The sequence below is a fragment of the Vigna radiata genome, chromosome 1, assembly GCF_000741045.1.
Source record: "Vigna radiata var. radiata cultivar VC1973A chromosome 1, Vradiata_ver6, whole genome shotgun sequence".
NCBI classification, from domain to species: Eukaryota; Viridiplantae; Streptophyta; class Magnoliopsida; order Fabales; family Fabaceae; genus Vigna; species Vigna radiata.
Window position 1 is genome coordinate 8435893 of NC_028351.1, and position 55762 is coordinate 8491654.

Here is a 55762-nt window from a genome sequence, read left to right on the forward strand (position 1 = left end):
CATGTTCTGTTTTGGAGAATATCAGATCCTCAGCTTAGTTTGTACTTTCCCTGGTCTCACTCTAATTATATTATATATATTAGATATTTTTATCTTGATGTGGTAGCGGCAGTAATCACCTTAATATTGTGGTTATTTTTCTTAGAAATTGCTGGACTTGGAGTACTTTTGGTTTATGTCCATGGTGTTTTTATTTGAAAGCAGATTTTCACATTTTCAATGGTGTCTCTTCTCGGCCCTTAAATTTGATTTTGGATGGAGAAGTTTGTGACTTGTACTTTGCTATTTCAAGGATATGCATGCAAAAAGGCTATATATCTTTTCTAATTTTTTTCCCTTCATTTTGTGTTTTACTTTTACCGTTTTGGAGAAAAGCTGATCCTCAGCTTAGTTTGTACTTTTCCTGGTATCCCTCTAATTGTTATATATATTTATATACACACACGTGTGTGTGCGCTTGTGTATATATTTAGGTGTATATATACATATATATTAAATATTTTTATATTTGACTAGTTATGGTAAAGGCAATAATCATCTGTATATTGTATTAGCGTTTGTCCTATTACATGATGCATATATTATTTTGTAGGCTAAAGCGCTGGCTGATCCTTTTGAATATGAAGCTTATATTGAACAACAGAAGCGAGAAAAGATAGAAGCTGAGCGTGCCTCACGAATCACGGTAAAACTGATTGTGTCACTGATCATTTTAGTTTTTCTGTTCATACTTTAGGTAGGTAGGAGGATTTAATGATTTTTAATCCATTGCCGTGCCTCAATCATTCTCCTTGCAGGTCAGGAAAAAGTTACCCAAAGTTAATCGGGCCCTAGCTGCTCGCCTCCTAGAGAGTGAAGAAGTGGAAAATGAGAAGAGAGATGGTGATGACGATGAAACTAAAAAGGCCTCCAAGAAAAAGAAAGGTCTTAGCATGCAAGATCTTCAAGATGAACGATTTAAAGCAATATTTACGGATGAGGTACTGTAATATGAAATATGGCAGTTGTTTTAGTCTTTCCAATGATTTCATACTCTCTTCACGGCCCTTCTATTCTATAACTAGTTTCAAGATAGTATCATAGTGGCCACCTTTAAAAGATTGTAACTTTCCACAACCCTGAATGGATTGAATTGAATTTAGCGCCCTCCTTTCTATATTAAAGTTTGGGGTACTGATATATAATTGTTGTACTGGTTTTTCCACCCTAGTTAAGCATATCATTTTAATATTTTCGTGGATGCTCAATGGAGATTTATGCATACAAGAACTTCTAACCACAAATTTCAAACACAATTGCAACATTCAAATATTTGGATGCATATAATGGGAAATTTGAAGGATCCATGCATGTAACTGTTTGTTATGACTTATGACTCTTATTTCTTTATTCGAGACGATTCTCTTTCTTACTGTTATTACTTCTTATGTGGTTTCAGGATTTTGAGATTAAGGATACCTCAGAAGAATATCTGGCTTTACATCCCATGGGTTCTAAGAAGCAAACATCCCTGTTAAATGAACATTTTGAACCTGTCATGTCAGATGATGATCAAAGTCTAAGTGATTCTGATGCATCAACATCATCACATGACGACGAACCTGCAAACGGAGCGAAAGAAAAATCTCGGGTTCCTAGGTCAGAATCTGTTACTAAGTTTTTTTTATGGTTTCTTTTCCTTTGTAGGAGATAGATGGGGTGATCCGTTAGGATATGTGGAGCAATTTAATGATTTTTTTTTTTTTTTTTTTTTTTTTTGTAATCAGCAACATTACTTTATCTGATATTTTATAAGATATAAGCTACATGTGTATGAAATGTGTAGTTATTTTCTTATGTATCTTTTTATTCTTAATTAATTGCTGATATGCTTTTTTACATAAAATGCAGAATGTATGAAATTAAGAATGAGCAGCATGCAGAGGCATTCTGGAGCAAAAAATCACTTGCAGGGGAGGAGTCACTTCCTATGGGAGACAGAGTGGCAGCTCTGAAATATGAACAGCAATCATCTCGTGTTCCAAATGGTATTAAGCAGGGTCCAGGAGGATCACGGGAAATCACATTCACCTCGAGAAGCAAAGCTAAGTATAAGGAAGACGAAGAAGATAAAGAGGTCCCACACAGGAAGAAGAGAGGAGTACAATCCTTGGGGCTCAAGCCCCACAGACCTGTGTTTCGTGGTCAAGGGAGAGGAAAACGAGGGAACGGCAGAAGAGGACGTCGATAACGACCTTAGACACAGTAATTTGATTCTTCTTAGATCTTCTTTCTTTCATTTTTATGGCTCAGTTTTCCATCCATGTAGGTCTTGTGGGTTGAAGGCGCACAGGCTAGTAGCCATGGCTGCAGGGCCACACACTCTTATATGTAATATGTAGCTTAATATCTTTACATTTTTTATCATTTCCCCAATTTTTGGTGTGCCTCTATCAAGATTAATTAGGATAATCTCAAATGTTTAATGTTTAATCATAGGAATAGGAATTTATCTCCCTTTATGTGAGAATGTAACATGCAATCTCAATTTTGTGTTAAGTATTTTCACCCTTTGGGGCTGAAATTTCTCATTTATGTTTTGTTGGTGGGTTTGCTGTAAGTTATGAGTTGCTACTGCTACTGCATGGCTTCATTAATGGTTTTTTGTTCATGGTAAATAGCATGTTATGAAATTCATCCAAACTTGAAAAATAAAAAACTGTGAAGTGATTAATAAATTCTGGAATTGTATTTACTTATTCGATCCATCAATTAATGAAATCAAGCACATATGCTTTTTGAAGTTCTAATCAATTATCAATTGGCTTTGAAATATAAATAAAAATCCAGTGATTCAATTATGTAAATCTATTCTCATCTTATGATATTTGTTTTATCTAACGCTTCTACATCAGATAATCCATATCGTCATCGTGTATGAAAACTCGTTGAGACTAATAACAAACACAATATTATAATTTAATTTTTGTGTAAAAATATTTATATTTTAAAATTATCATAATTTGGTGTTGAAATTTTAGTAAATATAATATTTTAAAATAAAATAATAAAAATGAGAATTATTTTATCAAATATAAAAAAAATAAAAAAGTTATTTATTTAAAATATAAAACATGTGAATCTATTTACAAACAGAAAGAATGTCAGTGTCATCTCATAAAATAAATAAAGTAAATATCTGATTTAAAATGAGAAGAAATGTGAGTGCCATTTTAATGAACTTCAAATAAAGTAATCAGAACTTCTTAATGTTTTAGAATATTGTTTAGATGATTAAGGATGTTGTTCTTTACATATAGAAGGGAAAAGTCAATCCATCTGACTATCTACATTCTTTGAAGGAAAACCCTATCCATTATTAAACAAACTGCTATTTCCAGAAGGTCTGATAAAAACCTCACATAGTGAAAAGATGAATTGATTTTATATGGTTTAGGGAAAACCTTTGTATTTAGAAAAGTTTGGTTGTTAAAAGAAGAATAGCGATGTTATTATGGTATGCTAATCTCACAATTCAAATCAATGAAGGTAGAATTGACAGTTTGTTTGTAAAGGGCGTGGTTGTGATTAGCTGACAGAAACAGAGAGAGAATGTGAAGGGTATGTAAATCACTTCACTTGAGTTTCCGTAGGGAAAATGAAGACTTTCTGATACAATGAAAGCTATAAATTTTTTAGCTTTAGACTACAATTGAACAAATATCTGTCACATCTATAGCTTCTAGGCTTGGTATTACCACATGGGTATGGTTACTCTACACCTCAAGTTTCGGACAAATCTTTCTAAACAATCACAAATTCACATTATCATAATAATATTAGAGACACCAACGTCATTCATCATTAATATCATTAACAGTTTAATTTAAGTTTAACTCATGAAAAATTCATTTATAAGATAAGATTTCTATCTTTTTTATATATTAGGAATTGATTTTATTTTCAGTTGATAAAAGATTTTTAACTATTGTTTTGGATCGTGTACTGTGCACACTTGAAGCCCAATACATGTTCGGTCCGTTAGATTGAATGAGAGGCAGAAAGTGGATGTCTGCGTGGCATATGGAAAAGTGGGAGCAGAGTTAGAGAGAGAGGTGTCCAGAGCTTTCTTCAGAAGGTAGAGAGAGACAAGCGACGGTGGCTGACAGAGCTCCGATACGGCGGCGGTTACCGTCGACGTAGAAGAGAAAGTTGAAGATCACGATGAGATAAGTAAAAAAAAATTACTTCTTTTATTATTTCAATGTAGATACAAAGTACATTGAGATTGTGTTTCTGATGATGGGAAAAAGGGGAAGGAACTCTGTATATATAGAGTTCCAAGGGAAGAACGAAAACAGAAAAACAAACTAACTACCCACTGTTCAAACACAATAGTGATGAACTGTCCTAACAAGACAGTGAAGAGAATCGAAAGATTCTCAACACCCTTCCCTCAAGCTGGACGGTGTATATTAATCAGTCCAAGCTTGGGAATGATATGCTTGAAGCTGACGCGATGCGGGAATTTAGTGAAGACGTCGGCCAGCTGTTCATCGGACCGCACAGGGAGAAGATGTAGAAGGCCTTCCTGGATTTTTTCACGAACAACGTGACAGTCAAGCTCGATGTGCTTGGTCCGTTCGTGAAAGCTCTGATTATGAGCAATGTGGTGAGCAGACTTGTTGTCGCAGTATAGGGCAGGAACTCCAGATTCTTCAATTTGAAGATCTTCAAGTAAATAGTGGAGCCACTGTATTTCACATACAGTGGCAGCAAGGGCTCTGTATTCAGCCTCAGTAGATGATCTGGAAACAGTTTTATGTTTTTTAGACTTCCAGGAAACAAGTGATGTCCCGAGAAAAATACAAAAACGCGTAGTTGATCTTTTGGTGTTAGGGCAAGTAGCCCAATCAGAGTCACTAAAACCTTTTAGATGCATAGGTGAATCAGCAGCGAAAAAAAATCCTTCACTTCGTGTGGATTTGATGTATCTGAGCACATGCTGAACAGCCCGATAATGGTGTTCTATAGGAAATTGCATAAATTGACTAAGTGAATTGATTGTATAACATAGGTCAGGTTTAGTATTTGTAAGGTAAAGCAACTTCCCTATCAACCTTCTGTAGGGTCCAGGATCATCAAGCTGGCTGTCCAATTTGTATAATGGGCTTGTGTCTCTAAGGAAGGGTGTAGTAGAAGGTTTGCATCCCTCCATTCCTGTTTCCTCAAGTATGTCTAATGCATACTATCTTTGACACAAGTGAATTCCCTTTTTAGATCTAGCCACTTCTAGTCTGAGGAAGTACTTGAGTTCTCCGAGATTCTTTATACGAAATTTATTGTGTAAGAGTTCTTTGATGTAGTTGATTTCCTCCAAGGAATTTCCTGCCAGCACAATGTCATCCACATATACAAGAAAGGCAGTGAAATAAGCACAAGTTCTTTTAGTAAATAATGAGTGATCAAATTTAGATTGTTTGTAGTTAACAGAGATTAAATAAGAGGACAGTTTTTCAAACCATTGTCTGCTAGCTTGTTTCAAGCCATATAGGGATTTAGTTAGTTTGCAAACCTGTCCCTTTATGTGAATATCCAGTCCTGGAGGTGGCTGCATATAAACCTCTTCATTAAGATCATCGTGAAGAAACGCATTGTCAACATCTAATTGGTGTAAGAACCAATTATTAGATGCAGCAAGTGCTATCAGAAGTCTAATAGTGGTGAGTTTCGCAACTGGTGAAAAAGTGTCAAGATAGTCTATCCCTTCCTGTTGAGTATACCCTTTTGCCACTAACCGTGCCTTATGCCTTTCAATGCTTCCATCAGCTCTATACTTTGTCTTATACACCCACTTGCATCCTATAGGGGTTTTTCCTGGTGGCAGTTGAGTTTGAAACCAAGTATTATTGTCCCGCAAGGCTTTAATTTCCCTCTGCATTGCCTCTACCCATTCTCTTTTGTCTTTAGCTTCATTATAAGTCTGAGGCTCCTTATTTCCAGTGACAGCCATGATGTATTTTGAGTGTTTCTCTGACAAATTGTCACAGCATAACAGATTAGAAATCGGATAAGGAGTTTTGAAATTATTTTTCATAGTCAAGGATTGGTTCACCTGGTGGATGTAATCGTCCAGATAGGCAGGGGTCTTTCTAACCCTTTTTGGTCTTCTGTGTCTGTAGTTCTCCTGATTGTTATTTGTGTTAGTAGGATTCTGCAGTTCCTCTTCTCGGTTAATTTCTTCTAGCTCATCGTGTCGGTCTTCATTAGTGGGATAATAATCTTTTGAGAAATCAATGAAAAACTCATCTTCATCATTCTCATTGTCAGTGCTTTGCTGACTGTCTTGAAAGTTCTTATAAGGCAATACTTCTTCATGAAGTATGACATTTTTGCTTATGAAAAGTTCCTTGGTGTTTATGTCTAATACAATATAGCCTTTGACACCACTTTTATATCCCAAAAAAACCCCTTTTCTAGCCCTAGGATCCAATTTTTTTCTATTGTTTTCAAGAGTAGAAGCAAAACATAAATATCCAAAGACTTTGAGGTCCAAGTAAGTAGGTGGTAGATTGTAAAGCATATCATAAGGGGTTTTATTTTCAAGACTAGGAGAAGGCAATCTATTTATCAAGTATACAACATGTCCTACAGCATAAGACCAGTAAACTTTAGGTATATTTGAATGAAAAAGAAGGTTGCATGTCACATTTAGTATATGCTGGTGTTTTCTTTCAACTACAGAATTTTGTTCTGGAGTCTCAACACAACTTTTTTGATGAATGATCCCATGTATATCATAGAAACTGACACAATTAAATTTTGGCCCATTGTCAGACCTAATGATTTTTATCATTTTGTTAAACTGATTCTTGACTTTAATGACAAATTTTGTAATAAGTCTTTGGTTTGTCCTTTGCTATTCATTAGGAAAACCCATGTGTGTCTGCTATAATCATCAACCACACTAAGAAAGTATTTGTGCCCATGAACAGAAACAGTATTTAATGGCCCCCAAATATCACAATGAATAACCTCAAAACATTCAGTAGTAACAGATAAACTTTTCGTAAAAGGTAACTCGTGCTGTTTTGCAAAATGGCAAGTGTCACATACAATATCTATACTAGTCTTAACATAAGGAAACATCTCACATATGCGCTTTACAACATGGTGTCCAGGATGACCTAGTCTATGATGCCACAGATTAACATCAGTCTTTTTAAATGAGAAAACAGTCTTTGCAATATCTCTTTGTTCTGGTTTAGGGAAATCTCGTAGGTAATAGAGACCATTCCAAGGTTTAGCACATCCAATCGTCTTCAATGAACAATTCTCCCTTATCTGACAATTCTCATAGGAAAATATTAGATTGCAATTTAAGTCTTTGATAAGACTTTGAACAAAGATCAAATTAAAACAAAAATTAGGTATATAGAGAACATTGAAGATGATAAAATTTTCAGTAAACTGCACTGTTCCAGCATATTCAGCAATGATGATAGTCTTATTTGGCAATTTGATGGAAATAGGTTTAATTTTGTAAAAAACAACAAAGTTAGTTTTATCATGCGTAACATGATCTGTTGCACCCGTGTCAATAATCCAGGAAGAATTACCTGGTTTATTTTCAGTTCCTTTCCTTTGAACTTGATTAATCTTGTGAACGGATGGTTCTTCAGCCTTATCTATCATTTTTAGAAGCCTTTGCATCTGTTCTGGCGTGAAAGGATTGGTATTATTGCTACTGTTGGTTTGTTATTGTATCTTCAAGGTGCCTTCAGAATCAGTGTTGCTTTGACAAACATTGACAGAGTTCCAATCACTCCTTTTATCTTCTTTCTTATACCATGGGGGGTATCCGTGCTTAGAATAACACTCATCAATAGTGTGATTCATCTTATTACAATAAGAGCATTGTTTTCCATAATTTGGGTTTCTTCCCCTTCCTCTGCCTTGACCACGAATTCCAGCACCCTGTCCCTAATTCCTCCAATTCTGGTCTGGTGTCCACTGATTGCTTCTATCAGCAACATTTGCCAGAATTCTAGTTTCTGCAGTACTTTGCTTTTCCTGTCTTTCTTGTTGGATAATCAGAGAGAAAACACGGTTAACATTGGGTAAAGGATCCATTAAAAGAATCTGCGTTCTAACAGTATTGTAAGAATCATTCAATCCCTTCAAAAAGCAAATCACATGTTCCATTTCTCTATATTTTAATGAAACCTTGGACAAGTCACAACTGCATGGAGTCTCACAAGTGCAGATAGGTATAGGCCTTAAAGACTCCAATTCTTCCAATAAGATCTTTAGGTCAGTGAAGAACTGGCTGACTCCCCTTTCTCCTTGTTTAATCGAATGTATGTCTTGCAGCAAGTATGAGATTTTGAAATAATCTCCTTTGGAAAATCTTTCCTTAAGCTCATCCCATAACTCTTTCGCTTCTTCGACGTAGATGACGCTTTCAGCAATATGTGGAGATAAGGTCTTCGTTATCCATGTCAGAATCATCACGTTACATCTTTCCCAGGCGTCATAGGCAGCATCAGTTTTCTGGGGTCTCTTTATGGACCCTTCTATGAATTTAATTTTGTTCTTCGAAAGCAGAGCCCTCCTCATGGCTCTGCTCTAGGACGAGTAGTTATTTTCGTTAAGAATTTGTGTAATCAAAGTCAAACCTGGGTTTTCTCCCGGGTGTAGATAGAATGGGCTTGCTAGATTGAAGGATTGGTCATATTGGTCCATGGCAGCAAAAAGACTCCAAGAACTCAGCCCAAGAAGATCCAAGAAACAGCAGCGGTGGCAACGGAAGCAGAGCAAGTACTAGATGTGACACCCGGCACTGACGAGGGCAGGGAGTGATCGCCGGTGCAAGAGGCATGGACAAGGAGCGACTCCTGGCAGGCTTCCAGTGCAAGGGGCACGTGGACGAATCGAACATACACCGGAATAAGAGGGATCTAGAGACTGTATAGGTATGAGACTATACAGTTGAAGGATAACTTAAAGGAATTGATTTGGCTACTCATATCAACAAATGCATTTGCTTTTCGGTAGCCTAACTCATAAGAACTCCATGGTTAAGCGTGCTTAGCCTAGAGTAATTATGGAATGGGTGACCTTCCGGGAAGTTTTCTCGGAAAGTGTGTGAGTGAGGACAAAGCACACTGGAAAGCCTCGTGTTNATGTGTGGGGGCAGTCAGCAGTCCCTNTAAGTTGCCGGGGCGTTACAAATGGTATCAAAGCCTAGCCTCTCCCAGTACGGTGTGGTTCGAGGACGAACCATGCGGAAGCTTGTGGGCATGTGACACCCGGCACTGACGAGGGCGGGGAGTGATCGCCGGTGCAAGAGGCATGGACAAGGAGCGGCTTAGCCTAGAGTAATTATGGAATGGGTGACCTTCCGGGAAGTTTTCTCGGAAAGTGTGTGAGTGAGGACAAAGCACACTGGAAAGCCTCGTGTTGATGTGTGGGGACAGTCAGCAGTCCCTGTAAGTTGCCGAGGCGTTACACTAGACCTGCTTTGATACCATATTGTTAGAGACAAGCGACGGTGGCCGGTAGGGCTCCGATACGGAACACAACAGTGATGAACTGTCCTAACAAGACAGTGAAGAGAATCGAAAGATTCTTAACATTAACACTTTCTTTCATGTTGAGAGACATAGAATTAGACATGAATGGATGATCCAATAGCGTGTAGAACAATAGACTTAATAAATAACAAATTTTGTTTGGATAGATCTAATCCAAAATTCTAATGTTAAAAATTGGATTTTAAACCTTATTTATTATATATTGTGAATTTACTTTATTTTAGTCAATGTAAGACTTCTGAAACTAATGAAATGTAAACAAGTTCATATAAGATATTAAAATCTTATTTTAACCCAAAATATTAAGACAAGATTTATGGATCATTATACTTTTATCTTACTCATTTTTATCAACAATTGATAATCAAAATGTGAGTTTAGGTCAACACTAAATAAAAATGATAAAGATGAATATCATACAAAGAAAAAATGATAAAGATGAATATCATACAAAGAAGAAGAAAAAAATTATAAATATATTGTTTTAAGATTTTGGATCGGAAAAAAATGTCAATATCTTATATGAATTGAATTCTTATCTCACTAGTTTGAATTCCTAAAACATTATTTAATAATTACTCTAAATTTTGAACCTTAATGTTTTACGTTATATTGGACCTGAACTTAGAAAGAATATGTTTTAGTTATTTAATTAATTATAATTAAGATTTAAGGTTTGATGTAGTGTTAATATTGTTTTAGATTGAATTCGTATTTCATTAGTATTGTTTCTAAAGTAAATCTTTCCTGAAAAATTTCATCTGTGATCCATTTTGAATTCCAAACACATTATTTTAATAATTATTCTAAATTCTAAACCTTCATAATAGTACTTGAAGATGGAAAGATTGCGTTTAAGTAATGTAATTAATGATGATTATTCATCTCTTATATTTGACAGGTTACCAAAACATAGTGTGAGAGTAGCACATGAATGGATTGAAATGGGAGAGGGATGAATTATTGTGGGCATAGTTAATTAGTGTGAACAAAAGTTGAGTAAAGTTATGAATGCATTTATATAGAACTATACTATCTCTAGTTAAACTGCAAAACTCTATATAGAATTTAAACACTCTAAAAATGGGAAACTTCTATAATTTCATACACCAAAAAGTAAAGCTATTTCATTCTTAAAAATATAAAAAATAAATAAATACTAAATTTAATACAACAAATACTATCATATTTTGTTTTTAATACGATAAGGAAACATTTTGAATATTTTTAAATACCCGTGTTAAAAAATCACGCAAATAAAAAAAAAATTACAGTAAACCACTTCTTTTATGTAATAAGTCTTACTCATTTTCTTCTTATTTACAACCTTCATTTCACTTAAATATCGTTTACATTTCTTTATATAAAATGAAATGAAGTGGAGAAAAGTATTTATTTTTCATTTTCTATATATAATTCAGAATAGAATATATTTATAAGTATTCTTTTATTAATATTTTGTATGGAATAGACAAATTAATGTGAGAAATAAAATGAATTTTTTCTATATAATTAATTATCACTCTTCATTTTTTTTCATAGTTTTACGAATAAAACAAAAGGTATAAACCGACACCTTTTCATTTTTTTTACATAAATTATATAGGTTTTTCAGAATCAATTCATTTCTTCACCATTCTCCCTTTTTCTTTGATTTTTTTTTTTGGAATTACAAAAACAATGCTTAAAAAGAACGAAATTGAAAAGAGATTAAGTATGTAGCAATGGAAGAAAAAAGGTAGAAGATAGTGAAAAAAAGATGAAGAAAGTTTATAGTGGTATTAGATTATTGAAGGTAGCAGGAATAATGATGAATGTCAAAATCAAAGATAGCGTGAATGATTGTTTCATTTCCCACTTTTGTCTTTGCATGATTTGAGAAGAAAATTCTGTGCATAGTTCAATGGTGTATTGCTTTTGTTTAATGGTAAATACCTCTGAATTTGACACTTGTATATCTTGTAACATTTTATAGTATAGAAAGAATCAAAGGTTAGAATAATTTATTGTGAGAAATTGTTTATTACTAAACTTGGAGGAATAATTTAGACCTAACATGGAAGGAATGACAGTAATGACATAAACCATATCAGACCAATCATCTCTACTCAAAGAATGGAAACCCGTGAACTCTCTTCATATAACTTTTCTCTCATCTTTTCATAATTTCACTCTGAAAAGCATTTCAAGCTGTGTTAGAAGTGAATTTAAAACCTAACTCAATCCAACAAAACCGGTTTGTAAGGTGAGATTTACACCTCACTTATATATTATAAATTGATCTTATCTTTAGTTGATGTGAGACTTCCACCAAACTGTGGTTGGAGATCCTTTTTATAAGTTTTTATGGATGAATTTCACTCCTAACTTATTTTTTTAAATATGGTATCGTATCAAAGTTTTTATATGAAGAATTTAAGAAATTAATGATTTGTCTGAAATATTTTAATCTTAAGTTTATTGAGTGATATTGTTAGAACGAATCATTCTAAGTATTATTAAAGCTAATGTTCTCTCACAATTTTATTTTAAAAGACATTTCAGAAGATAAAAAAAGAAATATTTAAATTATACTTGATTTCTGTCTATCAATGTAAAACTATTGAATGTGTAGAAGTATTTATTATCAAATTACTATGGAATTATATATAAATATATAATTTTTTCAAAATATTTCTCTCAACATACTTTGTAACAAAAGCTAATGAAAAAAAAATTATAAATATACATGGAATTGATAAAAAAAATTTAAGGATACTTGTCCAAGAATAAAGATGGAGTAATTTTTAATTTGAGGTTTTTATACAATTTTTGGTGCATTAAATTTGGAATGAGTTTGTTTTATTTATTTAATTTTTTTCAAGTAAACTTGATTTTCACAGTCTTATAATAAAAAAAAAAACACATGATTAAGTCTTTCTGTCTAAATGTGTTATGTGTAAATATTAAAAGAAATACTTTGACATAGAAAGAAACAAACATATAATAGAGTATTTCACAATAAGAATGTAGAATCAAAATGAGTTAACACATAAAAATCAAATAGAATTTTGTTCTTTTAAATTCTAGAAATTAAACAATCAAAATACTAAAACATATACTCAGTATGATTTCTACTCTCCGGAGACATTTATATTCAATGTGATGTATTGATATTCTTCTTACATATTATTATTCAAACTCATTTATGCTTAATGTAAGACGAAACTCATACTTGAAATTTCATCATTATTATTTTTCTAAAAAACTAAGAAGAAAAAATAATTAAATTTCATTATAATCAAAACTAATATATACACATTAAGTTATAAAATTTTCTATGTATAGTTTCTTTCAACTTTATATTTTTAACTTGTATATGAAATAGTTTTAGCTTACAAAGAAACTTAATTTACGTATTTTTTTTAAGAAAGATTATAAAGTAGTTTGTTCAAAAACATATTTATACAAATTTTATACTGTGTGTGCAGATAAAGAAATAAAGTATTCCTTCCATTGTGCTTTAATTAATTATTTTTTTATCAATTATGATGCATGCACCGTTGTGTGATTGTTAGACAGTAAAATAAAAAGGCTAATATATGATAATTTTGGGCATAACAAACCATAACTTTAACTAAGTCTATATGATAGGTATGATTGAAAGGGTATTGTCCCTTAAAATGAAGGATAGGATGTTTATGTTTGCACATGGGCAGAGTTGAAAGGAGTGCAATGAAAATGACCAACAATTATATTCATACGCCAAACATAAACATAGGTCATTTTATAGTTGGTTTATGCATGTTGTGTCAAAAACCTATTCATGCATCTAGCCTTAGGTGTAATAATAATCATCAAACAAAGGACATTTCTATCCACTCACTTTATCATATGTTTAGTTTATTGTATGATTGGTTTAAGATATGTGGAAAGAAATTCATCAAGTATTTCTAAAAGGAAAAGTAAAACCAGTTTATGTCCAAGTCAAAAACAACATTTTAAAACAATCAATGGTAAATAATAGATGTCAAAACGGATATTCCGGCTTGACTCGGTCCGACCCACCACAGGTTGGTCACTTAGTGAGCCAATCCAATTCGGCTCATTTATTAGCGAGTCAGAAAAATTTGAATCCGACTCGACCCACCACGAGTTGGTGGGTAAACGGGTTGGCTTACTGGTCCACTTAATTACAAATTTTTTTAAATAAAAAAGTTACAAACTTTCTATAATTCAAATCTAAACAAATTTCACTCCCAAATTTCACTCCCAACATAGATGTTTAATTAATTTTGAAAATATGGAACTTAAATAATTTTTTCAAGCAAACAAAAAATAATAAATATTTTTTATAAAATTAAAATTAAATTTTAATAAAATAAAATTAAGTAAGCAGGTTGGTGGGCCAACCCGGCCCCCCACGAGTTCAACCCGCATGACTCGGGTTTAAATGAGTCGGGTTGAAATCTGATCCGCATAAAAAAATTACAATTTTTTCAAACTCAACCCGTTCCGAACCAGTGACGGACCAGGTTGACTCGCAGGTTGTGATCCATTTTGACCGCTATAGAAAATAACTTATACAAATTAATTTTGCATATGCTTATTTTTCTTAATTTATAAAGTTGTTTTCCTTCTTAAAACTACTTACAAACAAATTTCTACCACCACCTTTAGCAAAAAAGTGAAAGTGGTGAAAGAAGAACTGTTTTTGTTTGAGTTCATGACCTTACAATAATTAACATTTGCTATTTTCCATAATCTCACTTGTTGTGTAAGAAATGCAAGAGTTTCAATATCATTGATTCTTAGAAAATATCAGTTAAATAAAAGTTCATAAAAAAGTTATGGTAAGGGATGGGGAGGGGGAATACATAAACATACGTAATCAAATATTTAAGAAACACAGAGAAACATGTTATGTCTTTATAAAAATGAACATAAAGTGTAAATTCTGTATGTATGAGAGGTACCTCAGGTTTTTTCTGCTGTCCTCATATGGCTAGAAGTTGTCCATAAGCAATTTTTTAATCAATTTGATTAAGCTGCATGCTTATAAATCCCCTTCTTCCACCCATACTAAACCCTTCTCTTTATATTTGATGCGGTTTCTTTCTTTTCTCGCTTTTCTCTGGTATGATATGCCACTTCAATATTTTGCTAGAATTATAGTAAAAGACCATTGGCAAGAATATCATATAAAGAGTCCAAGTAGGTATCTCTTTCTCTTCCAATGTTGCTTTCAGTGTCTCTTCCCTCTCTCTATTTTGCTTCTTTGTATGCTTGATGAGTGTATAATATGTTTCGTCCAAAGATCATGCAGGGCTTGAAGCTGAAGGAGAGTAAGATTATGAGAAAGATATTAAGCATTGATAGCTTCAAAGGAGAAAACCAGAATTCATCAGAGGCCAGAAAGGAAACTCCTAGTTTGAATCAAGCATCTGCATACTCAAGAAGACATTTCTATCATCAAACCAAAAAGTATGAGGTCATAGTAGTATAAATTCTTGAACAAATTTTTCTATGGCACTTTAATCCTTTTCTAGCTATATATATCACCTTTGATGCAACTCTGATTTTGGATATTAACTTGCACAAGGATCTTTGTTGGTTCTTGGAATATTGGAGGCATTACACCACCCAAGAACTTGGACATGGAAGACTGGCTTGACACAGAAAATAATTCAGCAGATATTTATGTTCTGGGGTAATCATTTTCTTTTGTTAATTAAAATTATACGTGAGAGAGTCAACTGCATAGAAACTAAACTGCTGGATTCCTTTCATTTCATCATGTGTGATATACTAGGTTCCAAGAAATTGTACCTCTAAATGCAGCAAATGTACTAGGTCCCAAAAACAGAAAAGTTTGTATGAAATGGAATTCTCTAATTGGAGCAGCCCTTAACAATAGAACACCAACAAAGGTGGTTGAAGGAGATAAAATAGCTGAATCACAGAAGATATATCCTTTGAAGGAACATATTTGTGCAGAGGGAGAACATCAACAAGACTTTCAGTGCATCATAAGCAGGCAGATGGTGGGAATGTTCATAACTATATGGGCTCGATGTGACCTCTATCAAACAATCAGGCACTTGAGTGTTTCATCTGTTGGCTGTGGAATCATGGGCTACTTCGGAAACAAGGTTTGTTTGGACATGTTACAGAGAAATAGAACGCATGTTTTTGTTTTGTTTAACTAAACAAATAGCTGTTTGAGAATGCAGATGGCAGTTTTGAAACATTAAATGAATTCTTAGTTCTTTTATTGATCTTAAAATACAGGGTTCGGTATCAATCAGATTTTACTTGCATGAAACAAGTTTCTGCTTTGTATGTAGTCATCTAGCATCTGGTGGAAAAGAATCAGACCGAAGACAAAGAAACTTTAATGCAATAGATATTTTGTCCAGGACAATCTTCCCCTCTGGGCCTCTGCAAGATAGGCCTCAAAAGATTATTGATCATGAGTAAGTGCATACTAGATTGTGTAAACTTTACACTTTTTTTAAGAACACATATATATTATCATTCTATATGAGATATGTAACTGTTTTCCAGTTCCTCAAACTTTGGTTTTGATTGAGGAACATTTACGTAATCCATTACACTATTCAAAGTATATCCTGTGTAATCGGGGTATAATCAGTTTATATAAGTAGAACACATTCAATAGAACTTCATCTAAAATTGGTACCTGGTACCATGCAGCCGAATAGTCTGGCTAGGAGACTTGAACTACAGGATTTATATGCCAAGCTCTACAACACAGTCACTGATCAAGAAAAGAGACTGGGAAACCTTGTTGAAATATGATCAGGTAATGCTCATCTCACTACTTGCATGACAATATTTTGGGTAAACTAATACTAAAGTTTCATATCAATTAGAGATGTAACCAATTTAATCCTTACTTAAGGGGTTAGTTTTGTGAAATTAATCCCAAGTTTTATGTTGGTAAAAGAGTTATATATTGATCATAATTCTAATTGACGGTCCAAACCACAAAATTTAAAACAACAGTCTTCATTTTACAAATCAATTTTGCAAAAGTTAGGGTTTACTTAGGTCTTAAGTCCAATTTCGAATTGAAAGTTACCATTGTTTCTGAGTTCAAATTCAAAACCGTTTAAGGTAACGGTTTTTATTAATTAGTCACTGTACTGTTTTGAGTTCAAGCTTTTAAACTGAACGCAAATTATGTATAGCTCAAGCTGGAGCTCATGGAGGGCAATGTGTTCCAAGGTTGGCATGAAGGAGCTATAGAGTTTCCACCTACATACAAATACCGGCCAAATTCTAAAGATTATCTAGGTTGTGGTGAGCAGCATACAAGCAAAAGGGGGCGTTCTCCAGCATGGTAAGCATACATTAAATAATTTGGTTGATTCTCAGGTCCCTTAAAAACATGATGGTGCACTAGAAATAAAAGACAAACTTCCTTTATTGGGCCATGTTAATACTTTTACATGACATGGCATTGACATGTTCTTTAGGACAAGGCGATGACTCAAAGCCAGCCACATTTCAAATGCNTTTATATGATCTATTAGCAAGCATGGGATACTCTAACAACAAGATGGTATTGCAGGTGTGACAGAATAATATGGTTTGGGAAGGGAATGANGCAAATCCAATACAACAGGAGTGAGTCAAGACTCTCTGATCATAGACCTGTACGAGCAATGTTCACAGCAGACATCAAGGTGGCAGTGAATTGAACATGATTCAAAATGTTATAACAAAAGCATTTCGTCCAATAGATTTCAGTTCTCATTATGCCATTTCTCAAATGAGGTTTATCCTTTAGGATCCCAAGTATGGTAGGTGAATTGTGAGACTTGATAATTTTTGGTTTATTTTTGGCCTACTTTTTGTGTTAGAGAATACATAAGAGGCCTGAGAAAGAGTTGCTCTCAATATTTTTTTGGAGGGAGAAAAGGGGGACCAGCTGATGCAAAGCATAGTAATTTGCCATGTTTGTAATTTTAACTCATACAAGAAACTGGTATTAAGATTTTAAATTCAATATTCCGATATTATATATTTAAAATTCACCCAACTCCAAAACCCCATCAGTTAATTATTTCCGAATACATCAAGATTAAGCCATTTGATGAAACAGCATAAATTATTGAATGACAAAAACTTACACCATAAAAGGAAAATTAGGCGTCATTTGTCTTGCCTCCCTCACTGTCTAACAATATTTGAGCATTCAAATTCATGTAAAATATGAAACTAAAGCAGTAATTGTTAACCATTAACAATAAAATGCAAAAAATGGTAGAAGAGTCACTAACAATTGCATCACTAGACCTACTTAAGACAGAAACCTTGAGACTGAAATTGGGAGTTTGAGGGATGTTACTCCCATCCAAGCATGGGAAAAAATAGGAATCAAAGAGATAGTAACTTTAAGAACTATATATTATAACAATAATCGTAATTGGTATGAGAAAGAGAAAAACTTGTATCAAACCCCCAGTGTATAGAGTCAGACTCTACTAACAGGCTGGCCTCATGATTTTGAATATACACGGTTATGTTCAAACAAATTCCTTTATTGTTCGGTAGCATTTGCACAAAATCCTTTGCCTTTCATCACTTGAAGTTATTTATTGATATGGAAATATCAAGATTTTCCAGCAATCCCTGGACAAATACATTACAAGTGCGCTATCATCAATAAGTCTTCAGGAGCATTGAATAGTCCTCTTTTACATAATCATTAATCATTATCTTATAGGTAACATCAGTTTTCAAACCTTTAGCAGGCAGAGAAGAAAAGAGTTCCATTGCATCACTTAGCTTTCCAAGGCTGCATTCCATGAGCATAATACCGTAAGTTACAAATATTAAGATCCAAATTCATCTCCTCCATTTTCCTAAACAATGATGCAGCCTCAGCTAAAAATGGCACTTAAATGGCCATCCAAAATAATGGCATGAATTTGGAGATCAGGAAGTTGCTCATGCTTGCGCATTGTACAAATTTTTTTTACAGCTACTGGTTTCCCACCTTCGTACCCCCAATAAGAGTTATTCAAGTGAAGACATCAGGATTTAGTCCATTATTAATCATGCCATCCAAGAAATGGATTAATGAATTGTAAGTTACAACATTTGGTGAGCAGCCCTTGTAAATCATTAAATGAAATACTTTTTGTTGGAAACTTCACATCTACCTTAATTCTCAGGGTGCGAGTTAATATATTTGTTGAGCAATTTTTGCATCTTCTACATCAATTGTTAGGGCTCAATGTTTGCATAATTTGATGAAAGACGCCATAAAAAGTGTCAAAATACATCTTAAAATCAATTAGCGAAACGAAGTTGCCCAACAAATATATAACCCGTACCTCAAGTACTGAGGCAAACGAGATGGGATTTCCAAACACCTCTCCACAGATGCCTTTCAGAACAGACGAATGGCTTTACAAGTCATTTCCAACCACAAATTGCAAGCCTAACATACCTTGCTATGCTCCCAGAGATTGCACATAATTGTTCTGTAAGCTATAATATCCAAATTGCAACATCTTTCTTCCATTTTCTTGAGACATCTGATAGCAACACATGTGTTCTCCCATCTTCATATTAATAACGTCATTAGCATCTCTCTCACTCCAAAAAAGGTATAATTTCTGTGGAAATTGTGAAGGTGGGGAAAGAAGAGAGCTGTTCTTTGTCACTACATACATGCTACTTTGACTAGTTATTCAAAGGCTTACTTATTGGTTACCGCCTGCAAAACGAAACTTGATTTTGTTCACAAACTGCAAACATGAAGTGAATAAAAATTGTTTAAATGATTGGATTGTTTTTTCTAACCTTACTGCTGTTGAGCTTCTTCCCTGTGTGATAAGTATAATGTGGCTGGAACTACTTGGATAGAATCATTGGAGGGTCTTGGGGTCTGTAGTCAATCAGCTGTGAAGAGTCAAATCTGCCAGCATGGCTATAGCCAATAATGTAGGTTATAAGAATTCACATTGGATAATTTGATACAGGAATACACCAATTATGCAATCAAGATATTGACTTCTTTAACTTATTTCCAGGAAGTATGGAGCAAACATTAAATATTTTTGGTAAGAATATAAACAAAAAAGAATATTAGATTGGCAACAACAACATGCAACAATGTCAAGTTTTACATTGTTTGTTGCATTATTATATAGATTATTTACAAACCATTCAGGTTGCATAAACACTGTCTGCGGGTATATCAAGAATACAACGGAAATGATAAAGGATCAAAGTCATATCAAAGTATAAATTGTTATCGTCTAGTGATAAGTGTTGGATAAAAACTGATACATATACGAACAACATTTCCTCAGGCATGTATATTCACTATCTTTAAAGACTTATCAGTAGTGTATTGCACAAGTCTCCTACGATACAACAAGAACTTTTCAGAATATAAGATCTCAGAACTAACAAGAATATCTAAAAAAAGTATAAAATAACCCAGAATATTTTTAGAAGAAGAAAAGAAGAAAGGAGAATGAGAAAAGATTGATTTGGAATGTGTTTTGGAATGAAAAAAAAAACTCTCTATTTATAGAACAAGAAAAGAATAAAATCAATAAAAAAATAAAAACAATAAATAATTTGACCTCTACAACACTTATAAATTTTATTGTTGTTAATTAATAAAAATATTAACGTTCCAAAATATTCTTTTGCAATAACATAGCATTATTACAAAAATAGGAACACATAAGAAGTTAAAACACATTTTTAAAGAAAAACAACATTTTACCGTCGTGTTTCTATTTCTCTGGCCAAAACGAAACAGGCATTTCTCAAATATTCAAACAAATTCAACATTATTAAGTATAATTCAAATAAAAACTAGAGTAACTGACCTTATTGTATCATCTTACAAGGCCTCTATCCACTTACCACTTCATGTAAAAGTTTCTCTTCTATTGATTTAATGTTGTTTTTCAGAAGAGCAAGAATTTTCCCAGCTTTTAAAGCAAGTTCACCATTCATCCAACAATTTCTCTTCACACAAAGCCCATTCATCAATAAGTTGAAGCAAGGCATTTGCTGTGAAGATGCATGCGCGGGCAAAGTGCATCGATGTAATTGACAACGTCAGGGGGTGGAGCATTGCCATGTATCTCATTAAGAAGCTGCCAAACATACGAGATTCTCCCAGATCTGCACAAGCCATCAACAAGAGAAATATAAGTTATGGTATCAGGAACCAAATTTTTTACATGCATTTCTTTTAAAAGATTAACGGCTTCATCTATCCTTTCACTCTTGCATAGTCCATTAATCAAGATGGTATAACTGCAAACATCAGGTGCCAAACCCCTCCTAATCATTTGATTAAACAAAAGAATTGCTTTGTCAAGACGTTCATTTTTGCATAAAGAATTCAACAGGGTACTGTAAGCAATAATATCAGGGGGTCGACCATCATGGTGCAAATCATTCAGAAGCCTCCACGCAATCATCAATCTCCCAGATTGGCACAGTCCACCAATAAGAGAAGTGTAAGTCACAATATGAGGAACCAAATTCCTAAAAAGCATTTCATTCAATAAATTCATGGCCTCACCCATCCTCTTATTCTTGCAAAAACCATCAATCAATATACTATAACTCCAAACATCAGGTGTCACACCCCTCTTCATCATCTGGCAAAACATACCAACCGCCTGACCAAGACGTTGCCTCTTGCACAAATCATCCAACAAGATACTATGAGTAACAACATCCGGCGTGACACCACTCTTACACATTGCCTTAACAATTTGCCGAGCATCTGCCATCATCTCACATTTACAAAAACCATCAAACAACAAATTATAAGTCACAAGATTCGGAATCACACCCTTCCGACGCATTTCATTTAATAACAGCTTTGCATCATCCAATCTCCTAACCTTGCAATACCCATTCATCAAAACATTATAACTCCAAACATCCGGCCGTCTCACAACTGCATCAAACAACCTCCTTGCCTCATCCACTTCGTTCTTCAAACAATAGCCCGCCATCAAGGCCGTGCACACAACGACATTAACCTCACAACCTCTCTTGATCATTTCATCAAACACCTCCCGCGCTTCCACCACCATTCCTTTTTTACAGAACGCATCGATCAAAACACTAAACACATAAATATCAATGTACACACCCTTCCTATCCATCCCCTCCACCATCCGAACCGCCTCGTTTAACCGTCCCGCGATACACAACGCTCTCACAAGAGGCCTGTAAGTGAACACATTAGGCTCAACATTGTTACCAACCATTTCATAATGCCACTCACACGCCTCATTGACAAGTCCTTCCTTACACAAACCCTCGATAATTCTACTATACATAATCACATTAGGTTTAACATTAGGAACGCAAGCTTGCATCATTCTCAACAATCTAATAGCCTCTTCTGTTTTCCCTACATCGCAGAGTCCGTTAATTAACGTTCCGTAGGTGACTTCGGTGAACTCAAACCCCTCCGCCTCCATTTCCTGATAGAACTTGAGCGCCGACGAAACGTCGCCGTCAAGGCAGAGGCCTTTGATTAAGGTGTTGAGCGTGACGGCGTCATAGGGGAGGCCGCGCTTGAGTAGCTTTCCGAAGACAGAGAAGGCGAGAGCGACTTTGCCGACGTGGCAAAAGCAGTTGATGAGGATGGTGAGGGTGACGTGGCAAGGGATGACATCGCCGCGGGACTCCGTTTGGGCGCAGAGAGAAATCGCGGCGGGGAAGCACTTCGCCCTGACGAGGGAGGTGAGGACTCGGTTGAACGCGGCAGCGCGTGGGGGAGAACGCGAGTGAAGCTGGCGCGTAAAGGAAGATAGCCGTAACGCTGTCTTCATTTTTGGCTCGGGACGAGACTTCCTTCGAACCTAACACTTTAGTCCGCGAGCTTGCGTTTCAAACTATGGTGGGAGGAGAAACCCGTAGGACGACGTCGTCTGGTCTCTGTAGCTACGGTTTTAAAATTGGAATCATTAACATGTTTAATTAGAAATTTGGTTTTTTTCTTATCATGAATTACTTTTAATTTTATATTTATTCAGAGTGGTGGAGTGTGAGTAGAATGTGAATAAAGTGTCATTTGTAGGTGATTTGAAAATACCTGACTAGTAATCCTGATTCTTTATTTATAATTTATCTCATGGATCTTAAACTTATATAAGACCAATAAAATATAAACACACTTATTTGAAAATCTTGTTAGTTGCTAAATATCTTTAATAAGATATTTTATACCGTACATTTTTTATTTAATTGGTTCATTGCTTTTTAAATAAATTCAATGTGGTTTTTTGTTAAATTGATATTTAAAAGTGTTATGAGTAAAATTTAGATTTTTTACTTTACATGACTAAATATAGATGATAAAAAATTAATTTTAATTTCGTTAATATAATTAACTATGATTATTTTACTGTGCAATCCACTTTCAAATTTATCCAAATGAAAGACAATATTTTAAAAAAAAATTACGATATTAGATATGTTAAGATTACACGATTTCATTCTAAAAAAATCATATCATTTGGACACAACTTTTACTTTAATTCATTCGAACTAAAGTAATTTAGCTTTCACACAACTTTATCTTTTTAATCAGAAAATTATGAGTTAAATACAACTTCTTTATAATAAAAAGTAGAACTAACCTAACACAACTCATCCGAATTCATAATTATTTTGTAAAAGTTGTCCATTTGGAAGTAAAATACATAAAAGCACTATTTAAGATTACTTTTCAATAATAGAAAAATATAATATTTTTTATTTTGATAAGCTAATTCTAGTTCTTTTATTTAATATAATAAATGAATGTGTAAAAAATTATCGTATGGTTTAAGAGCGTATAATGCGAAAATAAATTATAAATAACTGCATTTCTAAAGAGATGTGAAAAAAAGAATAATTTTTTTCTAAAATTAAGAGAAAAAAAAAAGAAAGAAAGGGTGAAATATTTAGTTATATTGCAAGAGCGATTTATATTTTGTGGCATATATTATTTTAAAGTGTTTAAAATTTGTTAAAAAAATTTTAAATAAATTATTATTGTTCGTAAATTATTGAATATTGTATTAATTATGAAAGAATATGAAATGTTGAAGAAAAATATATCATTTATAAATGAGGTAACTTGTTAATAAAAGCTAACATTAGAGTATAATCCAAGTAGAACATTGAGTGGATTGCTTTATAGGAAGAGCATTGAAGATGCTCTAAATGATTATATTATACTTTCTTGAAATTTATATTTACAATATTGGTTTAATTTATGCAGGGCAAAGCCTAAAAGCATCATAAAATAGATGGAAAAAAAAATGTTCAAAAGTCCTCTTGGTTGAGTATGATCCATGAGCTTCTTGTACCCTTGTATGTTTGATTTAAAGTTGTCATAAATACATACGAGATAATGTAAGCACACAAAGATAAAGTTGTCCTAACTGAAGATGCAGTGGAACATTGGATAACGTTTTCATGAAAAGTGGGGCATCAAATATACAATGCATCTTAGCTCGCATGAAAAGGTCTGGCACATTAAAGGGCTCCTAAATTTCTATTACAGTGTTTAAGAGCTGAGATTTGCTATGAAATGTACAATGCACAAAGCAGAAGCAAAGTGCCTGACATTCATGATGAATGGATTCTGTCGTGTTACATTCCCACTAATATAATCTGCCACATACAACCAAAAGTACTAGAAAAAGGGGCTAAGATAAAAAGAACATTATCCAACAGAATCATGTTTTTTCCTCTAACATAACAAGCAGCCCTGTCATACACCATTTGGCTATTATTTACCAATAAAACTGTTGTCAGCACACGTCCTTACTTTGGCTTAATTTCTGACATACTTTGAATGATAAAGATTTGTGTTTCAACAAGCTTATGTTAATCCTCAACATTTGGGCATGGATAAGTCAGGCTCCATTGAGTCCAACAGGATAAATTTATCTAAAACTACTTTTAAGAAAGTAACATGCTTTTCTTTTTCATAGACTAAAATTAGCTTATTATGAAAAAATATGCACAAACAATTATTGAAGTTTTTGTCCTATTAACTTTTCAAATTAAGGTGTTTAAATTAATTTTATCGTATAGGAAGGTTTTTTTTATTGATTTTTCTTCTTATTTTCTTTTTATAGAAACCCATCCTTCCTGAGAAATTTATTTTTTTAAATTTTGAGGGGCTGGTGTGTACAATGTGGCAAAAGAAAATTCTTCTAAATGGACAGACAAGAGAAGAACAAAGACAAAAAACAAAAAAACAAAAGAACCCAATAAAGAAGGCTACTCAACTGGTCCAGTAAAGAGAATGGGACTAACAACTTCAGCCATCCTTCTCTAACTGCGCACCTATTCATCTTCTCTATCTGTAAACAAAACAAGGGAGGCTGTGTAAGAAAAGATGATGAAAACAAAAAAGAAAGTAAAATGGAGGTAAATGTCTGTTTCAGCAGAAAGAAGGTCAGATAAAAGCTAAGGATAAAGGGAGAATGGGAGCACTAATCTCAGACTATCTTTCTTTTGGAGAGAAATAATAGCATGCTAAGTATTGTATTTCAAGAACAGCTTCTGCTAGCAATAAATAGGCTATCATGGTATCGCTAACTAAATGTAGCACAGGCTCCAACATAGTATGCAATCAGATAGTTCAGTTCAACTAATATAGGCAAATCCCCTCCCTTCCAAGAGAGGAAAAAAAAAAACGCTCTCGTTTAGCAGCAACCATTGTTGGCACAAGTATGGCAAGACCTTGAACAGACACATGTTAAAAAACACAGTTCTTCTGAGATCATGCAGAGGGTGTAGAATGTGAAGCATAAAAATGTCATGGTGATAAAAAACTTTACAGTTAGTTTGTATAGATCATTTTTACGGAGAACTTTCAAATGCTTACTATATATAAAATATATTTTTTGAATAATTTTTTTAAAAGAAATTCAAATTCTAGAAATTTGTAAAAAAACACTTACAACTTCAAATTATAGAATTTTAAGAACATAACTAATATAGACATGCAGATAAACGGGGAAGGATAGAAGGTGTTTTAAGAAATTCAGTGCAAAATGTATGATGTTAAAAACCTTAAATCCGATTGATTTAGAAAATTGCTCATAAAGAAAGGTGTTCTGTGACGACTAGTGGCATATTTTCGAAAAATCAATCAGACAGAGCCCTGAGTTGGCGCATTACCTCCAAAAACAGTATTGGCTTCATCATTAAATACTTTGCAAAGAATTTCATAACTCTTGTTCATCTGCATTTAAGGGGAAAACAGGACTTAATAGCAGAACGTTTTCACGAGATAACAGGAAAAGGGGAAAGAAAAATTTATATACCATTGGGTTGACTTTTGAAGGTGAAGTAGCTGATATGATGTATCTGTAAATGTTTCATTATTCAACAAAACAAAAACCAAAAGGGAGGGAAAAGGAAATATATTAGCAAAACGTAGAAAGTAATTGGGACGTCACCTTGCATTGATAACATGGGATAAAACCATATAAGGTGATAGTTCAAAAGTCATAAAATAGAGACATTAAAACTAACTTATGCATCAACATATTAAGAAAACATAAGAGGGAGATTCTAAAGAAGAAGAGGTTGCAAAAGTTGAATTTAACTAATGAGAAAGCTTTGATTCATTTTATTTTCTTTTTCTACAAGTGCATGTTGAGAAGTATATTCTAACCAGGCTTATATAATGTGCGCAGGAAACATAGTTATAAGCAAATTTCTAATAATTTTGAATTGATGACTCACTCTCTTTAACATATGAGGTTCAGGCTCTCAGAGAACTCTTTATAAGATATGTTCATTCATTATCAGTTAAATGGCTTATGTTTACCACGAAATCAATGTCTTATGTTGACATACAATTAGTAAGGGTAGCAGAACAGGAGCAAATGGTGATAGGGAAATTCTTTATTCCCTTTCACCCCTATCAAACTTAACATTTTCGTCTTTTTAACACAAAATAATTTGATGAAAGCAGGATACCAAGTGAAAATGTTACCTAAGCTTACTTATATAGAAATCCACGGCTAATACATTTGCCTTTTGAACAGTCAGCATGACAGCACCCATACAGTTCTACAAGAGACATTAGCACAGAAAATATTAGATAAGAGACCATGTTCAATGAACATAAAACTCGTACACTTATCAAGACATCCAACTGAGGGCTATAGTGACTTTCCAAATGGAAATCGGGGACACCGTACATTAATAATAAATGTAAATAAATTGTTCCCTGAAAGATCATAATGTTCAACAGTCCACCATCTTTTCCCAGCTTAAGAGCTGTTTCCTTTGCAGTGCCCCACCGATTCTCAATTTTCATCAATGAAAGAGGTGAAAAAAAAAAACTTAGATTACCTTTTGTGCCATAAACTCTAGAAGTTGCATTAAAAACTTCCCCAGTCCCTTCCCCTGAACACGAGGCTCAAGCTGTAATTCATACACATAAAGCACCGGTATCTCTTCTTCTAACACAAAGCGGTACTGTACAAATCCAACCAAGGGACCACTATTCTTCAGACAGCAAGTTGAAGTCTCTGCTGCAGTAAGGATTGTTGTCATCTCATCAGCATTTGAATTGGCAACCTCATGCACAAATACATAATGTGCTTCATGATCAACCATTTCTCTGCGCTTTACCTTTTCTTCCTCTGGCCACTCAGATCCATATGGTCCTTCCATGTTTAGCTGCAGTTTGGGGAATATACAAATCAGACATTTTCACAAGATAGGTGAAAACAACAGATTTTCATATCATACCACATCAATGAATGACAATATAAACAAACAGAAATAAAATTCAGAGTTTTAATAAACTAATATTCTCTCTATTTCACTGAATTGGCTAGGTGCATTTTCTAACAGAACAAAAGCCACCTGAACAAAAGGGGAAAACGACAGATTCTCCTTTGCATTATGGTATAAACACACATTCTAAATTTCTAGTATTCTTTCTACCTTAAGGAGACTCTGAATATAAGTCTTAACAGTCGAGGAAAGTTTATTGCCATGTCCTGACTTCAAACACAAAGAGAGACCTATAAATCAGGTTAAAATAGGCACTTAGAACAACAACAAAAATATTCAAACCCAAGAATCAACATTGTCAAATTCCCATGTTGAGAATTACACATTTACATCTCAAGAGTTATCGTCAACTACTAAAGGTGTTTGGGTTCCACTTGAAACACCTAAACCAACATTCAATTTCTATTGAACACTGTATCAACAAGTTTGACATTCTTTTTTCAGATTCAGTTATAAGCAAAATTCATGTTAAACTCCAGTGACTTAAAAGCTGTAAATAGTTACTTTTGTTCTACTCCAGTCCAGTTCATCACAGCTTAATTTTGTAACTGAAATTCAAACACACTGATACCTCTTTTCATTGACTCATTATATAATCAATGCTAGTTCAATCTAGCTTAAATTTCGGGGGAAGATAGTACATTGTAAGAGCATCAAACAAATTAATCCAAACATGCATTAAAATTGTTGGAAAACTTGTTAAGCTACTTACCAAGTTCGTTGTGAATACAACTTTTACCCATCCAATAATTCTCGAGAAATGAAATTTGTACAATAACTAATGCAACAAATTATACAAGAAAGAGAGGAAACAAAAAAATTTCGGTAATGACATGTAGTGCTTTTGTTGTATGTACAATGTGCTCACATTAGTCCTGAAAGCAAGAAAATTCAAAACAGTAATAATGCAATCTGTCAATCACTTTTTTTTTTTTTCGTAAAGTTTTTAAGTTAAATGATAATGTTTATTTATTTTAAATATTAAAATGATTTTATATAATTAAGTCTAGAATCATATTTTAGATTTCCTTAGTTTCGCTCAAGTAGTGTGACTCTGTATTACACTTTTAGGAACCATTTTACCTTAGCGTGACTCGTAATTTTGTTGGCAACTAACTCCTGAGCAAATTAACCTAATTGGCTTGATTAAACAAAAATCTAACAAATTCGAAACGTTACCCTTTGCGTGGAAATGGCGAAACGCTGGAAAAGGAGCGAGGTGGTCCTTTTGAGCACGGGCCGCTTTGATGAGTTCTTCAACGGTTTTCTTCTTGGCAAGTACCTGAAAAATGGAACCATGTAAGTAACAACGGTTTAGGATTCGTTCGAAAAAAAATAATAACGAAGCGGGTGAGAGCTGAAACGACGCACCTCGCTGCGTTTCGGCCTCTTCTCTCTGACAGGCGCATTGTTGCAGGTGGCACTGCTTGAACGGCGTCGTTGCAGAGACTCGGATTCCATGGCCGGTGAGTGGAACAACAAAGACGGGTAATACGAAGTGAAAAGTACAATTTAGGGCAAAAATATACTTGTTAATTCGACGTGGTTATTTATTAAATTAAGAAAAAATAAAATTCCAAAATATAAAAAATATTAAAAAGGATTACGTTAATAAACATTAGATTAGTATTCATGATTACGGTAAATCATGAATAAATCAGAAGAGTATTTTTTAACACGAAATGGAACACACTTACATTAGATTAGTATTATGGTTGACTCATTTATTGGTTAGGTTACAGATCGAGCTGTGTACTGCGAAATATTTATAGTTTTTATAATTAATTATTTTTTTTCATGTACCTTTAGCCGATTATATCTAAATTTTATTGGATTAAAATAAATTCAAAATAATATGTATAAGAACTAATTTTTTTCTTACACGACTAAATGACAGCTAAATCTAATAGTAATAATAAATTCTTATAGAGATTAGCGAAAATGTGGAATGATTAAATATAAGACCATTTAAGTTTAGCTAATGACTTCAAGTTTGAAATATAAATAAATGTCTATATTTATTAGAGCTAGGAGCTTTACTATCGATAAAAATAAATATGTTAATATTATTTCTAAAATAGTTTAATTTCTAATAATAACTTTATTTGACTTAATTAAAAACCTCTTTAAAGATGAAAAAGTGTTTATTGGGTTGAGCTAGACAATTGAACCTACTCAATCAGTCAATTTACATGTAGGGCGAGTCAACATGATGATTATTTTTTATTCTAATATTTTTCAATAATTTATTATTATTTTAAAAGAAAAATATAATCCAAAAGGCTTGATGTGTGAGTTTAATTGTATTTATTGAACTTTCCAATTTTAGAATTTAATTATATTTTTATACTTTAATTGAGTTGTTTGTTAACCCATCATTTTACCCATTGACATGTGCTTGTTTTTCATTGACAAGCCAATCTTCTAATTTGCACATTCTAACGTGTTTTTCATTTACGACCTTTTCCCACCGTTAATCTAAAAAATGTAATTGACAATTAAAAATGAAAAATAAAATATTATATAATGATATAAAATAATTTATATTCCCACTAAATCACAAATTATCCTTTTAAAATAAATATATTAACATTCAGAATTTCATAATCCACATGGTGAAGTTTGAAATAATGCTGAAGTGGATTCTTTTAGAGAAAAAAAAAATGAGATTGAGAAAAGCTATTTAATTAAAAATGTATGATACTTTATATTAATAATTAAAAAAATTTAACCTTCATATATTTTAATGAAAACCAAAAATTAGTAAACTCAAAAATGAAAAAAAATTAAAATGCTAATTATTATAGTGAATGAAAGGTATTTGGAATTGGGGGATTTGGATAAAGGAAGATATTTTTTTGTTATTATTTAATGTAATTTTTTAATTTTCCGTGCAGGAGGAAGCCAACTATCAACTCCCTCGCCTTCCTTCTCTTGTGTAGTATATAAAGAGGCACTCCCACACCACCATCAAACCAACAAGCCAACAACAACTCTTCTTCCCTCTCACTCTCTCTCTCTATCTCTCTCTTCTCTCCACTGTTTCATGCAAAACCATTTCTAGGGTTTTCCGTTTCCGTCATTCTCCTCTTCAATTCCCCTCCTCCGGCACCGCCTAGCCATGGCATTTCCGACGAAGAAGCTCATCGACGACCCTAACGGTGCGTGCGCCTCTCTCTCCTCTCCTCCCGCTCCCTCTCCTCTTGCTCCGCTCAATTTTCCACTCTCTGCCAAATTCGCCGCTAATCTTCGCTCTCTTTAACTTTCGCCATCGAAAATTGCTGCGCTCTCAATGTTCTTCATGTGGTTCCGTTCGGAATCGTTCTCTCGATTTTTTTTTAACTGTTTGTGTTCTTTGCACTGTGTTGACTTTTTTTTTCCTATTTGGACCTCGAATGTTTTAACATTAGTCTTTGACTCACAGAAATCGCTGCCTCTGTCATAAAATTTGATGCGAAACGTTGTAGACTTTATTATGCTGATTTTCTGCTAATCTAGCTGTACTAGTTCTAAGATTACGGTTCAGTGCGAGAGTTGTATTCCGATTTAGGTTTTATTTCTTTTTGTATTTTTATCTTAGTAGCACTGCATTTATGATTGTGTAGTATTTCCTCTTAGAGATTCTACATTATTTAAACTATATATATGTATGTTTTTATGTATGCGTGTATTATCTATATGACAGGAAACGTGTAGTAATCTTGTCTTGGAAATTGAATATATATGTATATATTTTAAATGTGATTGCAGATGTTGTGACTGAGTTCATTGAAGGTCTTGTGGAGACTTATCCTGGACTGCAGTATTTAGATGGCTTTCCTCTGGTGATCACACGACCTCGTGCAGACGCATCCATAACTTGTGTATTAGTGTGATAGTTGCTGAAGGCGTTTTTTTGGCGGTTTTTTTTTTTTTTTAAATGTAGGTAAAGGTTGTGCTACGGGCAGATGTTTCCGCTGCAACATATGATAAGGTTGCAGTTATATCAGGTGTGTGACCATCCATTGGATGCTTTGTGCCTTACAGTTCATTTTTTCAGGAGGTGTGTCATTAGTTTTCTACTCAAAGCTTGTAGGCATTGTTATAGTAATTTAGGAAATCGATTTGATAAATGAAGTTGCAAGAGGGCGGAATAGGATACAGAAAATGGTGGGTGGAAATAGAAGTTTTCAAACCTAGGAAACATGTAAAATGAAATTTCCTAGGATGGTTTTGCAGCTATTTTTGTTCAATAATTGCATAAGTTTTACTCAAAAAATTGTGTGCATCTTCTATATTTGCCCTACAGGGGGAGGAAGTGGGCATGAGCCTGCCCATGCTGGATTTGTGGGAGAAGGAATGCTTACAGCAGCAATTTGTGGAGATATATTTTCTTCTCCACCCGTTGATTCAATTCTAGCTGTATGCTTACTTCATAGTATTAGAATTGAAATGTATATCACTCTTTCAGTTATAGGCATGCTGTTTTTTCTACTTCTAATGCTCCTATTATTATGATCTGAAATTTAGGGAATACGAGCTGTAACTGGTCCTAAGGGATGTCTGTTGATTGTAAAGGTATTATTTTTTTTTCTTTATCATTCTGCCATCCTAAATATAGGATTTTTTGCATTGGTCTTTGAGGTCAGTTTGCATATTAGAGTCGCATGTATGGAAAATGTTTTCTGCTGTGATTTAAGATAATAAGTAGTGAAAAAAAGTATAATTAACGTTTCTTTTTATTATAATACTTGGCATCATGTGTCCAATTTTTTAAAATACTTTACCTCTTATGAAATCAACGTATAAGATAGTGTGGCTTTGCACTAGTATGGTCAGTTCATGATGAGTCATTAGGATTTGCTTTTGTTTCTGGATTCATAGTGTTCGAATTTGGGTGTTGATAGAACTATACTGGTGATCGTTTGAACTTTGGTTTGGCTGCTGAGCTAGCAAAATCTGAAGGTTATAAAGTAGAGGTATGTCTAGCTGGCCACTGATTTTTCATTGCACTTCCAATAATTAAACATTTAATATGCAGGTAAAGTATGACATGTATTTTTTCTATGTAGACTGTTATTGTTGGGGATGATTGTGCGCTTCCTCCGCCACGAGGGATAGCTGGAAGAAGAGGTTTGGCTGGGACTATTCTGGTTCATAAGGTTAATACATGAAGTCACTTTTCTTTCTGCATTCTTTTTGTTGCCAATTCATATAAAGGCTCTGACCACACCTTTTCATACAAACACATGACGAGACTGTCTGGCCTGTGTATTAAAGTAAATTTCATTTCTTGAATTCATCATTATACATTTACTTATAGCATAAAAATTTTGTACTTTATTTTTATGTTATGGTTCCTAGTTGTTATATATCTGCAGCTTTAATGATATTTTGTTTTGACTGAGCCAGGTTGCAGGAGCTGCTGCTGCTGCTGGTCTTTCTCTTAATGATGTTGCTGCCGAAGCTAAGCATGCATCTGAAATAGTGGGAACAATGGGTGTTGCTTTGAGTGTTTGCACAATTCCTGGTCAAGTGGCATCAGATCGTTTGGGGCCTGGAAAAATGGAACTTGGTCTTGGAATTGTAAGTGTCTTTAGTTCAATGCCCCCTCAACAATAATATATATAAATCTCTCGGAATATTTTTTGCAGTACTGTGGATCTGCCAATCCATGTTTAACATGAAATAAGCTCTTGCATTGTTATTTAACTTGGGGCATTCGTCCCACTGCACTTAAGATAGCTCATTTTTCTTTTTACAGCATGGGGAACCTGGTGCAGCGGTGGTTGATATTCAGCCTGTAAATGTGGTGGTTTCTCATGTTCTGCAACAAATATTGTCAACGGTATGCACTGAAATTGCATGGAAATCTTTTGATGGATTATGATGCTTAATAGGGAATGAAACGCTCTTCTAACATGTACTTTACAAGCACATTGCAAAATCAAAGGAGTTGGCATGTGTGACGAACTAACTTTTGACGCCCATCCTTTGACTGTTCGAAGAGAATTCTATATGTGTCACTCAACTGAGACTGATAAATTTTACTGTTTTCAGTTCTTTTTTTCTCGTTTGTATTCCATATAGAAAATGTCCCAGTGATATATCCAAATTTTCCAATATTCTAATTAAATAAAAGTCACCTGCTAATGTTAACGTCTAAGCTTTAGTGTAAGGTTCATTTATATATTGAGGCACTGTAGAGATCCAACAAATATTTTGTGAAGTTATGTTGGTATAGATTAGAATATAAATAGGAGAGTGAAAAGGACAATACACTATTTTAACATTTCTTTTCTCTGATGTTAGTCAAAAGTAATACTGAGACATTAAAATTAAATTGGAAAATATATTAAAATTGGAGCTTCTGACCCTACAAATATTGAACCCAGAAAACCCATTAAAGACCCATTCCCTGAATAGCATAAAGATTCAAAATGGACTATTCTGCATCTTAAAATATAAGAACAATATCTTCTTAGAAAGGACAGAAATTGGGTGGGAATAATACAAGATTGATCACAAAATTGCATATTATACATTTACTCTTTCTTTGACGGGTCTGTTTTAAGTCAATAACTGTTTGTATCCTTGTTGGGGATGCCATTATCATTCTAGTAAAGTGGGTCACTATCCTTTTTCTTGGTAATGTTTGCAGGAAACAAACTTTGTTCCAATAACTCGAGGAGAAAGAGTGGTTCTTATGGTCAATGGGTAGGTTGACGAATATTATCTTTGCCTGAGAACTAAAGTTGTATGTACCATAGATCTCGTTATAGAATTTAGAAAAAAGTAAACAGGTTTTTCTTATCACTAAGGTTTATTTGAAAAAGTTGTCTAACCTGATGTATTATTTTTATACATTGCCTTTTATTTAGGTAGCATTAGCAATTCTTCTATCATTTTAACTTTTTCTTGTGCATTTTTGAAGGTTGTTAAGCTCCCTCCTTCAATCATCTATGTCTTTCGCTTTTGTAAATTCTTATACTTTATATTTTAAATATGCATGTTTTTGTTGTATTATTTTTCTTTTTAAATATTTCAGACATTCCTAACTCACCATAATCTGGAATTTCAAATACATATCTGAAAATACTTTCAATCATTTTATTGATGTTTTTATGTTTGGGATTTTTTTACCAGATATTTTTCCTTTTAAGTAGAATTTTTATTTACATTTTAGATGATTCTTCATATGCAGGTTAGGTGGCTCTCCTACCATGGAACTAATGATTACAGCTGGAAAGACAGTTCCAAAATTGCAGCTGGAGCATGGACTGGCTGTTGATAGAGTTTATACAGGGTCATTTATGACTTCTCTTGATATGGCAGGTTTGTTACCACAGCCAATGAAGACCAGCATTTTGTGATCCATTAAGCAATTCTGATTATCATCATTTCATTTTTATAGGTTTCTCAATTTCTATCATGAAAGCTGATCCTGCCATTCTTCAGAGATTAGATGCTCCGACTAAAGCTCCTTATTGGCCTGTTGCTGCTGATGGTTGGTAATTTGCTTTATTTGTTTTTATCAATCAATTTTATCTGTACTTACCTTTAAAATTCATTTTCAAAATGTGATTGGAGCAAATTAATTTGTTCCTTGACTAAACTTTTGAATTTGCTTTTTTAAGGTAATCATCCACCTGCTAAGATTCCTGTTCCAATCTCGGGATCTCGATCCGCCAAGACTGATGAGGTATATCCATGGAATTTAGATGTCATTTCTGTTCTGTGACCTTTGATCTAAGTAAGAGACTAGATAGGTATAAACTATAACAAGCGTATGAAAAATTATCATATAAATTCCTGATGACATTATCTGGTAGTTTTTATATTTTAGCTGTTGAAATTGGACTAGCATTTGATTTTGTGTAACATTTCAAACTAGCTTTGTTAGTTCCGTGTGCTTAGCTGCACTTCATCTATTTGTCGGTTTAATAATTGTTTTTATTTACACACCTTACAATAGTTAAGTGCATATAATTGGAGCTAAACTTGTATAACGCGATAGAATTCAAAATTCAAGTCTGGTATCAAGGGTTTTGTAGTGGTCAGCAACAACTGCCAGTTTATTCTAGAAGAAATAAGTTGAGCCCAGTGATATCTGCCGAGAATCAAGACTATATAATATTAGCATCCAATCGATTTCTTAGTTTAGTTGATTTTATTGATTCATGTTTTGGCAAGTTTTTTTCCCGTTTCATAACATGATGTTTGTTATTATGATCATAAACAATGAGCCTTAAAGCGACCTTAACTTAATGGTAATTGATATCTTGTTTCTCTTGAAGGGAATTGAGTACTAGGAGTTAGTTTTGCTGTATTTTTCATTGAGTTTCCTTGTGGCTTAGTATAATTTATAAAATCTGTATTCGAATTTGCTTTATGTTAGCCACAAAGTAAACCACAACAATTAAATGAGCAAGGCCAAATTCTTGAAATAGCTATTGAAGCTGCTGCAAATGCAATTATAAATCTGAAAGACAATCTAAACGAATGGGATGGTAAAGTTGGTGATGGTGACTGTGGATCAACTGTGAGTCTTATCCATAAATCTTTTGCTTATTTATTTTTCATTTTTAATGTATCATGTGCTTACTTGGTGTATGGTTTTTCTTCTGCAGATGTCTAGAGGTGCAAAAGCAATTCTTGAGGACATCAAAAAGTAAGTTTATGATCTGCATTGCCTATTTTTTTTGTTTTTCTTGTTTAGTTTCTTTTAATCCTCCCATTTGATTAATGCACTATTTGTAATGTTATTCTTAATTGGATTTTGAGTGTTTATGTTCTTAAGGAACTGCAAACGTGGCTGCTGAAAAAATGTCAATTTGGTTTTTAGCAGTCTGACCTAAACTGCTATTCTATGTTCAGTTACCCTCTAAATGATGCTGCTGACACTCTCGGTGAAATTGGTTCATCAATTGGAAGATCCATGGGAGGAACAAGTGGGATCATGTAATATGCCATTCCTATGCCTCTAAAGTTAAATCATTTATGCTATCTGACTATTGTCACTCACTATTTTATTTTTTCAGTTATACAATATTTTTTAAGGCAGCACATTCACATTTGAAGGCAAGTTCCCATTCTGGTGTCACATCAAAACAATGTGAGAACATTCTCCAAGTCAAGCTACTTTCAACTAAAACTTTACAATATTTCCCCTTTAAACCTTTTTTAATTGGAGTTTCCATTCCTCATGAGTATTTTGTTGATTCAGGGGCTGAAGCACTTAAAGCTTCCATTGCTGCTGTAAGTAAATATGGGGGTGCTAGTGCTGGTTATAGAACATTGTTAGATGCTCTTATTCCAGCATCATTGGTTCTTGAAGAGGTAATATCTATTCATTATCCTTTTTTCATGATCTTGTTTACTGTTTACTTATAATGATTTGGCATTACAGAAATTAAATTCTGGTGATGATCCATGCACCGCATTTATTCTCTCCTCTGAAGCTGCATTAGCCGGGGCTCAGTCAACTGTAGACATGCAAGCACAGGTAGACTGCCTATTAATTGTTTAAGAGAGAACTTTTGTGATGTAGCTTCTTCCTTATAACTAAGAGTTATACTTTATTTAGATTTTATGCTATTAGGGAGAGTGCAGAGAGTTCCACCTTTTGTAGTGTAGTAACTGAAGCTTTTTTACGGCAGTTAAATATTTTTTACTATAAACAATCAAAGTGTCATGTTGAGTCCTAAGGAACGAAGATCCCTCCATGGTTGTAAATTTACATCACTGTAATATTAAATCAAGTACAATATGTCGTAGCTGTAGAGTATACACCTTTTTCCCAAGTATGAATCCAATTGGTATGAAATGATTGTGGATGTTTTAATGTGTTGGTGTTGTGATTATTAGTGGATCTGATGGATAGCAATGCATATGCAGGCCGGTCGTTCAACATACATTTCTGGAGAGATTCTTTCAACAGTTCCTGATCCTGGTGCTATGGCTGCAGCGACTTGGTTCAGAGCTGCGGCCTTGGCTGTGAAGGCAAAACATGAGAGCTAAGCCTCGACATACATAACTCTTCTTACAATCAATCTCCTTCTGTTTGTGCGGATATAGCCAAGTTTTGTTACGAATTTTGTACTCCTGTAACCAACCATTTAGGCTCTCCGCTTATGTCTATGCCTTTTTTGCATAAAGCTGAGAGAGCCATTGTCAGTCAGTCACTCACCTTTATACACGCCAAATTTTAAAGTGGATGTAAATTTTACACTTTCTCATTATACAATCGACAATAATATCCATCTCATTTTCAGCTCATAATTGTAAATTTAGCGCTTGTTTGGTTGCTTCCTATCTTCATTTTTATCAGTTTAACTGCTGTTATCTCACTCGTCAAAAGCTTTCCACTGAATCATGTCCTATACAGGAATTTTACGATAAAAGAGTTGGCGACGTGCTTTTTTTACCCCCTCACCATGTTTATAAGTGGAAATCAATAAATTTCTGTTGTATTTAAAGTGACTGATGAAAGCATAATAAATTCCGAGTGTTCACAAAACTATTTTAAACCACGAATTATACTAAAGTGAGCTGTTTTTTTCTTTTCAAGTTGTACTCAGCTTAGTTTAGATAATATACTGTTTTCAAGCTATTTTAATAGTTAGAGAGACTGATCAAACTTTAGTGCCACATTTGAACTGTTTTACAATTTGAATTGGAAGTGCAGCACAATGGTTGTGGGTTTCCAAATGCTCCTACATATATTATAATTTTTAATGTTTAAATAATTTTTTATTAGCTTTATCTATATTTGAGTTTAATTTCTTTTGAACATTGTCATTATATTTATTGTGTTGATTCTCAAGCTGAGTTATTTAATCTTAATAAAAAAAACTTGAAGTTATAATCAAGGTTTAAACCTTTTTTTGGTCCCTAAGTTATAAGCGGATGTTCAGTTTAATCCCCGTTTTTTAAAATGTAAATCTTTGGTCCCTAAGTTATAAAAAATATATCAAATGAGTCCTTTTTTGACTTGAAATACTCTTTTTGGTTGTTTCTTAATAACTGCTACATCTTTAGATTGCTCTGATTTGTTTCTTAATAATAACAGCACTTTAGATTGTTCTTTGTACTTTGACCATGAACATCAAAAAATGACTCATTTGATACATTTTTTATAACTTAGGAACCAAAAGTTTACATTTTTAAAAGCGGGACTAAACTGAACATCCGCTCATAACTTAGGGACCAAAAAGAGGTTTAAACCTATAATCAAATGAATTGATAAGTCATAAATATATTAAATTTACTTTTAATTATTTAATTTAGAAATAGTCAATTAAAGTTATCAAATTCAACTCAATTAAATTTTATGATTAAATAGTGTAGTTCTTTAGGATTATTATTTTGATTGTATTAGTTCAGTATAGTTTTTTTTTCCTGAATTTAAAACCATAAACAGTTCAATTTAGTATATTTTGGCACACTCTTAATATATTTTATTGGTTATAATGTATTAAAAGATATTAATTTAGTCACTTATTTATTTAATATTTTAATTAATTAAAGGATGCTTAAAAGTTTGAGAAAGTGAATTGATCAAGAAATAGATATTATTGTTTTAGATAATTAAATTGGTTAAACTTTAAAATAATGAGAATATGAGTTGTCAAAGCGATGGTTGAGGTTAAGAAAATGGCACCAATATGTTGTAGGTCAAACAAGTTTGGGTGAGAATTGAGGTGTAAGATGAGTCATCCTATGATAGTGATATCTTGGGAAATGGGAAAAATGAGATTATTAGCAAATTGTTTCATAATAAAATAGACACTTTATACAGTGAAATTGTGTCATCCTTCTTTTCTTAGGATTAGTTGGAAATATTGTGGGAAGGAGTGGAGCAAAATCACCAAATAATATACTGATAGATGGGTCCTTATCTTGCCAACTTAGCCATTTGAACATTTGTATTTTTTTTTTTAACCTTACTTTTATAGAAACTATTACAAAACACTTAAGTTCGTTAATTTAAATTAGTCTATTCATAATCCTTACAACGACTTTGGAAATATTGAAGTTTCGCTTTCAAGCTACATGTTTGTCTGATATAAAGAAGAAAAAAACCAACTTACAAGCCATTTTTGTATCAGTGTAAAAAGATGACAATATGGGGCACTTACACATATCACCCAACTTAGTTTAGAAAATATAATAAAAATATAATTTTTTAAAATGTTCTAAATTCTTTCATAAATACTTCTCTTTTTGTCGATAATAGTTTATTGAGGGAAAATGGTTTTAAATAAGCTTAAAAGATCATAAGTGATGTATTTCAAAATTAAAAGGACCAAACATCTTATTATATGTTTAGAGGTAGAAACAATTATGACTTTGACTTCTCCATAAGAGATGAATATACGGCAGTAATGGAAGTTGGCTTATATGAAGTGAGAATTAAGGACTGAAGATGTTGTGGTTAGGTTGCAATTTGGAATTGCATGTGCTGTCTTTTCTTTTGTCCCTAATTACAAAGGTTGCAAATCTTTTCTATTTCATTTTCATTTTCATTCATACCTTTTGCCTTTTACACACTCATCATCCAACTCCAAAATAACCTCATCTCAATTTTCATAAGGCTAGCATTCAATCATAAAATATCCTTCTTATCAACTTAACACAACTCTAACCTTTCTCCTTCAAATATATACTCTAAATTTACATTATTTTTAATATATATATATATAATAATAAGATTTTCAATATTCTTTTGTATTAAAGTATATACATATTAAGCAGTAAACTAAACATTAAGTGTGAGTTATAAAAGGATAAATTTCATTAGGATAATTTTTTTAATGATTTTAAGTTTAATTTAACTTTACAAAATTAAATTGTAAAGTGAAGTTTACATTTGTTATTGTTAAAATGTTGTGACTCAAACAACATGTAATTAAAGGAGTGAAATCACTTAATTAAAAATATGTTCATATCCTATTTTTTAAGAGAATTTTATACTTTGTTTAGTTAACTAGTTTAACGTATATTTCTCAAATTTGTTTCCGATTCTGTTTTTAATTTGTAGTATAAATATTTAGAGTTATGCTCAATAAAAGATATCAGTTTCCTTTTCATTATTTTGTTTTTTATACTTTAAAATCTTACAAATTTGTATCAGAACAATAAAATATCTTACAAGATTTGAAAAATCCTTTATCATTATTTATGTGTTTGTATTTGATGGACTAAACTATCAAATGTGGGATGTGAAAATGGAAGCATATCTTAATGCTAACGATGTATGGGAAGCAGCGGAAGAGGACTACGAAGTGTCTCCCTTGCTAAATAATCCTACGGTTACTCAAATGAAAAGTCCCAAAGAAAGGAGGCTTCAAAAGTCCAAAGGCAATTCAATTTTGTTCACAATTGTATCTCTAATCATTTTCAACATAATAATAACGATGAAAACGACACACAAATCTAGAAGTTTTTGAAGGAAAAGTACGAAGGCAGTGAGAGAATCAAAAGAATGCAAGCTTTGAATCTGGTTCGAGAACTTGAGATGCAAAGGATGAAAGATTTGGAGACAATAAAAGATTATGCAGGCAAGCTTCTCGGCATTGCAAACAAAATACGTCTTCTTGATACCGAGATTCCTTATTCTCAAATTGTTCAAAATATACTTGTAACAATTCCATAAAGATATGAAGCCACATTGACTTCTTTGGAGAACTAAAAAATCTTTCTACTATTACCACGGTAGAATTTTTTAGCGCACTTCAGGTTCTAAAACAAAGAAGACTCATGAAACAAGAAGGTCATATTGGAGGGGCTTTGGTAGCTAAATCGTTGGAAAAAAAAGGCAGGAAGTTTCAACCATAAAAGTGATAGCAAATCCTCTCATGTTTTTCTATCAAGTCTTTTTTGTAAGAAAAAGGATCATTCAAAGACAAAGTGTCGGTGGAGGCCAAATGTGAAATGCCATAAATGTGGACAATTAGGGCATATGGAGAAAATTTGGAAGTCATAAAAAAAACAAGAGAATATACAAGTTGTTGTTGAAGAGGGTGAAGAAGAACTTTTTGTTTTTTCTTGTTTTGTTACTGCAAGATCAACAAAAAGTTTGCTAATTAATAGTGGTTACACGAACCACATGACTTACGATCAAGAATTATTCAAAGATCTTGATGCAACCTACAACATAAAAGTCAAAATTGGAAACAGAGCAAAAATAGCAATGAAAGGGAAAAGGAACTATCACAATCAAAGGTTGCACGAGTTTGAAATGAATTATTAATATATGTTCCTGAAATTGACCAAAACTTGTTGAGTGTTGGCCAACTTCTAGATAAAAGTTCTATCTGAAGATAAAATCTACATGATTAAAGATTCAGATACTAAAGAATTATTCAGGGTTCAAATGAAAGGCAAAAGCTTTGCCTTGAATTTGATTGATGAAGAGTAGTTTGTTGTGCACAAGGTTGAAGACAACAACTGATTTAGCATAAAAGGATGGGTCATTTTTCCTCATGGTGCTTTGCTTTATTTGAGGAAGAATGATCTTGTACAATGACTACCTAAATTGGAAGAGAAATCACCCGTATGCCCTGCTTTGCAATATGGAAAACAAACATGGAAAGCAAACAAGGTTGCTTTTTCCAAAAGATAAATCTTGGAGAGTAACAAACAAGATGCAATTAGTACATATGAATGTCAGAGGACCTAAAAAAACCTCATCTTTGAATGGCAAGAAAGTAGAGCTAGTGAATGTTAAAGTTGATGAAAGTCAAACTAAACCAGAAAAATTAAAGGAAGAAGAGCAGCCTAAGACAATTATTCCCGAAGTAGAAACTGAAAATGCGGAGCAACAACACAATACTTGAAAGGTGAAAGACACGAGCAACTAAGAGTCAAACATAGTTCCTCAAAAGATAGAAAAACCAAAACCTTTGTCAATTGAAGTGGAGGAAAAACCAAGAGAACAAGTACAAGTAAATGATGAAGTTGTGAAAGATTGTAAAGACGTGGAGACTAAGCAAGAAATTGTGCTTGAGACTTCCAAAAGTGAAGGAACTTGGGATAACACAGTCAAGGAAGAAAAAACTTAGTAAATGATGTCTTTGAGTCAAGGAGTAAATTGTTGGAATTTTGTGACTCAAACTACATATGATTGAAAGAGTCAAATCAATTAAACAAAAACAAATTGATATCCTATTTCTTAAAAGGATTTTATGTCTGGTTTAATTAATTAGTTTAGTAGATATTTCTCAAATTTATTTCATATTCTGTTTTTAATTTATAGTATAAATATTTACTAGTTATGCTCAATAAAAAAACATCAGTTTCCTCTCAATCTTTTGTCTCTTATACTTTAAAATCCTACAATTATATACTATAAATTTGTTTTAAATCTAGTACAAAGAGGGCTTTTAAGTTTTAAATACTTAAAATACTTAAAATGTAATTACTGAGTTTAAAATTAAAAGAAATTTGTAGAGTGACATAAAAAAACAAATTAGGCTCACATGGGTGAGAGCTTAGTGGGAGCCATTAACCTTAATCTGTGATTCTAAGTTTGATTTGTTGTGGAAGAAGGGACATGAACATCCCTTTGAATTTGATTTTGGATTTGCGTACAAACTAAGGTAAAAACTGAATCCATGAGAGTGAGAATGTGGTCCATGAAAGTTGTGCAGAAGATTCTTCTGACATTTTCATACTAATAATGTCATCAACACTTAACATATTCAATCATTCCTCTTCAATTTCTTCCTTCAACCTCCAATTCTTCAATCTCATTTTTTCTTTCTTTCTTTCTCATAACTATAATAATACTGCATGTTTTTTTTCACATATATGTATGAAGAATCAAAATGAGTACAAAATAATACTCATTGCAATGTGCAAAAAGTATTTATCTTGGCATCCATTCATAGATTTTCATTCACAGTAAGATATAAGAGTATTTATTTTATAATTACTTTACAAATAATATTATATCTAAACGATTTTGATTAGTTAGTTGTTAAGAAAACTATTACTTCTGTTCCAAAATTATATTACTTTTTAAATGAAAAAGTTAGGATAATATCACTTTTTTTATGATATTATCTATTGAAGAATATGCGTACAATAAATATAATAAGTAATATTTAAAATTAAAAATATAATAATTTTATATTTTTCTTTATTTAGATATTAATTTACTGATGTTCAAATTTTAGTAAAATTATATTAAATGTAAATATGTTAAAAGTTATAAAATGTCAATTTAAGTTTTATATTGAGTAGGGATGATGAAAAAACTAAATATTTTATATATTAATATTTTATACACATTAAACTCGTGTTTTGATAATGTATCGTAAGTGAATTCAAAAAATTGATGAAGATTATTTGGATATTTATATAACATCATGTTTTGAGTTGATTTTAAGGATAGTTTAAATATATTTTTATCTTTCAGTTTTTTAATATATCTTTTCACGATAAAAATCATAATAGGACTTCAAGTAGACAATTTCTTAAATTTAGAATTAAAAGAAATGTTAAATTTAGTTCTTCTTACTAACTATGTAAATAATTTAAAAAAAAAATCATTATTTACTATGCAGGATTGAATTTAGTTACAAATATGAGAATAAAAAAGTAAGTAAATAGTTTAAACCAGGTAAATTTAGTTTAAGGGTTAAGTAATTTGTATAGAATTCTGTGTTTAAATATTAATAAGCAGTGTTTATTACACTTTTTTTTTTCAACTTTTCTTGTATATAAATCAATTTTTTGAGAAACAAAATTTGTATTAAAGAGAAGACACACGTAAAAATCAATTTCAGAATATTTCTTTTTTTGGTAAAATTCAATTTACATACTTATATATAAATCAAACATAAAAATCTGAAGAAAAACAAATCTAACTCAAATAATATACATCCAAGATTTTACTACCTATCTGACAGTCAATTAACAGAATAAACTGATAAATGTTCACGTAATCAAAAGTTTTATTTATTTTATACCTTCTATTTCATTCTAATTTTCTCTATATTACTTCACATACATGAATCTTCTCCTTCAACTAAAAAACTCCCAAAAAAGAAAAAAAAAAACAAATTTATACTAAAACAAGCAACAACATATAAATTACAAAAATATTACATCCAAACCTTAAAACAAAATAAATAAATAAAACAACAGTCCTCTCTCATCTCATCTCTCAGCTACCTCATTATCTTCTTCCTTCTACCACTCATCAATTTCTGAAAAAAACCCTTCAAAGGATCCAATCTTGTGAAGATTCTGAGTTCATAATGCAGAGTCAAAAGCCCTAGCTATGGTGTCAACTAAAGAAACAAGTTTCACTGAGTGAGGGAAGAAAGATTAGCAGAAGAATTAGATGAGTTAGAGTTGTTCTTATGGTTATGCATCCACACCTTGAAAACCTGTCTTGTAACTCCAACACTTTTACAAAACCTTTCAATCTCATCATCCACCTCTCTCCTCTGCAGCTTCCACCCCAGCTTCTCTGCAAACGCCAGCATCTTCTCCTTCTGCTCCGCACTGAACTTAGTCCTGAACCTCTTCCTGCTGCTCCTCTCTCCCACCTCCATTCTTCCCACGTCTCCTCCAGAGTATTCCATCATATCTCCACTCCCTCCACCCTGCAGACCTTCCATCGCACTGGGACATGTCACTTTGCGATGGAAGTTGCGGTGACAACCGCAAGCTGCACACTGGAGGGAGGAAGAAGAGACGTCGATATCGAGAGTGAATTCTCCGCAACCATCAGTAGCGTAGCTACCCAGACTCGCTGCATGGTTGCGGAGACACTCTCGATACATAGAGTTTGAAGATGAAGAGGATGAAGAGTTTTCCATGTTGTTGGTGTGTGTGAAAGGATGGAAGGTTGAGTATTTATTTGGTGTGCAGATGAAGAAGAGAAGGTGGTGGGAGAATGACAGGAATGGACATGGTTGGAGAGAATATTTACAGTGTTCCCCGTTGTGTGGACATGCTAGCGTCCTAGACAACTAGGCAACATCTCCATAATGTGTCCAACATCTACATAAAGCTTTCCATAGGACAATATGTACTCAAAGATAACATTACATCTTGTTAAAGTAAAAAACAACAAAGGAAAATGTTCAAAAACTTCCCTTCAAAATTAGGGTACATTGGTGTAGGGAACATGAGGATACAAAAAAAAAAGAAAAATTGAAGTTCATATCTATGGAGGTAATTCAATTTCTAATTTTTAAATAATACTTTTAGTGTAATTAGGAAGTATTCTTAAGTTTAGGCTATTTATGTTAAGAATTTTTAGTGTTGAACAACAACAAAGGCAATTGTAGAAATACACCTAAGTTTTGTATACAAATAAATTTATTGTTTTAAAATTGTAAATACCTTAAATATAATCACTAAAAAGATCTCCTATAATGCTATAAATTTTTTAATAATAGAAGTTTTACAACATTATATAATTAATTAACTATTTTTTGTTAATTTTAATGAATTAAATTTGCATTTGTTTGTATAATAGAATGAGAGATAAGAGTGTTGAGTTTGAAGTATTATTTTGAAAGATGTTTGAGACACATGCATGCATCTACTAAGGAATCAAATAGTCATTAAAATTACCAAAACCATAAACATAAATATTTGGTTTTGTTCACTTATTGTAACCCCTAAGTCAGTCCTCTAATCGTCATTTTCAATCACTGAGAGGGGCCTTTTTGTCCAAAAAAATAAGAAGAAAACCCAGTGGCCCCGTTAACGGTGTGGGCCAAATAATTCACTTTTGAAACCACAAAATTCATTATGTGAATTCTGATAAAGAAAGCTAATAAAATTGTTACGGTAAATATCTTCCACACAAAAATACATTTGTTCTTTGAAAAATAAATTGCGTCTATTTTACATCAGAAGCAATCATATTTAAATTCCAGAAAATAAGTCTGCTAGAGTTATTATCAACGTTGCACTTTTAGAGTATTTTTTAATTATCTTTAAAATAAATTTGGAGGATTATAAATTAAGAATGATTAACGAGCAACATATAGTGATATTTTTTATTAGCTTTAATTTGTATAATTTTATTTTTTGTATTCAAACTATAATCATAATTGACTTCATAAGTACCTGCATAATATATTATGTTATTATGGTTTATCACATCACATCTACTCATTAAATATGCATTTCAATCACTAATAACAGATACATATCTCACATATGTATATGTATATATATACATATAATACTTCCGTAATAAAATATATGTCAAAACAATTACAGATATAAGTAAACATATGACAAAACATATGTTTTTCTAATAAGACCATATTATAGTTAGTTTTGCCCTCTTCACATCGTTGTGTTCCTAAGCATTAGAGACAAACTTTAATGTAATCCAAACCTATAATTTAAATTTGAATTTGGTACTTTTACAAAAATACCCTATAAACCCTTATCACAAACTCTAACTCCAAATTCACCACAAATTCCAATCAAATACTATTCATTTCCAAAGAAACGTGTTCGTTTGTTTCTTTGCAAATTATAAAATCCTGTTTCACTCCTCAGCCACAACTTTTCTTCTTTTTCTTATTATTATTATATCATAATGAAATGACGTATTCGATGTAACTTGTATAAATATTAAATTTTATGAATGAAAGTGATGAATTTTATGACTCTATAATTGAAATATTTGTAAAATGTAAATGTGTAATCGAATGGTAGAATGTATATTGTATTTGTTAAGAAGTGATTTTTAAACTTAATTAATTTTATAAAATCGGTTTATAAAATAATATTTATATATTATTACTTTATTTTATTTTTAATTGATGTAAAACTTTTAATATATAAAAGTATTAAAAAAATGGGGAAGTGGAATATTTTTGGAAAAATAGGCAATTTAAATGGTAAATATTGAGTTGAAAGTAATGTAAAGTTAAAGTTGAAGAAGATGGTAGGAAAAGGACGCGTGATGAATGAGAGTGGGTATAAAAGATGTGCAGAGAGATGCACATGATGGTGGTTATAGTTATGGTATTTTGTTGTTGTGTTGTGTTTATCAATATCAGTATATATTGGGTGACAGATTGGATAGATGCCCCATGTTAGACCCTCCAAAGAGTCAAAAATTGCCCATACATCATCTCAATTACAGATCATTTTATCTTCACTTTCAACAAATTAATTAATTAATTAACAATTTCCTTCTTCATCTTCACTTTCTTGAGAAAATATTTTGAGATTGATGCAACAATCATTTGACAGAAAATGTTTTGAAAGTATTGATCATGGTGATAGAAGGAATGGAGTGGTAGCAAAGGATGAAATTCACTTGATGTGTCGGAAAATAATTATAATGTTTCAATGTCTTTTAGGAAGCAAATTGCTTTGTTTCGTTTTCTCCATTCAGTGTGCAGTCACTGTACTATGTGACCTTTCCTACAGTACACAACAACACCCACAAACCTACTCATAGTTAGATCCCACTTTTGCTGCACAATCACCTTCCTCTGTTTCGCTCTTTTCGTTAAGGCTGCAACCAATTATTTATTCTCACAATAATGTCTAATTTAACCTTTTTGCTTTTATAACATCAAATTTACATCTATCTATTTATATATTATAATTTTATCGAAGAAGAAGTTCATTAAGGAGAGACAAACACTAATATATAAATTTACTTTGATATCATTCTCTATCCAAAACCGTAAGACAATTAGTTAATAAATCTTTCACATTTATATAATATCATACTTTCTTATTTCTATTCAATGTAAGATTTAGATTCACACTTGGAATTTTAACAGTTTATACCCAATTGTATACTTGTAAGATGAGGTTAGTAACATTTATATACATTTTGAGTGTAAAATTATATATTAATGGATGATCTAATAACGACGTAATAACGAATGGAAGAATATGTTTAACAAATAACAAATATCTCGATAACAAATAACACAATAGACTGAATGAACAAACAAGAAAACTCACTGAAATAGACCTTAATGCACGATTCTGATGTTATGATAAAAAGTAGACTTTAAACTTAACTTAACGTCATTAAAATTAGTTTGTGAAGTAAAGTTTGTAATCACTTTATTTACATTCCATATACAACTTTCAACGAGAATCTATATTATATATATATATATATATATATATATATATATATATATATATATATATATATATATATATATATATATATATAAAAATGTATAAGTAAGAAGAGTTGGAAAAGAAAAAGTTAAAAGGGTGGATTGAACTTGTGGCTTGCAGAGAAAGGGGGAAAAAAAGCTGCTCTAATTTGCTACGATGATTGTGGTAGAAATAATGATTCACTGCTTTTTAATTATGTTGTAAATTCTGGTACATGGTTGTAATTTATGCAAAAGTATGATGGAAAAGCTGAAGGTATAATAATTGTTTCTTCGATGTTTTATATCTTCAGAATTGTACAATCTTGCAAGTTTTGTGGTCAAGGAATTTCTCTTCATAAATATTTTTCTTAGTCTACAAAATATGTTGAATTTCAACTTAAGGTGAGGTTTTTAATAGGTTTTAAGTAAGCTTAGAATAATTGTTTTTTTAGGATTGTCAAGCTGAGTTAACTAGGTTTAGAAAAGTTGGTTCATTATATATAAGTTAAAAATATTGTAATATGGTTCTAGTCACCACACATTGGTGACTTTAGTGAATTAACTCACTTATTTTATATATTTATTACACTTTAATTATTATTAAAATGGATTGGTTTGACACATTTATTTATAGAAATATAATAAAAATGTTAATCTATTTTACAATGTATTATATTATGAAATAGTAAGAAAAAATAAAAATGTAAATTTTTATAAATAGATAAACAAAAATAAATTGAACTTCTAATTTATTATTAAATATCAAAACATTATAGTGTTTTAAAAATTAAAATTGTTAATATATATAATTATATAGTAAACAATTATCATAAAAAAATAAATAAAAATTAATAAAAAAAAAGTAATAAAGTCTTATATTGTTGATAATTATAAGTCAACCTACTTCTAAACAATTGTATCTTTTGAAAATAAATTGACTTCAATTTGTAATGAGTCAATTTGACTCGCATCTGAAGAGACAGAATGTTCACTGCTAAATTCAAATTTATCAAACCCTAAAAGAATGAAGAAAATGTAAAATTTACCCACAATTTACTAACATCACGGAACTTAGTTTTTGAAAAAAATTAAGAAAAAATATTTTTAATAACTTTTGTTTAATAATTTTTTTACAACACATACGTGACAGTTTATGATTGGTTTGTTTCAAATATTTTTTTAAACATAAATTCAAACAGACCAATAAAATGATGACACGTGCCCTGTTGTGAAAAAGTTGTTAAAAAGAATTGTCAAAATATCATCATCCAAACAATTATTAAAAGCGACACACATCAGTATCAAATGATGTTATACTAATTTTGGATGTCAAGATAGCAACACTATTTTTTTTTTCACTAAGTTACAAGTTGTCATTGACATGTGAAGAACATTACAAGTTGTGTTAAACACATGTATATATTATACTTGTAGCACTGTCTGTTAATGAGATAACCCAGCCAACTCTAGCTTCTAGGGAAGCTTTAGGGACAAGCATGGTACGAATATTTCCTTGTTTCAACTGTAATATGGTCAAACTATTTCCAAATCCAAGTTCATGAACCTACAAGGTTTTTCTTCTTCACGTAGATTAATGGAATTAGAATATTATCCCAGTGTCGCTTCTACCTTAAACATGTTCCTTATTATGCATTAAACTACGTTATTCTCTTCCTCATTATATCTCTAAAAGTACTTGTTCGGAACACATGCTTTGCTGTAAGCTTGTAGGTGATGATGCTAGAGAAATTTAAGCCATCCTGTTTCATAATAATTCATAGTCATGCAATTAAATAATTCATCACCATGGTTTATATGTGTATTTTAGAGAAAAGTGTTAAAAGACGGAATTGTCTATAAATCCTTATTTTGAACATTTGTAAAAGAAATTGCCTAAAATAACAAGTTAAACGTTAAATATTATTAAACAATATCTTGAACGTTGTGTTTATTTTAAACGTTAAAGAGAATAGTCTAACAAAAACGTAATATATATGTTAACAAATCTTGAACGATATACGTTACTCTAAACAGGCTTCGTATAAACGTTAATAAGCTTACCATGTTAAATGCTAAAGAATGTCAAACGTTTTAAATGCAATGTACCAATAATACTTTCTTGTTTGTTGTACTGTTTCTCTTTATCTGTGCATATCATAACGGACAAAGCTTTACCCAAAAGTTTTACATCAGTTCAGAAAAATGTTATGAGATAAAGAAGTCATTGTACAAATGTTTTCCGAAAAATGTTTTTTTGACAACTTTTTTACAACGTTTATGTGGTAGCTCGTGATTAGTCCATTAAATTCAAATGAACCAGTAAAATATTGACACATGACCTATTGTCAAAAAGTTGTTATAAATTTTTTTTAACATAGCAGTCTATGTTTTTCTCAATGCCTTTTTGTCTGCTCATTCTGTATAAGCAGCGTAATTGCCTCTTCAAAAGCAACATATCATTTGACTTATCACAAAAGGCTATACACTTATGTCAAAGTCAAATGCCTTTAAGTAACGGATTTTTACCGAAAACTATATAAAAAACAACACATGAAGAGAAAGATAACAAAAATTACATATACCCTTACATTGTCAAAACTTTTTTTCATCCACGTCGTCTAAGCTTTTTGAAACATGAAAATCTTTGTAACAAGTTTTTCAGATAAATCTTGTATTGCTCAAGTATCCTCTTCAAGGGAGTTCTTATTTGTTGTTTTTGTATAATCATAAATGATTTAAAATACTTGTTTGTTTAACTCATTATGTAATGAGTTGAACTTTTTTTTATACCAGGAATGATTATACTCGTTTTAAATGAGGAGTGATTAAACTTGTTGTAATTTTTTCAAAGATTAGTGAAACTCTTTAAGGATGTTTAAAGGAGAACTTGACGTAATTAAGTTGGAGTGAATAAGTACAGAAACAAATCTTCGGTTATATGTTTGCCAGTTTTTCTAAACGTTTCATAAAAATCTTTTAAGTGTAATGTGCAAACTGCATAATCTCTATAAATAGTGTCTAGCTTTTCATTGTGAAAAAATTTAAACTCTATTCCCGTTTTATGATTACTGTGATTTAAAAAAGGATGAATGGAAAAGAATATATAAGACAAAACAGTGATACATTTTGGTTTATGCTAATTAAAAAGAATGAAAGCAAAGAAAATAGAACGAAAGAAAATGCTTTTTTCTATTCCCCCCATTTACACCAAACCCTACTTTAAAATGTGAAGGTGAAATAAGGCATTCTTTCAAATACCCTTGATTATTCGAACCTTTTTAGATTGTGCTAATTAGAAATTAGAGAAAAAAAACAAAAACATTGTTACGATTAGTGCTTATTTGGACTGCCTTAAATTTTCTTACTAGGAAATTAATATTCCCTTACCTGTAAAAATGCATCACAAAATTTGTGAAAATAATCAAGCTTCCGAAATAAGTTTAGTGTTTTGTTTATAAATTGACAAACTAACTTGGGTTATGTTTCTATTTTTAATTAATAGGTGAGTAATTAAAATATACAACATTGTATGTCACTCTTGGTTAGGATAAGTTAATCAAACACAATATCACTTTATTCCATGTTTATAGTATGAGGTATATATATATGTATAGTCAAAGCTTTCTTTCTACCTTATCATTTGTTTGATGTTGATGAGAAAAAAAAGTTAGAGTTTTAATCTAGAAACCTTTCACTTGGACATACACTGTCTTCAATAAATAAATCAACAACGTTTTGTGGTTCATGTTTATGTCTCATTTTGCATTAAAAATCATGTTTTGTCATGGTTCAATAGCATGTGTGCATGTGCTTAACGTATTTTACCGATTTGTTGCATGCATCTAACCCTAAACTTGACTTAACTCGTATATTTTAAGTAGACAGCCTCAAGAACACACACATAAAAATAAAGGCGTTTAGAGTTTGTAAGAGTTTAGTTGATTCATATTTTGACCATGTGTGCTATCAGAACTTAAACAAGAGTGAGTGCTAAGTAAAAATAGCATATATATATATAAAAGATATGAACAATGTTTCATTAAGTATAGTAATTATAAAAAGGTTGAACAACAATCTCTTAATTTAATATTCTAATTAAGAGTCTTAACGTAACTTCAACAAAAAATAGCATATTCATGTGAAAAAGGAAAACAAGTACGAAAATGTTCTGTTCTTGTGGGACATTTGACTCATTTTGGTTGGAAAAGGTAGAACTGTAGTCTTTGATTATGCTTACAGAATCAAACACCTTCTCTGGCACAGTCTGCAAACATTGCCTTATCATTGTTGTAAGTCATATATGTAATAAGATCCTTAGGCTTCACGAATCTCTACAGGACAACTATTAATTTTGCTCTCATATATTTTTTTTACATGTTACTTTGTAAGTTCAATTCTCTTTATTTAATTACTGATAAAAAAATATATTTTATATAGATTTTTTGATAATATTTTAATATAATAAAGTGACATTTTTTTATTGATTTATTATTTATTTATTATTATGTTAACATACTCTAAATTCAATTAAAAAAATATACATATATTTTATTGTCAAAAAATTTGTGTTAACATATGATTGTGTGATATATTATCACTTTTACTACCCTCTATCAATTCTTGACCTTGCAACATGAAAAAGTTGAAGTTGATAAAAATGATTTAGCGTAAATGTTTATACAACTTTTTATCATTAGTCGGTAATAATATCATAATGTAAGATGTGTTTTCTCTTTGATAATTAGCCTTCAAACCATTACTTTACTTTTTTTTGATACACAATCCTTCACTAAACTTTACTCACTTTCAAGTTGAGATTAGTTTAAAGCAAAATCTTAGAATAATAATGAATCACATATCACAAGTTTTTGTATTATATAAATCAATAAAGCCCACAACTCAACTACTGGGAGATATTGTTGTTTATCTAGAAAATTTCACCTCAAAATATATAGATCAGTTTAAGACAAAGCATGATTATGATTAGTTGAACTTTAATTAGATTGTGAGTAATTCAAAATACATTTTGAAATCTATAAATACAGGGTTGAGATAAAGAGGTAGATGATAACATTCAATACACATTAATTACTAAAACAGTTAAATTTGTATTGACTTGACATCAAAGTGTCTTTTACAGATAACTTTCAAGTTTGATTGGACAACTGTAACAAAGGATAAAATAAGGGGACAAGTATTTAGATCTACAAGTAACTAGTAACATAATAAGTCATAATCTCGACCCATAACGGAAACAATAATCAAACTTATTTCACAAATATGAAATATTTTGAGATAGTGTATTTAAAATAATTTAGTTTCTACTTTAAAATATTTATTAAATTTACACATTACTTTGTATATATAATCTAGAGGTTTTTTTTTTATTGTTTTTCATTTTTTTAGTTCCAATCATCTTGTCATTTGTTACACTTAGACTAATTTTACTTTTTTTTTCTCACTCGTTTTATTTTCTAATCATTCATCGCACTCGTAATATTATTTTTGTTGGGTACAAACAAGTCTCACATTAGATAAAACAAGAGATAGACATGGATTTATATAGAGATAAGATACTTCCATTAATAAAAGATCTTATGTGTATGGAGATTTATGTGTATGTTGAACCTCCTTACTATTCTTATTATTAATATATCAATTTTAGGTTATTTTTAATCACGAAGTAAACTTTTATTTTTCAATTAACCTACCAACTGCTTTTATCAAACAAAATTTCTAGGTCAGCCAAAAGGCATTATTATAAATGTTTCAATGCTTGATTATTGTAACAATGTTTCTTAAGTCCAAACCAATGATATTAAATAAGTAAGTTTATATAAATAACATTGTTAGACTCACATCATTATTTTTCAAATATTGTCCATTTTTAAGTTTGAAATTCTTATCAAAATGTTATCTTTAAAAAATAGTTTAAAAAGTTAAAGAGTGAAAAATGTATTTAAATTATTCTTAATTTATTGAATTTCTAAACAATATTCTCCATACTATCAATCAAGATTTGAAGAGTTGTTCGTGACTATCCAACGTGCATGATTGCAACAAACTGATGGAGACTTATGTTCAGTTCTCAAACTCAATGTTGTTATCTCTAATTATATTAACAATGAAAAAAGACAACATTTATGCATCTCACTATCAACTATTGAATGATTTACAAACAATAACGAAACGAGTATAAAATGCATCCACACTTTTAGAAACATAGAAATATTATTTATCAAATCAAAACTCACAGTAAGTAATAATATAAGTCATAGAACAACTTTTCTCAACTAACATAACTACTAAAATTATCGAATCCTCGAATAATATAAAAGAGAAAAGATTAAATATGTTTTTTTTTTAATTTTCAGTTAAAATTAAAATTAATTTTTTTTATTTTGAATTAATTTAGCTTTTTAACTTTAAAAATGTGTGAATTTAGTTTTTTTAACCAAATTTTATTAAGTTTATTTGAGATTTTAAACACATTTTTCAACTAACATTAAAGAAAAAATGTGTGAAATAGTATAAATACTTCAAATACAAGTTTGAAACGTTAAATAAATTTAACAAAATAAATTCACACATTTATAAAGTTGAAAAATTAAAGTGGATCAAAGTTTAAAAAAGAGACTAATTTCAATTTTTACTAAAAATTAAGAGATAAAAAATATATTTAAAAAAAAATAAATATTAGTGTAAAGAAACAGTTATTCCAAATTAAATTATAATTTACTAAATTTGTTGTATAATTTGTTAACTTCTATAGGATTTATTTATGAGAATTAAAATTCCAAATCAGGAGGAGGAAAAAGGTTGAAAGGTAGAAATAGAACAAATTATATTATGAAAAAGGAAAAGAAAGTCTACATTCAAACAAAAGAAAGGGGGTTACTCCATGTATCTTCCCAATTCCATCCCCCCCCTCCCCATTCCATTTTTACCCTTTACTCTATTTTTTTTATTCCAATTTTATCCTTTAGCAAAAATTTATATTTAGAAATAAAATTTTATGATTTTATTCTCCCACCTCCACATAACCTATTTATTCTTTATTTTATCTTCATGCTTTCATCTTTACGCTTTTTTCTCAAGAATTCTTTGTTCTATTTTTTTAGAAATTCTTTCTCCCATTCTTTTTGTATTTCAAGTGATAATTGAGATATCGATTTCTCCTGGAAGAATTTGTCCTTGAATTATTATATCTCTGCATTGCATTGGTGGTGTTGTATCCAACCTTTAACCAGCGATCCTCTT

At 31.8% G+C, this 55762-nt stretch overlaps 7 protein-coding genes across 23 annotated transcripts in view; 3 read left to right on the forward strand and 4 right to left on the reverse strand.

Annotated features, from left to right (window-relative positions):
- Nucleotides 1–2574, forward strand: part of LOC106775333 (nucleolar protein 10) — an 8101-nt gene extending 5527 nt beyond the window's left edge. The window contains exons 12-15 of the mRNA XM_014662446.2: nt 593–685; nt 798–980; nt 1439–1638; nt 1891–2574. Of these exons, the coding sequence (XP_014517932.1) occupies nt 593–685; nt 798–980; nt 1439–1638; nt 1891–2230 (816 nt within the window). The 3' untranslated portion in view covers nt 2231–2574. The remainder of the gene's footprint in view (nt 1–592; nt 686–797; nt 981–1438; nt 1639–1890) is intronic.
- A 1861-nt stretch (nt 2575–4435) lies between these two features.
- On the reverse strand, nt 4436–5197 carry LOC106756771 (uncharacterized mitochondrial protein AtMg00810-like). The gene has a single exon (XM_014639354.1). The coding sequence runs from the start codon at nt 5195–5197 to the stop codon at nt 4436–4438; it is 762 nt and encodes a 253-aa protein (XP_014494840.1).
- A 9482-nt stretch (nt 5198–14679) lies between these two features.
- On the forward strand, nt 14680–17851 carry LOC106756783 (type IV inositol polyphosphate 5-phosphatase 9-like). 5 transcript variants are annotated; one of them, XM_022783775.1, is made up of 8 exons: nt 14680–14768; nt 14872–15038; nt 15157–15264; nt 15367–15706; nt 15846–16030; nt 16272–16380; nt 16769–16920; nt 17152–17851. In XM_022783775.1, the coding sequence occupies exons 2-8, from the start codon at nt 14875–14877 to the stop codon at nt 17279–17281; spliced, it is 1188 nt and encodes a 395-aa protein (XP_022639496.1). In that variant the 5' UTR covers nt 14680–14768; nt 14872–14874; the 3' UTR covers nt 17282–17851. The 5 variants fall into 5 exon arrangements, with proteins under 5 accessions (XP_022639496.1, XP_022639505.1, XP_022639501.1 ...); XM_022783784.1 differs by having other exon boundaries at nt 14694–14768; nt 14881–15038; XM_022783780.1 differs by having other exon boundaries at nt 14701–14772.
- A 118-nt stretch (nt 17852–17969) lies between these two features.
- LOC106774655 (putative pentatricopeptide repeat-containing protein At1g12700, mitochondrial) lies at nt 17970–22523 on the reverse strand. 5 transcript variants are annotated; one of them, XM_014661715.2, is made up of 5 exons: nt 20438–22523; nt 19395–19521; nt 19039–19308; nt 18329–18381; nt 17970–18215 (listed from the first exon to the last, which is right to left on the reverse strand). In XM_014661715.2, exon 1 carries the CDS (start codon nt 22412–22414, stop codon nt 20600–20602), a length of 1815 nt encoding a protein of 604 aa, XP_014517201.1. In that variant the 5' UTR covers nt 22415–22523; the 3' UTR covers nt 17970–18215; nt 18329–18381; nt 19039–19308; nt 19395–19521; nt 20438–20599. The 5 variants fall into 5 exon arrangements, with proteins under 5 accessions (XP_014517201.1, XP_014517196.1, XP_014517191.1 ...); XM_014661710.2 differs by having other exon boundaries at nt 17970–18381; XM_014661705.2 differs by having other exon boundaries at nt 18329–19308.
- LOC106765752 (N-alpha-acetyltransferase 40) lies at nt 22509–28956 on the reverse strand. 9 transcript variants are annotated; one of them, XR_002668759.1, is made up of 9 exons: nt 28773–28954; nt 28581–28683; nt 27552–27631; nt 26952–27281; nt 26590–26666; nt 25913–25955; nt 25767–25830; nt 24870–24943; nt 22509–22526 (listed from the first exon to the last, which is right to left on the reverse strand). XR_002668759.1 is itself a non-coding variant. In XM_014650479.2 (8 exons), the coding sequence occupies exons 1-8, from the start codon at nt 28860–28862 to the stop codon at nt 24927–24929; spliced, it is 804 nt and encodes a 267-aa protein (XP_014505965.1). In that variant the 5' UTR covers nt 28863–28953; the 3' UTR covers nt 24769–24926. The 9 variants fall into 9 exon arrangements, 4 of the variants coding, with proteins under 4 accessions (XP_014505965.1, XP_014505978.1, XP_022639511.1 ...); XR_002668758.1 differs by lacking the exon at nt 22509–22526 and adding an exon at nt 23789–23939; XR_002668757.1 differs by lacking the exon at nt 22509–22526 and adding an exon at nt 23949–24360.
- A 1402-nt stretch (nt 28957–30358) lies between these two features.
- On the forward strand, nt 30359–37686 carry LOC106773212 (putative 3,4-dihydroxy-2-butanone kinase). The gene is made up of 20 exons (XM_014659925.2): nt 30359–30562; nt 31152–31225; nt 31327–31390; nt 31690–31802; nt 31911–31958; nt 32288–32359; nt 32453–32542; nt 32793–32966; nt 33145–33228; nt 34042–34097; nt 34585–34715; nt 34795–34887; nt 35018–35082; nt 35779–35922; nt 36011–36051; nt 36258–36341; nt 36422–36495; nt 36607–36719; nt 36790–36885; nt 37278–37686. The coding sequence occupies exons 1-20, from the start codon at nt 30523–30525 to the stop codon at nt 37398–37400; spliced, it is 1779 nt and encodes a 592-aa protein (XP_014515411.1). The 5' UTR covers nt 30359–30522; the 3' UTR covers nt 37401–37686.
- Nucleotides 37687–44319: 6633 nt separating this feature from the next.
- On the reverse strand, nt 44320–45361 carry LOC106766751 (zinc-finger homeodomain protein 1). The gene has a single exon (XM_014651497.2). The coding sequence runs from the start codon at nt 45212–45214 to the stop codon at nt 44696–44698; it is 519 nt and encodes a 172-aa protein (XP_014506983.1). The 5' UTR covers nt 45215–45361; the 3' UTR covers nt 44320–44695.
- Between the last annotated feature and the right edge of the window lie 10401 nt (nt 45362–55762).

Coding starts and splice junctions, on each gene's coding strand:
- LOC106773212 (XM_014659925.2), top strand. CDS start 30,523: ATGGCATTTCCGACGAAGAAGCTCATCGACGACCCTAACG. Junction 31,959..32,287: donor GATGTCTGTTGATTGTAAAG/GTATTATTTTTT, acceptor GGGTGTTGATAG/AACTATACTGGTGATCGTTT. Junction 34,716..34,794: donor GACTTCTCTTGATATGGCAG/GTTTGTTACCAC, acceptor TCATTTTTATAG/GTTTCTCAATTTCTATCATG.
- LOC106756771 (XM_014639354.1), bottom strand. CDS start 5,197: ATGGAGGGATGCAAACCTTCTACTACACCCTTCCTTAGAGACACAAGC.
- LOC106765752 (XM_014650479.2), bottom strand. CDS start 28,862: ATGGAATCCGAGTCTCTGCAACGACGCCGTTCAAGCAGTGCCACCTGC. Junction 28,684..28,772: donor AGAGGCCGAAACGCAGCGAG/GTGCGTCGTTTC, acceptor TCCATTTTTCAG/GTACTTGCCAAGAAGAAAAC. Junction 25,956..26,589: donor TTCTATATAAGTAAGCTTAG/GTAACATTTTCA, acceptor AAACATTTACAG/ATACATCATATCAGCTACTT.
- LOC106774655 (XM_014661715.2), bottom strand. CDS start 22,414: ATGAAGACAGCGTTACGGCTATCTTCCTTTACGCGCCAGCTTCACTCG.
- LOC106766751 (XM_014651497.2), bottom strand. CDS start 45,214: ATGGAAAACTCTTCATCCTCTTCATCTTCAAACTCTATGTATCGAGAG.